The sequence below is a fragment of the Chiloscyllium punctatum genome, chromosome 2, assembly GCF_047496795.1.
Source record: "Chiloscyllium punctatum isolate Juve2018m chromosome 2, sChiPun1.3, whole genome shotgun sequence".
Classification (NCBI taxonomy): domain Eukaryota; kingdom Metazoa; phylum Chordata; class Chondrichthyes; order Orectolobiformes; family Hemiscylliidae; genus Chiloscyllium; species Chiloscyllium punctatum.
The window spans coordinates 3,727,860-3,799,948 of record NC_092740.1 but is presented as its reverse complement, the minus strand read 5'-3'; the positions used below and the strand labels follow the sequence as shown (position 1 = coordinate 3,799,948).

The window sequence follows — 72,089 nt, the reverse complement described above, 5'->3', positions numbered from 1 at the left end:
AGAGAATTCTAACCCTTGAAGGACAAAACCAAGACCCCTCCTGCCACTCTGTATGCCACTGTCACTCTCCCCTCAGTTCCATTATCACACCCAATCTTTGTTTCTAACCAGTGATCACCATGCCTTCTCTCTCTTTTTACTTGCAGGTTCCATAAGTCTTACCCATGACATCTGTGGGGAAATAATCAGGGATGGAGGAAGCATCCTCCTGAACCTCTGAGGAAAAGAATTCTGAGGCCTCAGAAAGAATATCAGCAAGGCTGCCTCCTGCACTGCCCAGATACTGACACCTTTGGGTTGTAGGTTTGGGAGGTGACACTGCAGGCAGAGAAAGTCTCGATACACAATATTGTGGGAGCCTCAGAGCAATAGCTCTGCAGTTGGCTAAGGTTGAAATGCCTTGGCCATTGGCAGTCAGACAACACAATGACCCTCATTGCCCAAGAGCTTCATTAGCGCAACAAGTCATGTGACCATCTGACTACCTCCATGGACAGGTTGGTGGCTGGCATGAAGGGCTCGGCCTAGCACCCTCAGAGCTGTCAGAGATGCACAAAAACTTGTACTTCATTGCTCCAGCCATTGATTCTCAAATGTTATGGGGGCAAAGGGCTTGGTGATCCTGAACCCAAGTTTAGATGCACCTTCATCACAAAGAGACAGCAGGAGGCACCCATCCAAAGGATGAACTATGCACAAGCTGAGGTGACTGGGCCTTCCACCTGCACCCTACCTGCCCAACTTTAATCCTTGAAAGTCCAAAATGAAAAGAGACAACCTGCCCCTGACAGTAAGATCCTCCATATATCTGGTTTGTCCTGCACCCCAGCTGCAAAACCAGGGAGTGCTGAGAACCATAGTGGGAGAAAGAGAAAGAAGACATTTATTGAGGGTGCTTTGAAGGTCCTGGGGAAGGACACTTTTTTTTATAAATAAAAGTACTGATAAATAAATGATGATGACTTTAATTTTCATGCATCTCTTTGAGATTCTCTGTATAGGCATTGGGCACATCTTCATACCAGCCAGCAGTAGTTCATGGCCATACACAAGAACTCAATGAATGAAGGTCTGCTCTGATAGCCAACTACACCAAACCAGAGAGTGCTGGAGGAACTCTGTAGGTCTGGCAGTGTCTGTAGTGGGAGAAACAGTTAATGTTTCAAATCCAGTATGGCTTTTCAGAACTCAGAACCCAATCATAATGCTGGATGTCAAAGGGAAGAAAATGGCTGTGAGCTCAGTGAAAGTGGGTGGGCAGGTGACTCGAGGGAACTGCAGCAACTACTGTTCATATGCTCCATGAATGGTATCGCACACAGACATGTAAGTTCCCTCATCCTTGGCCATCCTACAGTATTGGATTAGTGGTGCTGGAGGAGCACAGCAGTTCAGGCAGCATCCAACGAGCAGCGAAATCGACGTTTCGGGAAACCCCCAAGCATTGTCACTCTGGAACAACTCTTTGGCAGCAAATACCTTTATGTACAGAGGGGCAAAAGACAGGAACAAAACCCAGTCCCATGCAAGCTGAAGCAACAACACAGCATGTTCTGCCCAGAGACCTTTTCATCTTCAGGACTCAACATTGAATTTAACAATTTCAGAATGGGATCACACTCTTCCAGGTTTGCTGCACTCCCCCACACATACTGCACTCCCCCTTTTGTAAGGGTTGCTCCCAGCACAGCCAATTACTGTTCTCAATCTACACAGCTTCTATCTCTCACGGCTTATCATCAGAAATTGCATTGTTTGTCTATTCATTTTGTCTCTCTCTCTCTCTCTCTCTATCTATCTATCTCCCTATCTATCTCTCTGGGCACTGTCTCCATGAACTCTATTCATTCTGCAACCCCCTTCCCCCCACATTACCCCCACATTACCCCCCCCCCCCAACACACACACACACCCCAAAATCGTCTCGTAAATACCTTTCTTTTCCAGCTATTTTCACTTCTGACAAAGGGTAACCATAGTCAAAACTTAATTGTTCTCTCTTCACGTCTGCCAGGTTTGCTGAGTTCCTCCAGCACTTTCTGTTTTTATTTCAGATTTCCATCATCCACAGTGTTTCATTTTATTCTCTGAAGCTAAATTAGTGAGTGATAAGAGAGCCAGCAAGCAGCCCTGAAAGACAGCCTGGTCCAGCCTATGAGCTGAGTACCTGTCCCTGTACGCAAAATGTCCCCACCATTGCTGGTGCACTCTGTGTGCTTCCAGAGCACCCATCCAATGCCTGGTAGAAGTGCCAACCTGGTTGGGACAGATTGGCAGAAGAAGGATACAAATATCCCTGAAGGAGGAATGCACTTGTCTGCTATCCAAGGATCATACACTGAGATGTTGCGAGCCAGTGAAGGACATGAAAGTTATTCAGAACAAGTGGCGAGCTGGTTCCACCAGTCATGTGTTCTGGTTTCCTTTCAGGTTTCCCCAATGTCTCAATTACCCTTTGAAATGGCCAATCACTGGCTCCAAGCACAGTTCAGGGTTGGGCACAGCCAATGCTGGCCTTTCCAATGATGCCCACATGCAAGGATACATAACAAGAAACTGTACCCAAAGGGAAGCGTAGGGGATTAGGAGCAGCAATCAAAAGATTTCATCATTTTTTGCCTCTGTCATCATGACAGTGCTGACTGTTTCAATGGGATTACATTTGTAAATTTCAGACCAGTGCATGAGCTGAAAAGGCAATTAATTATGAATTCAAAATATTTAATCCAGACTTCTGTGTTCTTTCCTAGGGCTTTGAGTTGAGAGACTCTCGTGATAAAAATGATTGTTGTCCAGAGTGTGTTCAAGTAAAATGTATTTACAATACTCCAAGTTCTGCTGAGCCCACCCTGCTTGAGGTATGGATCTACCCTGAAGTTTTGAAATGAATAACATCAGAAATTCACAAACTGGAGTCGAAGTGTAAAAGGGCCTGTGGAACAAGATGGAAACTTTTAGAGGATGTCACTGACAGCTCTCAGTGTGGGGGGGATTTGTTTCTCTTTAGATAGCTACTCAATACCTTTCTGTGAATTCTATGATTAAATCTGCATCTATCACACTGATAAGCAGTGTATTCCAGATCATAACCACTCAATTGTTTTTATTTGTACATGTGATGTGGGTGTCAGTGGTTGGGCCAGCATTATTGTCCATCCCGAGCTGTCCTTGAGAAGGTGGGGGTGAGCTGCCTTCTTAAACCGCTGCTGTCCATATAATGTAGGGACACACATGGTGCTGCTAGGGAGGAGGTTCCAGTAATTTGATGCAGCAACAGTCATCAAACCCCACTGACTCCCACAGTTACCTTTGACTATCCTTCCTCACTTGCTGCTTTCTGTAAAGATTCACTTCCATTCTCTCATTCCTCTAGCTCCATTGCATCTGCTCCAATGATGCCAGCTGTGACAAGGGAGTCTCCGAAAGCTTCTTCCTCAACAAAGGATTCCCCAGCACCTCGATTAACAGGGCCCATAGCTGTGCCTTACCCATCTCCTGCACTTTTGCCTTCATCCCCATTTCTTCCTTTCCACAACAGTAATAGGGTTCCCCTTGTCATTACCAATCATCCCACCAGCTTTCGCATCTAAAAGATCATTAGCTATCTTTTGCCACCTCCAGTGAGATGCCACAGCCAGACTCATATTCCCCTCCCTCCCTTGTCTACTTTCTGCAGGGACCGTTCCCTCCATGACCCCCTGGTGCTCTCCTCCTCCACTCCCAGCATCACCCCACAGACCCACTGCAGCTTCCCCCTGCAATTGCAAGAAGTGTAACATCTGCCCATTTACTTCCTTTATCCTCATCATCCAAGTCCCTAAACACCCCTCCTAAGAAAAGCAATAATTTATCTGCACTTCACTCAATCAGTGGTCTGTCAGAAAGAGCAGTCCAAACTTTGAACACAGGCTTAAAGAAATAGTTGACAGCTTCACTAGATAACTAAATAGGTACCAGTTCCTATTTAGTTATTGGGCTAGTCCTCATGCAAATAAGGGGATAGCTCCAGCAGAGTTACTAACGGGGAGAAGACTCCACACCAGGTTAAACCTAATCTTCCCGGAACTGGGGGCAAAGGTAAAATGACATCAGGAATACCAATGCTGGAGACAAGACACCTCCTTCAGGGGATGGGTTTGATGCTGAAACCATGGAGACGGGCCTGCATGGGTAAGAGGCATGGTCAACGTGAGGTCAGATCCCATGATGTACAAAGTTCACGTGGGTGAGGCAGTCCTGAATAAACATGTCAACCACATGAAAGCTGCAAACGCGCAAATGGGGCAGAAACAAAGTATAACCAGCTGCAAAAACCAGCCAGAAAGGCTGACAGAACCCTAGTGTTCTCCCCTCTATCTACTGTTGGAGAAACCTCAGAGACTGAGATGGACATGACGAGTGTCATTACCTTGATGCTTTTATCACCTGATTTATGGGCGGCACGGTGGCATAGTGGTTAGCACTGCTGCCTCACAGCGCCAGAGATCCGGGTTCAATTCCCGACTCAGGCGACTGACTGTGTGGAGTTTGCACGTTCTCCCCGTGTCTGCGTGGGTTTCCTCCGGGTGCTCCGGTTTCCTCCCACAGTCCAAAGATGTGCAGGTCAGGTGAATTGGCCATGCTAAATTGCCCGTAGTGTTAGGTAAGGGGTAGATGTAGATGTAGATGTAGATGTAGGGGTATGGGTGGGTTACGCTTTGGCGGGGTGGTGTGGACTTGTTGGGCCGAAGGGCCTGTTTCCACACTGTAAGTAATCTAATCTAATCTAATTTCTTCTGAGACGCTCTGGATGCAAGAGGCAGACTACAGTGTGGTCCACGCTGCCTGTATCTGAGGCTGATTTGGAGGAACTGGACCGAGTACAAAAATACCCCCGGAGAGGCTATAAGAAAAAGAAAAGATTTATGCCCCAGGATCTTGAGGGGAAGGTTTTAGCGATTGTAATGAGATCATCCTGAGTATGAGTTCCCTGATTGGGGCTGTTAATCAGGGTGCCCTGGCTGGCAGATCTAAACAGGAGTGTCAGAGGTTCGATTCATTCTGGCTCTGAGGGAGCTGGATCAGTGCCATGTACTGTGCATGTGTAACTGAAGGATGACTTGGTGACAGGATGCTGGCTTCTGTGGAGTTATTTCAAGCACCTTCTCTCATATCCTTACCCCAACTCCCACATACCAGGCCTTGTCAGCAAATGGGCTGCTATCACATACTACACATGGTCAGCCACTAATGGTCCCCATTAACAGCTATTCATTCTCCCAAGCTGAACTTTACCCCTTCCTTTGTCTGCCTAACTGTATTAATCCCTCACTGGGCTCCACCTCCATCTATCATTAACTCCACCAACCACCATCCCCACCCACTAGCCCCCCCCCCCTCCCCCCAGCCCCCTCCCAGCCGCCACACCCCATCTTCAGCATATACACCAACCATTTCCTCACTACAAACAGTCCTGACGGCCTGTAAACGTTAAATCAGCTTTCTCTCGGTGGTGAGCAAGTTGTCGGAGGGAATCCTGAGGGACAGGATGTACATGTATTTGGAAAGGCAAGGACTGATTAGGGATAGTCAACATGGCTTTGTGCGTGGGAAATCATGTCTCACAAACTTGATTGAGTTTTTTGAAGAAGTAACAAAGAAGATTGATGAGGGAAGAGCAGTAGATATGATCTATATGGACTTCAGGAAGGCGTTCGACAAGGTTCCCCACGGGAGACTGAGTAGCAAGGTTAGATCTCATGGAATACAGGGAGAACTAGCCATTTGGATACAGAACTGGCTCAAAGGTAGAAGACCTTTGGCTCAAAGGTGGTGGTGGAGGGTTGTTTTTCAGACTGGAGGCCTGTGACTAATGGAGTGCCACAAGGATCAGTGCTGGACACTCTACTTTTTGTCATTTACATAAATAATTTGGATGTGAGCATAAGAGGTACAGTTAGTAAGTTTGCAGATGACACCAAAATTGGAGGTGTAGTGGACAGTGAGGAGGGTTACCTCAGATTACAACAGGATCTGGACCAGATGGGCCAATGGGCTGAGAAGTGGCAGATGGAGTTTAATTCAGATAAATGTAAGGTGCTGCATTTTGGGAAAGCAAATCTTAATAGGACTGAAATACTTAATGGTAAGATTATGCGGAATGTTGCTGAACAAAGAGACCTTGGAGTGCAGGTTCATAGCTCCTTGAAAATGGAGTCGCAGGTAGATAGGATAGTGAAGAAGGCATTCCTTAATGGTCAGAATATTGAGTACAGGAATTGGGAGGTCATATTGTGGTCCTAACATTGGCTAGGCCGCTGTTGGAATATTGCGTGCAATTCTGGTCTCCTTCCTATCGGAAAGATGTTGTGAAACTTGAAAGGGTTCAGAAAAGATTTACAAGGATGTTGCCAGGGTTGAAGGATCTGAGCTACAGGGAGAGGCTGAACAGGCTGGGGCTGTTTTCCCTGGAGTATTGGAGGCTGAGGGATGACATTATAGAGGTTTACAAAATTATGACGGGCATGGATAGGGTAAATTGACAGTCTTTTCCCTGGGATGGGAGAGTCCAGAACTAGAGGGCCTAGGTTTAGGGTGAGAGGGGAAAGATATAAAAGAGACCTAAGGGGCAACTATTTCACGCAGAGGGTGGTACGTGTATGGAATGAGCTGCCAGAGGATGTGGTGGAGGGTGGTACAATTGCAACATTTAAGAGGCATCTGGATGGGTATATGAATAGGAAGGGTTTGGAGGGATATAGGCTGGGTGGTGGCAGGTGGGACTAGATTGGGTTAGGTTATCTGGTTGGCATGGATGGGTTGGACCGAAGGGTCTGTTTTCATGCTATACATCTCTGTGACTCTATGACTCTCAGACTCTCCACAGATACTACCAGACCTGCTGATTTTTTCTAGTAATTTCTGATTTTGTTTCTAATTTCCAGCATCTACAGTTCTTTTTTGTTGTTGTTCAGTAAAGAAACAGTAAAATATTTCCAAGTCAGACTAATGTGTGACCTAGAGGAGAAACCTAGAGGTGATGTTCTCAGGCATCCACTGACGATGCCTTCTACATGGTTGAGGGAGCAGGTTTGGAAGGTGCTGTGGAAGCAACCTTGCTGAGTTACATCAGTGCATCTTGTATATCGTACATACTGCTTCCACTGTGCATTGCTGGTGAAGGAATTGAATGTTGAATGTGGTAGATAGAGCACCCAACAAACAGACTGCTGCCCGTCAAGTATCATGAGTGTTGCTGGAACTTCACCATTGATATAAATTGAGATGTGGATTGTACTCTGTACAGTTCTGATTGCCCTGCTATAGGAAGGATGTTATTAAACTGGAAGGGGTGCAAAAAGGATTTTCAAGGATGTTACTGGGTTGAGAGGGTTTCAGCACTCAGGAGAGGCTGAATAGGCTGGGACTTACTTTCCCTGGAGAATCGGCGGTTGAGAGATTATCTTATAGAAGCTAATAAGGTCATGTAGGAGGCTATCCAGGTGGAAGATGAGGTGTTGTTCCTCCATTTTGCGGTGTGGTTCATTGTGATAATGAAGGAGGCCAAGGATGGTCATGTCGGAAAGGGAGTGGTTGGGGGAAATTAAATGGGCAGTGACTGGGAGGTCCAGTTGGCCCCTGTGGGCCTGGCTGCAGTACCTCATTTTCTGCCTGGGCAGCCTACAATCCAGAGGACTCAACATAAAGTTCTCTAATTTCAAATAACCTCCCTCCCTATCGCCTGACTCCCTTCCGAGCCCCTCCCCATTCCTTCCACTCCTCCCAGCCACTAACCGGATTCATTCCTCCCATTGACCAACCAGGCTGTACCCTCCACCTGTCCCCACTTCACCATCTTGCCCCTGCCACCCCCTTTATCTACACTTAACCCCAGTCTTGAAGAAGGGTACACCTGAAATGTTGACTTCTCCACCTCCTGATGCTACCTAGCCTTCTGTGTTCTTCCAGCCTCCTGCCTGTCTACTTTGGATTCTAGCATCTGCAGTTTTTTTGTATTTGAAAATCATAATGGGCATGGATAGGGTAAATAAGTCAAGGTCTTTTATCTAGGGAGTTCAAAACTAGAGGACATGTGTTAAGTTGAGAGGGAAAGATTTAAAAGGGATCTGAGTGGCAACTTTTTCACACAGAGGCAGGTGCATGTATGGAATGAGCTGCCACAGGAAGTTATAGAGATACAATTACAGCATTTAAAATATATTTGCATAGGTAGATGGATTGGAAAGCTTTAGATGGATCTGAACCAAATGCAGGAAAATGGGACTCATTTGAGGAAACCTGATCAGCATGGATGAATTGGGCTGAAGGACCTGTTTCCATGCTGTATGACCCAATGGTGGACAGGCTTCAGAGAGTCATGAGGATTGTTCTTCACTGCTGGATTCCTTGCCCCTGACTGGCTCTTTTCACCATTGCATTTATATATCAAATCCAGTTGAGTTTCTGACCAATGGTAACCCCAGGATGTTGATAGTAGGGGATTCAGTGATGGAAATGCTATTGAATATCAGGGGCTGATGGTTTGATTCTCTTTTTGTTGGAGATAGTCATTGCTTGGCACTTGTGTGACGTGAATTTACTTGCCAAATACCACCAAATCTGGATATTGTCCCAGTCTTGCTGAAAAAGCGTGAAAATGTGTGTTCCTATATCATCAGTATTTCTTTTGCCAATAACTTTCAATCTGTGTCGCTTAATTCTCAATCCTTTTAACCAATGAAAACAGTTCCTGCCTTTCTGCTCTTTCTATACCCCTTGTGAATTTGAACACTTTTATCAAATCTCCCCTTCATCCTCTCCTCCAAGATGAGCAGGCACAATCTACTTATCCTCAGTATCGGTAGTTTTCCATCCCTAGAACCATTCGTATGACGTTTTTTTGCAGCCTCTTCTTATGCCTTCACATCATTCCTGAAGTGTGCTGTAAAGAGCTGTCCACAATACTGTGCTTATATAAGTAGTGCATTATATAATGTCACCTCCACAAAACATGAAGAGAGATCAGAAATTCTTTTCAAAGCTTTACTTCTTTTTTCTAATTTTTAAATGAATTTTTCTGAACTAATGCATGGACTCTGTCTTGATTGTTGCATGATGACTACATTTCTGGAAAGTTTCCAATTGGTAGCAACAAGGACAGAGTTTAAAACATCCTCCAGAAAGATCACAACATTGAATTGTGTGGTCCTTGCAGTCCACAAATTACCAAAAGACCAGTAGGCAGGATTTCTCCTCTGTCAAAATGAACCTATTGAAGTCTTTATTCCTACTGTGGTATGCAACAGCCTACTGTTTATCTCATACAAATGAACAATGGCCCTGACCAGAGGCTAAGAATTCCCTGTTAAATTCAAATTTGACTGATCCAGCATATGGGAGACAGGATGCCAACTTGCAGAATGTTTTAGGGAACATCGTTGGGACACGCGCACCAACCAACCAACCCATCGCCCTGTGGCTGACCACTTCAACTCCCCCCTCCCCCCACTCCTCCAAGGACATGAAAGTCCTGGGCCTCCTCCATTGCCAAATCCAAGCCACACAACAACTGGAGGCAGAATGCCTCATCTTCCACTTTCGGACCCTTCAACCACCCGGCATCAATGTGAATTTCACCAGTTTCCTCATCTCTCCTACACCCACCTCCTCCCAGATCCAACCCTCCAACTCAGCACTACCCTCTTGAACTGTCCTACCTGTCCATCTTCCTTCTCACCTATCCACTCCACACTCCACTCTGACCTATCACTATCACCTCCCTACCTGCATCTATCTATCGCCTTCCCCCTTCCCCCCAGCCCTATCCCCTCCCTTCTATTTATCTCTTAGCCCCCTCCTGCCCCCACCTCCACATATGTGATGAAAGTCACCGAATCTCGAACTCCCCAGATGCTGCCTAACCTGCAGTGCTTTTCCACACTTTTCGATTCATCCAGCACATGATCAAACTCCCACCTTTTCCTGGCTTTTGGAGAGGTTAGAGTCATAGAATAATAGAGATGTATAGCACAGAAACAGACTCTTTGGTCCAACTTGACCATGCTGACTAGCTATCCTAACCTAATCTACTCCCATTTGCCAGCACCCGGCCCATATCCCTCTACACCCTTCCTATTCATAAATCCATCCAGATGCCTTTTGAATGCTACAATGGTACTAACCTCCATCACTTCCTCTGTCAGCTCATTCCATACACATACCACCTTCTGTGTGAAACAGTTGCCCCTTAGGTCTCTTTTATATCTTTCCCCTCTCACCCTAAACCTATGCCCTCTAGTTCTGGACTCCCCAATCCCAGGGAAAAGACACTGTCGATTTATTGCATCCATGCCCCTCATGATTTTATAAATCTCTATAAGGTTCTTTAAAACTGCAATATGGATCCTCAGTTTTTGCTCATTTACACATTTTGTGAGTGTATCTTATTATATAATGACTTATTATTGATGTTGTCCTCAATGGGTGTTGGTGCTGAATCCATTTTTAGAATTCCTACAAATAGTTCTACTAAGAAGAAATCTACTGTCTCGCCAAAAGTGAGAGTCTCCATCTCTTAGGTACTAATCTTCTGATCTTTTCAACCCCCTCACTAAAAGGCTACTTTTAACTATCTTTTCCATAAGAACTATTATAAACCTTCCTGCACTCATGAGCTCAGCTCAGACATCTGCACAAAATGTATCATTTAAAAGAATGAGCTATATGTTCCTGGCATTTACCAGTGATGGAAATTTCAAAACAATGTGTTCCATTTTTAAAGAATGTTTTATACTAAATAATATGAGACCACACGATCAAATGACATAGGGGCAAAGTTTAAGTGAAAAACTGTGAAAATGTGCACATCCATAGGAAGACTCAAAAGGTGGATCATCACAGTGGAATCTAGGTGTTCTCATGCATTAAACAGAGGGAACCAGTATTCTGAAGGTGCCAGCAAATCAGTAAACGGCACATCGATTTTTGAGCTGTATTGTGAAGACCTTAGAGTTTCAAAATAAGGAAACTCATCACAGTTTTACAGAGGTAAAAACAATGCCTGCAGATGCTGAAAACCAAATACTGGATTAGTGGTGCTGGAAGAACACAGCAGTTCAGGCAGCATCCAACGAGCAGCGAAATCGACGTTTCGGGCAAAAGCCCTTCAGTTTTACAGAGCATTAGTGAGGCCACACTTGTGTACAAGTTTTGATCATAGTATTTTTAAAAAGTTATACTGGCATTGAAGGCAGTTTAATAGAGGTTCACTCAGCTGATTCCTAGGACCAAGGAGTTGACTTACCAAGAAGGGATGAACAGGTATGTCAAATTTCAATAGAACTTCAGAGAATAAAGGAGTATTTTCTTAAAATGTACAAGATTTTGATCTGCCAAATGGTCTACTCCTGCTTCTGTTTCTCTTGTTCTTATATTGAAGTAGGCTTAGTACAGTTTGGAATTAGTGTTTTCTGTAGAGGGCTAATTGTTAGTATGTTCAATGCTAACAAGCAGACTGAATTCAAAGTTTGGGAGAAGATTTGTAGCTCGGGTGCTTGTTGTTGTGGTTCTGTTCGCCGAGCTGGGAATTTGTCTTGCAAACGTTTCGTCCCCTGTCTAGGTGACATCCTCAGTGCTTGGTAGCCTCCTGTGAAGCGCTTCTGTGCTGTTTCCTCCGGCATTTATAGTGGCCTGTCTCTGCCGCTTCCGGTTGTCAGTTCGAGCTGTCCGCTGTAGTGGCCGGTATATTGGGTCCAGGTCGATGTGTTTGTTGATAGAGTCTGTGGATGAGTGCCATGCCTCGAGGAATTCCTTGGCTGGTCTCTGTTTGGCTTGCCCTATAATGGCAGTGTGGTCCCAGTCGAATTCATGTTGCTTGTCGTCTGTGTGTGTGGCTACTAAGGATAGCTGGTCGTGTCGTTTCGTGGCTAGTTGGTGTTCGTGTATACGGATCGTTAGCTGTCTCCCTGTTTGTCCGATGTAGTGTTTTGTGCAGTCCTTGCATGGGATTTTGTACACTACATTGGTTTTGCTCATGTTGGGTATCGGGTCCTTTGTTCTGGTGAGTTGTTGTCTGAGCGTGGCTGTTGGTTTGTGTGCTGTTATGAGTCCTAGTGGTCGCAGTAGTCTGGCTGTCAGTTCAGAAATGCTCCTGATGTATGGTAGTGTGGCTAGTCCTTTGGGTTGAGGCATGTCCTTGTTCCATTGTCTCTCCCTTAGGCATCTGTTGATGAAATTGCGAGGGTATCCGTATTTGGCAAATACTTTGTATAGGTGTTCCTCTTCCTCTTTTTGTAGTTCTGGTGTGCTGCAGTGTGTTGTGGCCCTTTTGAATAGTGTCCTGATGCAACTTCGTTTGTGTGTGTTGGGGTGGTTGCTTTCATAATTTAGGACTTGGTCTGTGTGTGTGGCTTTCCTGTAAACCTTTGTGGTGAATTCTCCGTTTGGTGTTCTCTGTGCCATCACGTCTAGGAATGGGAGTTGGTTGTCCTTTTCTTCCTCTCTAGTGAATCTGGTTCCTGTGAGTGTGGCGTTGATGATCTGGTGTGTGTTCTCTATTTCTGTGTTTTTAATTATTACAAAGGTGTCATCCACGTATCTGACCCAGAGTTTGGGTTGAATTTGCGGTAAGACTGTTTGTTCTAACCTTTGCATTACTGCTTCTGCTATGAGTCCAGAGATCGGTGAGCCCATGGGTGTTCCGTTGATTTGTTCGTATATTTGGTTATTGAATGTGAAGTGTGTTGTGAGGCACAAGTCCAGTAGTTTAAGTATGCCGTCTTTGTTGATAGGTTCAACGTCCTGTTGTCTGTTATGTCTGTCCAGCAGGTTGGCTATTGTTTCTTTGGCTAGTGTTTTGTCGATGGAGGTGAACAGTGCCGTTACATTGAATGAGACCATAGTTTCTTCCTTGTCTATGTGTATATTTCTGATGATGTCCAAGAATTCCTGTGTCGATTGTATAGATTGTCTGGATCCGCTGATCAGGTGTTTCAGTTTCTGCAATAGTTCTTTGGCCAGTTTGTGTGATGGTGTCCCTGGTAGTGATACTATGGGTCTGAGTGGGATGTCTGGTTTGTGCACTTTGGGTAGTCCATAGAATCTGGGGCTGTTGTTGCTTTCAGGTTTCATTCTCTGTCGGTCAGACCTGGTTATCTGTCCGTTTTTTTGTAGATTCCTCAGTGTGTTGTTTATCCTATTGGTGAGCTGTGGGGTGGAGTCAAACTCCCTCTTTTGGTAGGTGTTGGTATCTGCAAGTAGTTGTTGTGCTTTTTGCATGTACTCTGCTTTGTCCAGGATGACCGTCATTCTGCCTTTGTCTGCTGGTAGTATGATTATGTTCTTATCATTTCTTAGTGATTTTAGTGCTTCCCTCTCCTTGGTGTTGAGGTTATGTGTTTGTTTTTTCTTGTTATCAGCGGTACGATACTTTGTCTCACAGTTTGTTGTGTCTCTTCTGTCAGTCCATTGTTCCTGAGTGTGCATTCTAGTGCTGCTAGGAAGTCTGCTGTCTTGGCGTCCCTGTGGTTGTAGTTGAGTCCCTTGGCCAGTATTGTTCTTTCCGTGTCTGTGAGCTGTCTGTGGGAGAGGTTTTTAACCCAGGTGTGTGTTGTGGTGTCCTCTTCTTTGTGTGTTAGCTTGGCCATTTTTTCTTTTAGTGCCGTTTTTTTGCGGTGTGTGGTCCTGTTCTGTCCTATGGTGACGGCCTGTTCTATGGTCCGGGTCCATTCCTGATTGGTGGTTTTTGAAATTAACGATTTTTGGCGCGCAATTTCTTGTCTGTATTTGTGTAGTCTGTTGTGAGCTTCTGTAATCATTACCTGGATCATCCTGAATCCGTTCTGTCTGGCTGTGTCCCTGACTTGTGGATTGTTGACTGGTGGCCTGTATCTGACACATGGTGGAAGGATTCGATTCTTTCGGCATTCATGCAGGAACCGGAGTTGTTCGTATGTGGCGCTTAGGCGGTTGGCATAGGATTCCCATTTCCTGGCTTGTCTTAGCGTCTCTCGCCCGCAGGTGTTCAAAGTTTGGGAGAAGATTTGTAGCTCGGGTGCTCGTTGTTGTGGTTCTGTTCGCCGAGCTGGGAATTTGTCTTGCAAACGTTTCATCCCCTGTCTAGGTGACATCCTCAGTGCTTGGGAGCCTCCTGTGAAGCGCTCCTGTGCTGTTTCCTCCGGCATTTGTAGTGGCCTGTCTCTGCCGCTTCCGGTTGTCAGTTCGAGCTGTCCGCTGTAGTGGCCGATATATTGGGTCCAGGTCGATGTGTTTGTTGATAGAGTCTGTGGATGAGTGCCATGCCTCTAGGAATTCCCTGGCTGTTCTCTGTTTGGCTTGCCCTATAATGGTAGTGTTGTCCCAGTCGAATTCATGTTGCTTGTTGTCTGTGTGTGTGGCTACTAAGGATAGCTGGTCGTGTTGTTTCGTGGCTAGTTGGTGTTCGTGTATACGGATCGTTAGCTGTCTTCCTGTTTGTCTGATGTAGTGTTTTGTGCAGTCCTTGCATGGGATTTTGTACACTACACTACATGAGTTTACACAAGCAGACTGAATATAAGCAGTCCTTAGACATTTAGACTCATGTAATCTGATCTGAAAGAATGCCTGACATCTGATAGAATGAAAGAGCAGATGATGGAAATATTACAAAGAGTTAATTGATTTTAAATTAATTGCAGAAATATGGGGATCCAGTAATGAGTGAAATCTGAGGTTTATGAAATATACCTGACATGAGAGTGTTGACTTAAATTTGTTTTAAATACAGTGATCTTTTGTTATAAAAGTAGTAGCAGAGATTGGAAGGGTCTGAAGGCAATACTTTGTAAGATGATTATTCATTCCTGTTTTCTGAAAATGAACCTGTAACCATTGAAAGAGTGGAGTTACAATGTGGACCTGAGTTACCTCTTTACCAAAGCCTTAGCACTTGGTTACAAATCACACAACACCAGGTTATTGTCCAACAGGTTTAATTGGAAGCACGAGCTTTCAGAGCGCTGCTCCTTCATTAGGTCATAATTTGGAGATGCCGGTGTTGGACTGGTGTGTACAAAGTTAAAAATCACACAACACTAGGTTATAGTCCAACAGGTACCTCTTCCTCCGCTACATTGATGACTGCATTGGTGCCACCTCGTGCTCCCACGAGGAGGTTGAGCAATTCATCAACTTCACCAACACATTTCACCTTGACCTTAACCCAGACCTGGACCATCTCTGACGCCTCCCTCCCCTTCCTGGACCTCTCCATCTCCATTAGTGATGACCGACTTGACACTGACATTTTTTACAAACCCACCGACTCCCACAGCTACCTGGATTACACCTCTTCCCACCCGACCTCTTGCAAAAATGCCATCCCCTATTCCCAATTCCTCCGCCTCCACCGTATCTGCTCCCAGGAGGACCAGTTCCACCACAGAACACACCAGATGGCCTCCTTCTTTAGAGACCGCAATTTCCCTTCCCTCGTGGTTAAAGATGCCCTCCAACGCATCTCATCCACATCCCGCACCTCCGCCCTCAGACCCCTCCAACCGTAACAAGGACAGAACGCCCCTGGTGCTCACCTTCCAAGCTATAAACCTTCACATAAACCAAATCATCCGCCGACATTTCCGCCACCTCCAAACAGATCCCACCACCAGGGATATATTTCCCTCCCCACCCCTTTCCGCCTTCCGCAAAGACCGTTCCCTCCGTGACTACCTGGTCAGGTCCACGCCCCCCCCCACGACCCACCATCCCATCCTGGCACCTTCCCCTGCCACCGCAGGAACTTTAAAACCTGTGCCCACACCTCCTCCCTCACCTCTATCCAAGGCCCTAAAGGAGCCTTCCACATCCATCAAAGTTTTACCTGCACATCCACTAATATCATTTATTGTATCCGTTGCTCCCGATGCGGTCTCCTCTACATTGGGGAAACTGGGCGCCTCCTAGCAGAGCGCTTTAGGGAACATCTCCAAGACACCTGCACCAATCAACCAAACGTCCCATGGCCCAACATTTCAATTCCCCCTCCCACTCTGCCAAGAACATGGAGGTCCTGGGCTTCCTTCACCGCCGCTCCCTCGCTACCAGACGCCTGGAGGAAGAACGCCTCATCTTCCGCCTCGGAACACTTCAACCCCAGGGCATCAATGTGGACTTCAACAGCTTCCTCATTTCCCCTTCCCCCACCTCATCCTAGTTTCAAACTTCCAGCTCAGTAACTGTCCCCATGACTTGTCCGGACTTGTCCTACCTGCCTATCTCCTTTTCCACCTATCCACTCCACCCTCTCCTCCTTGACCTATCACCTTCATCCCCTCCCCCACTCACCCATTGTACTCTATGCTACTTTCTCCCCACCGCCACCCTCCCCTAGCTTATCTCTCCACGCTTCAGGCTCACTGCCTTTATTCCTGATGCAGGGCTTTTGCCCGAAACGTCGATTTCGCTGCTCGTTGGATGCTGCCTGAACTGCTGTGCTCTTCCAGCACCACTAATCCAGTATTTGGTTTTCAGCATCTGCAGTCATTGTTTTTACCTTGCTTTCTTAATAGCCCTATCCACTTGGGTGGCAACTTTGAGGGATCTATGTACTTGCACACCCAGATCCCTCTGTTCCTCCACACTGCCAAGAATCCTGTCTTTACTCCTATATTCAGCATTCGAGTTCGACCTTCCAAAATGCATCACTTCACATTTATCCAGGTTGAACTCCATCTGCCATTTCTCAGCCCAGCTCTGCATCCTGTCTATGTCGTGCTGCAGCCTGCAGTAGCCCTCTATGCTATCAACGGCACCTCCAACCTTTGTGTCATCTGCAAATTTACTAACCCACCCCTCAACCTCCTCATCCAAGTCATTTATAAAAACTACAAAGAGCAGAGGCCCAAGAAGAGAGCCCTGTGGGACCCCACTCAACACTGTCCTTCAGGCAGAATACTTTCTATCTACAACCACTCTCTGCCTTCTGTCAGCCAGCCAATTCTGAATCCAGATAGTTCAATCTCCCTGTATCCCATACTTCCTAACTTTATGAATGAGTCTACCATGAGGAACCCTATCAAATGCCTTGCTGAAGTTCATATACACCACATCCACTGCTCAACCTTCGTCGACCTGTCTGGTCACCTCCTCAAAGGACTCAATAAGATTTGTGAGGCATGACCTGCCCCTCACAAAGCCATGCTGACTGCCTTTAATCACACTATGCTTTGCCAAATAGTCATAATCCTATCCCTCAGAATTCTTTCCAAAATTTTGCTGACCACAGACGTAAGACTGACTGGTCTGTAGTTGCCAGGGATTTCCCTATGACCCTTCCTGAAAAGAGGAGCAACATTCACCTCCCTCCAATCCTCCGGTACAACTCCTGTGGAGAGTGAGGAGGCAAAGATCCTCGCCAGCGGCTTAGCAACCTCCTTTCTCACTTCCCGGAGCAGCCTAGGGTAAATCTGGTCTGGCCCTGGGCACTTATCAATCTTCATGTTTTCCAAAATTTCCAGCACATCGACTTCATCAATCTTGATCTGGTCAAGACTGTATCCCAGCTCCTCAAAGTTCTCATTTATAACAAGGTCCCTTTCCTTGGTGAAATCCGAAGCAAAAAACTCATTTAGGCCTTCCCCTATCTGCTCAGACTCCACACACAAGTTCCGTCCGCTATCTCTGATCAGCTCTACCTTCTCCCTGATCATTCTCTTATTCCTCACGTACGAGTAAAATGCCTTTGGGTTCTCCCTAATCCTTCTTGCCAAGCCTTTCTCGTGCCCCCTCCTGGCTCTCCTCAGTCCATTTCTGAGCTCTTTCTAGCAAGCTTGTAATCCTCTAAAGCTGCGCTAGATCCTTACTTCCTCCACCTTGCATAAGCTGCCTTCTTCCTTTTGAAGAGAAACTCCTCTGTTCTCGTCATCCAAGGTTCCTTAATCTTACCCCTTCTTACCTGTCTCAGAGGGACAAATCTGTGCATCACTCACAACAACTGCTCCTTAAATAGTCTCCACATGTCTGCTGTGCCCTTTCTGTGGAACAATTGCTGCCAGTCTGTACTTCCCAACTCCTGTCTGATAGCATCATAATTTCCTTTTCCCCAATTAAATACCTTCCCTCGGTAACTGCGCCTTTCCCTCTCCAAGGCTGTGGTAAATGTGAGGCAGTTGTGGTCACTGTCCCCACAGTGTTTACCCACCGCGAGATCTGACACCTGTCCTGGCTCATTGCCGAGCACCAAATCCAAAATGGCCTCTCCCCTCGTTGGCCTGTCTACATATTGAATAAGAAAATCCATCTGAACATACCTGACAAAAGCAGCTCCATCCATAGAACATAGAACATAGAACATTACAGCTCAGTACAGGCCCTTCGGCCCTCGATGTTGCCCCAACCTGTCATACCAATCTGAAGCCCATCTAACCTACACTATTCCATGTACGTCCATATGCTTGTCCAGTGACGACTTAAATGTACTTAAAGTGGGCGAATCTACTTCTGTTGCAGGCAAAGCATTCCATACCCTTACTACTCTCTGAGTAAAGAAACTACCTCTGACATCTGTCCTATATCTATCACCCCTCAATTTAAAGCTATGTCCCCTCGTGCTCGCCGTCACCATACTTGGAAAAAGGCTCTCCCTGTCCACCCTATCTAACTCTCTGATTATCTTCTTTGTCTCTATTAAGTCACCTCTCAACCTTCTTCTCTCTAATGAAAACAGCCTCAAGTCCCTCAGCCTTTCCTCATAAGACCTTCCCTCTATACCAGGCAACATCCTAGTAAATCTCCTCTGCACCCTTTCCAAAGCTTCCACATTCTTCTTATAATGCGGTGACCAGAACTGTACACAATACTCCAAATGCGGCCACACCAGAGTTTTGTACAGCTGTAGCATAACCTCATGGTTCCGGAACTTGATCCCTCTATGAATAACAGCTAAAACACTGTATGTCTTCTTAAGAACCCTCTCAACCTGGGTGGCAACTTTCAAGGATCTATGTAGCTGGACACCAAGATCTCTCTGCTCATCTGCGCTACCAAGAATCTTACCATTAGCCCGATACTTTGCATTCTGGTTACTCCGACCAAAGTGAATCACCTCACACTTCTCCGCATTAAACTCCATTTGCCACCTCTCAGCCCAGCTCTGCAGCTTATCTATGTCTCTCTGTAACCTACAACATCATTCGTCACTATCCACAACTCCACCGACCTTAGTGTCGTCTGCAAATTTACTAACCCACCCTTCTACGCCCTCATCCAGGTCGTTTTTAAAAATGACGAACAGCAGTGGACCCAACACCGACCCTTGCGGTACACCACCAGTAACTGGACTCCAGGATGAACATTTCCCATCAACCACCACCCTCTGTCTTCTTTCAGCAAGCCAATTACTGATCCAAACTGCTATATCTCCCACAATCCCATTCCTCCGCATTTTGTATAACAGCCTACTGTGGGGAACCTTATCGAACGCCTTGCTGAAATCCATATACACCACATCAACCGGTTTACTCTCATCTACCTGTTTGGTCACCTTCTCAAAGAACTCAATAAAGTTTGTGAGGCACGACCTACCCTTCACAAAACCATGCTGACTATCCCTAATCAAATTATTCTTTTCTAGATGATAATAAATCCTATCCCTTATCACCTTGTCCAGCACTTTACCAACAACCGAAGTATCAACAGCAGTTCCAAACCATCCGCACTGAGGAGGTTCCAGTCAATATTGGGAAAGTTGAAGTCACCCATAACAACAACCCTGCTACACCTGCATTTTTCCAGAATCTGCCCGTCTATGAGATCTTCAATCTCTCTACTACTATTGGGGGGTCTGTAGAAAACCCCTAATGTGGTGGCTGTTCCCTTGCTGTTTCTAACTCCCACCCATACTGACTCAGTAGGCAAACCTTCTTCAACAATCTTCGTTTCTGTAACTTTGATGCAGTCTCTGATTAACAATGCTACACCCCCTCCTCTTTTTCCATCCTCCCTATTCTTTTTAAAAGTTCTAAATCCTGGAACATCAAACAATCATTCCTGCCCTTGTGAAACCCATGTTATGGCCACAACATCGTAGCCACAAATACTGATCCATGCTCTAAGCTCGTCACTCTTATTTCAGACACTCCTTGTGTTAAAGCAGACACACTTAAACCGATCCCTTTGCTTCATCGCGTGAGAAACCTTCTTGATCGATTCAATATATCCTGTCACTGTCCCGTCTGCAACTGACCCCCTCTCTGTTGCTCTGATATGACTCTGATTCCCACCTTCCCGCCAAACTATTTTAAACCCTCCCGAATCACACAAGCAAATCTCCCACCCAGGACATTTGTGCCCCTCCAGTTCAGGTGCAACCCGTCTTTCATGTACAGGTCCCACCTTCCCTAGAAGGTATCCCAATGGTCTAAGTATCTGAAGCCCTCCCTCCTGCACCAGCCTCGCAGCCACGTGTTAAGCTGCATTCGCTGCCTCTTCCTCACCTCACTATCTCGTGGCACCGGTAGCAAATCTGAGATCACTACTCAACTCGTCCTGCTCTTCAGCTTCCAACCTAACTCTCTGTGGTCACTTTTAAGATCCTCAATCTCTTTCTTGGCTATATCATTGGTGCCAATATGTACCACGATTTTCTGGCTGCTCACCCTGCCCCGCCCCCCCCCCCCCCCCCCCCACCCCCACCCCCATCCCCATCCCCACATTCAGAATCTTGTAAACCCGATTGGTGACATCCTGGACCCTGACACCAGGGAGGCAACATATCTTCCAGGAGTCCCGTTCCTGACCACAAAATCTCCTGTCCATCCATCCAACCAGCGCTAGAGACCTGACAACTACACACTGCTGCTACTGAACGTCAGTGGTGGAGGGAGTGGAGGTTTTGGATGTGCTGCCTGTCAAACGGGTTGCTTTGGCTTGGATGGTGTCAAACTTCTTGAGTGTTGTTGGAGCTGCCCTCATCCAGGCAAGTGGGGAATAGTCCATCACACTCCTGACTTGTGTCTTGTAAATGGTGGACAGGCTTTGGGGTGACAGGAGGTGAATTATTCACCACAGTATTCCTAGCTTCTGATCTCCTCTTGTAGCCACTGTGATTATGTGGTGAATCCAGTTGAGTTTCTGGTCAATGGAAACCCGCAGGATGTTGATAGTGGGGGATTCGGTGATGGTAATGCCGTTGAGTGTCAAGGAGTGCTGGTTAGATTGTCTCTTATTGGTGATGGTCAAAGCCTGGCATTTGTGTGGTGCAAATGTTACTTGCCACTTGTTAGAATAAATATTGTCCAGATTTTGTTGCATTTGAACACGGACTGCTTCAGTATCTGAGGAATTTGATTAGATTAGATTAGATTACTTACAGTGTGGAAACAGGCCGTTCGGCCCAACAAGTCCACACCGCCCCGCCGAAGCGCAACCCACCCAAACCCCTACATCTACCCCTTACCTAACACTACGGGCAATTTAGCATGGCCAATTTACCTAACCTGCACATCTTTGGACTGTGGGAGGAAACCGGAGCACCCGGAGGAAACCCACGCAGACACTGGGAGAACGTGCAAACTCTACACAGTCAGTCACCTGAGTTGTGAACGGTGCTGAACATTGTGCAATCATTGGGGAACATCCCCATTTCTGACCTTATGCTGGATGGAAGTTCATTGGTGAAGCAGCTGAAGATGGTTGGACCTTGGATACTACCCTGAGGATCTCCTGCAGAGATGTCCTGATGACTGATTTCCAACAACCACAACGATCTTCCAATAGTTAGTGATGACTCCAACCAGTGGAAAGTTTGGCCCCTACACCCATTGATTCTAGTTTTTTTCTAGGTCTCCTTGATGCCGCACTCAGTCGAATGTAGCTTTGATGTCAAGGGCTGTGACTCTCCCCTCTGGGATTCAGCTCTTTTGTCCATGTTTGAACCAAGGCTGGAATGAAATCAGGAGCTGAGTGGCCCTGCAGAACCCAAATGGGATGTCGATGAGCAGGTTATTGCTGAGCAGGTGCTGCTTGATAGTATTGTTGATGATACCTTCCAGCACTTTACTGATGATCGAGAGGAGACTGATCAAGGCAGAAATTGACAGGTTTGATTTGTTGAGCTTTTTATGTACAGGACATACCTGGGCAATTTTCCACATTGTCGATAGATGTCAATTTTGTAAGTGTACTGGAACAGCTTAGCTAGGGGAGCAGCAAGTTCTGGAACACAAATCATCAACATTATTGCTGGAATGTTGTCAGGGCCCATGGTCTTTGCAATATTCAGTGTCTCCAACCATTTCTTGATATCACGCAGAGTGAATGGTATTGGCTGGAGACTGGTATCTGTGATGCTGGGGACCACTGAAGGAGGCTGAGATGGATCACCCACTCGGCACTGCTGACTGAAGATTGCTGCAAAAGCTTCAGCCTTATCTTTTGCCCTGATGTGCTGGGCATTTCTGTCCTTGAGGATGGGGTTATTTGTGGAGCCTCCTCCTCCATTGAGTTGTTTAATTGCCCACCAACATTCAAGGCTGGATGTGGCAGGACTGCAGAGCTTAGATCTGATCCGTTGGTTGTGGGATTGCTTAGCTCTGTCTACCACTTACTGTTTATGCCATTTGGCATGCAAGTAGTCCTGTTTGGTAGCTTCACCAGGCTGACACTTCATGTGTGGGAATGCCCGGTGCTGCTCCTGGCATGCCCTCCTGAACTCTCCACTGAACCAGGGTTGATCCCCTGGCTTGATGGTAATGATTGAGTGGGGAATATGCCGGGCCATGAGGTTACAGATTGTACTGGAGTACAGTTCTGCTGCTGTTGATGGCCCACAGCTCGATGAATGCCCAGCCTTCAGCTGCTATGGTATCTGAGGTTTGCCCCATTTAGCACAGTAATAGTGAGAGTGACGTCAAGGCTGTGTGACATAAAGGACCTCTTGAAAAACTGGAATCAATGGGAATTAGGGGGCACACTCTGGACTGGCTGGAGTCATAATTGGAACAAAGGAAGATGGTCATATTGGATGGAGGTCAGTCATCTCAGCTCCAGGGCATCTCTGCAGGAGTTCCTCAGGGTAGTATCCAAGCCCCAACCATCTTCAGCTGCTTCATCAATGACGTTCCCTCCTTCATATGGTCAGAGGTTCACTGACGATTACCTGGAAAATAATCAGGTTTTGCTGACAAATGTAGGCCATTTAAGAATGAGATAAGGAAACATTTCATCACTCAGAAGGCAATCAACCTGAGGAATTCACAATAACAGAAGGCTGTGGAGGCTGCATTCAAGAAAGAGGTAGATAATGTTTTAGATTTTCAAAACATCAAGGAGTGTAGAGAGAAAGCAGGAATCTGACATTGAGATAGAGGATCAGCCCTGGTCATCTTGAAGGTGTAGTCAGCTCAAAGGGATGAGCAATCTCCCCCGAACCTACTTTCTCTGTTATGAAGTATTTAGTAGCATTTTTGCCACACAAGTACTGGGCAATGACCATCTCCAACTAGAGAGAATCTGACCATCATTCTTTGATATTCACTGGCATAATCACTGCTGAATTCCCCATTATAAGACCATGAGACTATAGGAAATAGGGACAACAGCCCCTTGAGCCTGCTCCATATTCAATAGAATCATGGCTGATCTGACATTCCTCTCATCCATTTTCTGCCCTATCTCCTTAATCCTTGATTCCTGACTGATCAAGAACCTACATACATATATATTTTATTATACACACACACAAGGACTCTGCCTCCATAGTTCTTTGTGACAAGGAGTTCCAAAGACTGTCAATCCTCTGAGAGAAGAAATTCCTCCTCACCTCAGTCTGAAATTGGCACCCCTTAAGTGTGAGGCTGTGCCCTCTGGCCCTACAATCTCCCATGAGGGGAATGATCTTCTCAGTATCAGAAATAGCTGGAAAAACTCAGTGTACTAAAGATGGGGTGGGGAGGGGGGGCAAGGAGAAAATGATCAGTGGAGGTGGAGCCCAGAAAAAGAGAAAAACAGTTGGGCAGACAAAAGAATGGGTAAATGTCAACCTTGGGGAATCAGCAGTTGCTAATAGAGACTCTTAGTGACTGATCATGGGTTGTTTATGGTGCAATCCCATGTGATTATATGGTCTGGGGTGTTGTTGGATTCAGGTAAGGACATAGGAGAAGGTACTCAAGCCTGTACATTATTGAACTCAATATTGAGTCCAGATGTTTGCAGGGTTCCCAAGCAGAAAATGAGGCATTGTTTCTCAAACTTATGCTGAGTTCCATTACAGCACTCTAGCATGCCTAAGACAGAAATATTGGTCAGGAAATACGATGGTGTGTTGAAATAGCAGACCACCGGAAGCTCAGGATCATTTTTGCAGACAGAATATAAGTATTCTGTAAAGCAATCATGCAATCTGTGCTTCAAAGAGATCACAGTGTGACCACCTATTTACCCTGATCACATTGCTCTCAGTATTTACCCTGTCAAGTGCCTTGTCTCAGTGAGATCACCTCTCACTCACGAGACTCCAATGAGTAGAATCCCAATCTTTTGATCGTAAGACCACCCATACCTAGGATCATCTGAATGAACATTTGCTGAACTGTCTCCAATGAAATGATATCCTTCCTCAAATAAGGGACCAAAACTGCTTATAGTACTCCAGATGTAGTCTCACTAGCACCTTATACAGTTGCTGCAGGTATATTCCAACCCCCCTGAAGTAAAAGCCAACGTTCCATTAGCTTTCCTGATTACCTGCTGCATCTACTTCAAAAACGAACAACTTCACAGTTTCCTCCGTTATACTGCATTTGCCAACTTTTTGTCCACTGACTTAAGTTAACAATACCTCTCTGTAAACTATTTGTATCCCTCTCACAATTTGCCTTCCCGTCTATTTTCGTGTAATCTGCAAATTTCACTACAGAGTACATTCATTTTCTCCCCCCAACTCATTTATATGTATTGTAAACAGTTGCAGATCTTTGTGGAGCACAATTGGTCACAGGTTGCCAACCTGAAAAAAAATCCTGTATCTCCACTATTTCCCACCCAATAACAGGGATGTAGTCTCACCTCAGGTACAGGAAAATGTAGATGGGTAACAGTCAGGGGATGGAAAGGGAACAGGCAGACAGTGCAAGGACCCCCTGTAGCTGTTGCCCTCAATAGTAAGTCTACTGTTTTGGATACTGTTGGGAGGGTGGGTGGTGGGACACCTGCCAGGGGAAAGCCACAGCAGCCAGGTCTCTGGCACTGAGTCTGGCTCTGTAGCTCCGAAGGAAGGGGGGAGAATAGGAGTGTGATAGTGATAGGGGATTCAATGGTTAGAGGAACAGACAGGAGATCCTGTGGATGAGAATGAGACTTCCAGATGGTATGTTGCCTCCTGGGTGCCAGGGTCTGCGATGTCTCAGATTGAGTCGATAAGATTCTGAAGGGGGAGGGGAAGCAGCCAGAAGTCGTGGTGCACATTGGCACCAATGATATAGCTAGGAAAAGGGATGATCTAAAAAGTGATTTCAGGTTGGAAGCTAAAAAACAGGACGAGCAGTGTAGTAATCTCATTGAATAAATAAAAAATTGCCAATTATCGGAAAGACCTGTCTAGTTCCCTCATGTCCTTGAAGGATGGAAATCTGCCATCCTCACCTGCTTTGGCTTAAATGTGACTCCAGACTCACAACAATGTGGTTGAATCTTAACTGCCCTCTGAAATGGCCTGGCAACACATTCGTTCAAGGGCAGCTAGGGATGGGCAATAAAAATGCTGGCCAACCAGCAATGCCCGTTCTCAATAGTGGATAAAAAATGTGCAGCAATCACCAACCAATAAATGTTCATTTTTGTGTGATGTTTTTCTTTGCATTGTGTTTTGCCTATGTTCTTTAGTTCTGACTTGTCTTTCTAAAAGACTTACAAGCTAGGAGCCAAAAAACAAGCAAAAAGCACCTCTTCCACTCTGCAGCAAATTCCCACACTGCTCCAAAATCCCTGAACTATATCCTCATTTGGCTGTGTTACACTACAGATGTGATCTCTCCTTCCTGACCATGCAAACCTCATAGTTACCAACATCCTGGGGTTAGCATTACCCAGAAACTGATTTGGCTAGCCATTTCAATAATGTGGCTATAACAGCAGGTCAGAAACTAGGAACTCTGCCATGAGTAACTCATTTCCTAACTTCCCGAAGCCTGTCTACTATCTATAAGACACAATGTAGGAGTGTGATAGAATATTCATCACTTGCCTGCATGGCTGCAGCTCCAGCAATCTACAAGAAACTTGACATCAACAGGCCTGCTTGATTACCACCACCATAACCTTTTCCAATATTTACTGCCTTCACCACCAATGCATGGTGGTATCAATGTGTATTATTTACAAGGTGCATGACAGAAATCCACCAAAAATCCTCAGACAGCAGCTTTCAAACCCATGGCCACTTCCATCTAAAAGGACAAGAGCAGCAGGTACATGAAAACATCACCCCCTGCAAGTTCCCCTCCGAGCCACTCCCCATCCTGACTTGGAAATATATCACCGTTCCTTCAGTGTCCCGGGGTCAGAATCCTGGAATTTCCTCCCTAAGGGCATTGTGGGTCACCCTACAGCACATGGACTGCAGCTGTTCAAGAAGGCAGCTCACCCCCACCTTCTCAAGGGCAACTAGGGACGGGTAATATATACTGGCTAGCCAGTGACACCCATATCCACGAATAAAGTAAAAAATATGGTTCCAAGTCAGGATGATATGTGACTTGGTAGGAAGCTTTCAGATGATTATGTTTTGAATGACCCTGCTGTTTTCAGCTCTGCTTTGTGGAGGTCATGATACTTTTGAGCAGCACCAATGTAAATACTTTAAAGTAACTAAATTGTGAATTAAGTACCGTAAGTAACATTTGATTAGACCAGTAAGACTGCTTGTGACATTACTCATTCAGTTTCTGATTGGCATTAATGCAGATCTTAAAACTGACTCAATTTGGTATCAGTTTGAGAGTTTCTACCACACTGATGTAGTAAGAAGTGTGTCTTTAATGCTGGGTCAGAGGCAAATTATTGCTACAGGCAAAGGAAGCTTCACTCTGAAAAAATACGAAGCTGCGTTTGAGAGGTGTTAATGGAACAGTATAGAAGGTTCTTTACACAATAACTAGTCCATTCTACCTTGATCAGAATATTGAAAAACGCTGCATTCCTTTGGATTTTTCCCTTCATTGAGAAATGAAACATTGCCACAAGATAACAGTTTACAAGTTTAATCTAAGCTGAGAGCTCTATCTTGTTATTTCAGATAAACGAGATGCGTAACATTGATGCGTGCACCCATGTTTATTGTACTTCAATTGATGGGTATGTCGTAATGCAAGAGTCAGTAAAACATTGCACTGGGGATTTGCAGGCATGTCTTAAGGTAAGAAATGTATTAATTCCATTTATAAGGTGGAAGAAGAGATGATTAAAACTAAAACAGAAATTGCTGGAGAAATTCAACAGGTCTGGCATCATCTGTGGACAGAAAAACAGAATTCAAGTTATAGGTCCAGTGACCCTTCTTCAGAACAGATAACAGCTCAGAAAATGTTGGTGTACATTCTGAAGATGGGGAATGGGGGGAAGGTTTCAATGCTGAGAAAAGTTCAAGGTTTGGGGGAAAGACATGGAAGGAGTGGTTCAGGTCCGAAAATTATTGAACTTGATGTTCTGAACTGAAAGCCACAGAGTCCCCAAGTAGAAAATGAAGTGGTGTTTTTCCAGCTTGTGTTGAGCTTCACTGGAGCACTGCCGCAGCCTGAGACAGATGATAGTCAGGGATTAGGGTGGGGTGTTAAAGTGGCAGGCAACTGGAACTCAGAGTCATTTTTATGGGCAGAACATAGGTGAGGCTAGTGAGGCTTGGAACAGAGACCGAGTGCAGATGAACACGTGGCTGCAGGGCTGGTGTAGGAGGGAGGACTTCAGATATGTGGATCACTGGGATACTTCTTGGGAAGGTGGGACCTGTGTGAAAAGGACAGGTTGCACCTGAACTGGAGGAGCACCAATATCCTGGGCAGATTTGCTCGAGTTCTTTGGGAGGGTTTAAACTAGTTTTGTGGGGGTTGGGAACCAGAGCTATGGATCAGAGGATAGAATAGCTGATGAACAGGCAGACACAGTATGTAGAGAGTCTGTGAGGAGGGATACACTGTTGATAGGGCAAAGGTACAGTCAGTGTAATGAGTTGAAGTGTGTCTGTTTTAACTAGGGACAGGTAATAAATGCTTGCTTAGCCAATGAAACCCACTCCCCGAAAGATTAAACAAATAAGACAAGCTCAGACTAAAGTCAATGTCAGTAAAACGAAGGAAGTGACCATTGAATTCAGGAAGCAGAGTGGAGGACACATCCCGCCTGTATCATTGGTACTGAGGTGGAAGTGGTTGAGAGCTTCACATTTCTAGGAGTAAATATCACCAATAATCTGAACATTGGAGGCTGAGGGCTGACCTTACAGAGATTTATAAAGACAAGAGGAGCAAAAATAGACAAGGTCTTTTCCCTGGGGTGGGCGAGTCAAGAACTAGACGGCATAGGTTTAGGGTGAGAGGGGCAAGATAGAAAAGGGACCTATGGGGCAACTTTTTCACACAGAGGGTGGTATGTGTATGGAATGAGCTGCCGGAGGAAGTGGTGGAGGCTGGTACAATTACAACATTTAAAAGGCATCTGGATGGGCATATGAATAGGAAGGGTTTGGAGGGATATGGGCTGGGTGCCAGCAGGTGGGACTAGGTTGGGTTGGGATATCTGGCCGGCATGGACAAGTTGAACCTAAGGGTCTGTTTCCATGCTGTACATCTCTATGACTTAGCGGGGGGTTGGGGGGGGGGGGGGGGGGGAGGGGAGGGGGGGTGGTGGAAAGGGTGGGTTCTGTCCTTGTTGCAATTGGAGAGGCAAGGTTCAAGGGCAGAGGTGCGGGAAGTGGAGGAGATGCGCTGGAGGGCACATCGACCAGGTGGCAGGAGAAATTGCGGTCTTTGAAGAAGGAGGCCATCCCAACCCTCCAACTCAACACCACACTCTTGACCTGTCCTACCTGTCCATCTTCCTTCTCATTTATCCTCTCCACCCTCCTCCCTGACCTATCACTTTCACCCCCAACTCCATCTAACTATCGCATTCCCAGCTACCTTCCCCTGGACTCACCCCCTCCCAATTATCTCTCAGCCCCCTTAGCCCACAAGCCTCATTCCTAATGAAAGGCTCATGCCCAAAATGTCTACTCTCCCGGTCCTCGGATGCTGCCTGATCCTCTCCCCTTGAATTTGTGCCCTCTTCTAATTGAAACTTTCACCCTGGGAAAAAGCCTCGGACTATCTAGGCCTCTCATAATTTTGTAGACCACAATCAGGTCTTCTCTCACCGCTGTCTTCACAGTGAAAACAGTCCTAGTCGTTTTAACCTTTCTTCATAGCCAATGCCCTCGAGACCAGACAATATCCTGACAAACCTCTCTGCACTCTCACCAAAGGTTTCATGCCTTTCTGGTAATGTACCAACGAGAACAGCACACATATATCCAAAATGTGGCCTAACGAGAGTTCTATATAACCGCAACATAGTTTGCCAACTCTTATACTCCATGCCCTGGCTGATGAAGACAAGCATGTCATATACCTTCTTAAGCACCTTGGCCACCTGTGTGTGGCCACTTTTAGGGAACTGTGGACCTGCATGCCCAGATCCATCCATATGTTAATGTTTCCAAGGGCTCTCCCATTTACAGTATAATTCACACCTCCAAAATGCATCACATTGCATTTGTCTAGATTCAACTCCATGTGCCATTTCTGTGCCCAAGTCACCAATCTATCTCCATCCTGCTGTATCCTTTCACAATCATCAGCACAATCAAAATCAGCTAACATAACCCAAGACCCCTTCAATTCCAGTGATACTCTCTTCTACCATTTTCCAGCGAGCAGGAGATAGAACAGTTTGAAAATATATACTAACAGTTTTAAGAACTGCTTCTTCCCTGCTGTTATCAGACTAATAAACATATATTAGAATCGGTCTTTCTTTGCACCTTCTCTGTAACTGTAACACAATATTCTGCATTATCTTCTGTTACCCTGATGTACTTATGTAAGGTATGATTTGCCTGGATAACACACAAAACAATACTTTTCACTGTATCTCAGTAAATGTGACAATCATAAATCAAATCAAAAGCAAGCTCACCTTGCTAAACAAGGTCAGATTGCTACCATTACAACTGTCTTTACCCATATGCAGAATTAGTTGAGAAACTTCTGAAGAAGGGTCACTGGACTCAAAATATTAACTTTGCTTTCTCTCCACAGATGCTGCCAGACCTGCTAATTTCTCCAGCAATTTCTGTTTTTGTTTCAGATTTCCAGCATCTATGGTTCTTTGGGTTTTTTGTTCAGGCAGTGGAACTGTTGCTTAAATACCCCAATAGTCAATCACTTCATGACTTATTGTATGGCAGCATGTTTTTTGTAATATGCAGGCAGGCCACATTTGCATAGATCAGGCCATGAGTGACCATTACCATATTACAAAGTCTTTAGACCATAAGACCATAAGAAATAGGAGTGGAAGTAAGGCCATTCAGCCCATCAAGTTCACTCCACCTTCAATCATGGTTGATGGGCATTTCAGTGCCACTTACCCACACTCTCCCTGTATCCCTTAATTCCTTGCGAGATTAAGAATTTATCAATTTCTGCCTTGAAGACATTTAATGTCCCAGCCTCTACTGTGCGCCATGGCAATGAATTCCACAGGCCTACTACTCTGTGGCTGCAGAAATGTCTCCTCATTTCCATTCTAAATTGACCCCCTCTAATTCTAAGGCTGTGCTCATGGGTCCGAGAATCCCCACCTTTTGGAAACAATTTCCCAGTGTCCACCCTTTCTAAGACATGAATTATCTTGTAAGTTTCTATTAGATCTCCCCATAATCTTCTAAATTCTAATGAAGACAATCCCAGGATCCATAGCCATTCATCATATGTTAAGCCTACCATTCCAGGGATCCGTATGAATCCCCACTGGACACGCTCCAGTGTCAGTATGTCCTTCCTGAGGTGTGGGGGCCCAAAACTGGACACAGTATTCTAAATGGGGCCTAACCAGAGCTTTATAAAGTCTCAGTAGCACATCACTGCTTTTACATTCCAACCCTCATCATCTGAGATAAATGACATTACATTTGCTTTCTTAACCATGGACTCAAACTGCAAGTCAACCTTTAGAGAATCCAGTACTAGCACTCCCAGATCCCTTTGTACTTTGGCTTTATGAATTTCCTCACCATTTAGAAAATAGTCCAGGCCTGTGTTCTTTTTTCCAAAGTGCAAGATCTCACATTTGCTCACGTTGAATTTCATCAGCCATTTCCTGGACCACTCTCCCAAACTGTCTAAATCTTTCTGCAGCCTCTCCACCTACTTCATATCATTGACAAACTTCACCAGAATGCCCCCAGTGCCTTCATCCAAATCATTTATATATGGAGTGAACAGCTGCGCCCCAACACTGAACCCTGCGGGACACCACTTGTCACCACCTGCCATTCCGAAAAAGAACCTTTTATCCCAACTCTCTGCCTTCTGTCAGACAGTGAATCCTCAATCCATGCTAGTAGCTCACCTTGAACACCATGGGCCTTCACCTTACTCAGCAGCCTCCTATGAGGCACCTTATCAAAGGCCTTTTGGAAGTCTAGGTAGATAACATCCACTGGGTTTCTCTGGTCTAACCTACTTGTTACCTCTTCAAAGAATTAACTTTGCACCCTTTGGTTACTAAGACCAATGCCTGGAAGCACTCCTATTAATAGGAACATGTCACCCAGAAACAATATGATTAACTGCATTTATTTAATCACCGGGCCTAAAACTGCCCTCTTCAATCAGGCAGAAGATACAGAAGCCTGAACACATGCACCAGCAGGTTCAGGAACAGCTTCTTCCTGGCCGTCATTAGACTGCTATTAGCCTCAATAAGCAATGTAACCTGTATGCCTCAAAGTCTTTTTGATCTGTGCATCCTTGCTTACTATGATCTGCCTGTACTGCTCATAAACAAAGCTATTCATTGTACTTGGGTACACACGACAATAAATCAATCAGGCAATCAAAGCAATGTTTACTATTGGGTCTACCAAGTGTGCTTTGAGTGCACTGGGGACATTATGCCTAAAATGCAGTTAAACTCCTTTTAAGGCAATTAGTTTTTTTTCTAAAATGAACTAATCCGGGCTTCAATCAATATTCAGAAACATTATAGCCCAACATTGTCCTTCTCATTGTAAATCTTCACCCTTTATTATTCTCTGGTCATCTCTGATTCCATGTAAAGTGTAAGATTGTAAGTATTGAGAAAGATAACCACATTATTTTGTGTTTAACTCTCTGTGTTTTCCCTATCAGGCTGGTGGTGTGATTTTGTTACCTGAGGATGTTTGCTGTCGCCTGTGTGCAAGTAAGCGAAATCTTGATTTTCGTTTATAGTACTTCCATTTTCAAAGCAAACCAAGACAGCACTGAATTCTTTTCAGAGAGTTTTCCAATTATTCCTCCACATTTGTTCTTTCTCAATAGTCCTGCAAATGTTTTAAAGTATTTTTCCACTTCTTAATGTAAGTGTAACTCTTATGTTAATAGATGTGAAGTTGCAAAAGCACAGCAGGTTGGACAGCATCCGAGGAGAAGGAAATTCAATGTTTTGGGCCAAAACCCTTCATGCTGTCTGACCTGCTATGCTTTTCCAGCTCCACACCCATTGACTCTAGCTTCCAGCATCTGCAGTCCTTCCTTCCTGTCTCCAAGTATCTATGTTAATCAGATTCAGTTGATGGTGAGGGTCAGGAAAGTGTAACTAATAATTAGGTCAGTTGTCAAGATCCAGAAGTCGCTCGAAGGGTCTCAGACCTTGTACTTGTCCGACAGATTGAATGTACTTACAGCCTGTGTGGGTGAGAGCAGGGACTGCAGAGATGAGCAAGCTGGCCATAGCACAATGTCACAGGGGCCTTGAAGTTGGGAAAGAAAAAGGAATGTAGTTTTGTGAAAAGTACAGTTAGGGGAACAAATAAAGTTCTGTCCAGTCGAGAGCATGAATTGTGAAGCCCGTGTTGCCTGCTGATACCAGAACATTTCTGAGAGCTGGAGAGGAACTTGGAGTGGGAGGGGAGGGATCCGGTTGCCGATATTAATGAGGTATCGACAATATCACAGAACCTGTTTCTTAATTCTGCCAAAGGGAATATGGGCAATTAGGGATGAAATTAAAATTACCACTTGAGCCATGAGCAAACTGGCTTTGACCAAGTAAGATCAGGACTGTGTTTGTAGATTAAAATCTAGTGTAGAAGAATTGGGCTTCAATTTATTCAGCACTGGCACCAGTACAAAGGAAAGTGCAGCCATGGAGTGAGGCCTGGACTAGAATACAAAGAGAGGGATTTAAATTAAACAATGGGAGGGTGGGGGTGGGGCATAGGTTTATACTGGGACAGACTTGGAAAATTATCAAGAAATGTCAAGGCAAAGTGCAGGGTAGTGACACAGAAAATGAAAACCAGAATGTGACAACAAGGGACATAAATTAAAAATTAAAGCAAAAAAGAATAATAGAACATAGAGTTGAAACAGAATAAAAGAAATAAAGTAGCATGATATTATAGCCACTGCTGATGGTTGCAAAGTGGTAAAGGCTGAGAACTGAATATGCATGGCTTTTCCACAACTTGGAAGTACAAGAGAAAAGAAGTGGTGCTGGGTTAGGTCTGTTAATAAAGCAAGAGGTCAGTATGGTGGTGAGAAATGCTCTGGGATTGTAAGAGAAAGATAAAGGTTCGAAATAACAAGCGAAAGAAGTCACTCGTGGAAGGAATCTATTGGTGTCCAATCGAAAAGGATTTGGAGATGCCGGTGTTGGACTGGGGTTAAAAATCTCACAACACCAGGTTATAGTCCAACAGGTTTATTTGGAAGCACTAGCTTTCTGAGCGCTGCTCCTTCATCAGGTGGTTGTGGAGAATACAGTTGTAAGACACAGAATTAATAGCAAAAGTTTACAGTGTGCTGTAACTGACCATGTTAGTTGCAGTTCTTTCATATGTAAATTGAAAAATGTTTTTTAAAGGTGACATCTCAGGTGCACTTTAAAAATTGGTGTCAGCCCAGATAATGTGTTGAAGGTGTTAGTCCCCTGTGTGCTGCGGTCTGAAGTTTTCCTCCTCTCTCTACAACCGCCTCGGAACACTTCAACCCCATGGCATCAATGTGGACTTCAACAGTTTCCTCATTTTCCCCTTCCCCCACCTCATCCTAGTTCCAAACTTCCAGCTCAGCACTGTCCCCATGACTTGTCCAGACTTGTCCGACCCGCCTATCTCCTTTTCCACCTATCCACTCCACCCTCTCCTCCCTGACCTATCACCTTCATCCCCTCCCCCACTCACCTATTGTACTCTATGCTACTTTCTCCCCACCCCCACCCTCCTCTAGCTTATCTCTCCACGCTTCAGGCTCTCTGCCTTTATTCCTGATGCAGGGCTTTTGCCCGAAACGTCGATTTCGAAGCTCCTTGGATGCTGCCTGAACTGCTGTGCTCTTCCAGCACCACTAATCCAGAATGCTGCTATCTGTGCCATAATGTTTAGACTGATTCTAATCTAAAAAATGAATTAACAGACTCTTACATGGATTCATGATTTGGAGATGCCGGTGTTGGACTGGGATGTACAAAGTTAAAAATCACACAACACCAGGTTATAGTCCAACAGGTTTAATTGGAAGCACTAGCTTTCAGAGTGCTGCTCCTTCATCAGGTGGTTGTCCTGATGAAGGAACGGTGCTTCGAAAGCTGGTGTGTTTCCAATTAAACCTGTTGGACTATAACCTGGTGTTGTGTGATTTTTGACTACCAAAAGAGGGATAGAGGGAAAATGGGGAATTACAGGCTGGTTAGCCTGATATTGATGGTGGGGAAAATGCTGGAAGTCAATTATTAAGGATGTAATAACTGAAAGTTGGAAAGTGATGATAGAATTGATTGATCCAAATCAGCATGGATTCTCTAAAGGGAACTCGTGCCTGACAAATCTTCTGGAATTTTTTAAAGATGTGATCAGTCGTGTGGACAAAGCTGAACAAGTGGATGTTGTGTATTGAAACTTGCAAAAAGGTTCCAAACAAAATACTAGTAAGGAAAATTAAAGCTCCGGATATTGGAGGTAATTTATTGAGATGGCTAGGGAAGCAGATAGTTGGAATAGTGGAAGTACTCCAGCAGAGTACTTCAGCGGGGTGTTACTCATGCCCCCCCTACACATTAACAGCACAGAGGTGGAACGAGTGGAGAGTGTCAAGCTCCTGGGAGTGGTCATCCACACCAAGCTTTCTTGGACTCTTCATGTGGACACACTGGTTACAAAGACCCAACAGCGTTCCTTCTTTCTCAGGCAACTGAGGAAATTTTGCATGATGGCGAATACCCTTGCCAACCTGTATAGTGCGACACCGAGCATTCTGTCTGGATGTATCACTACCTGGTATGGCAACTGTACCATTCAAGATCGGAGACGGTTACAGAGAATGGGGAACTCTGCCCGGACAATCACAAAAGCCAACCTCCCATCGATAGAATCCATCTACCAGGCCCGCTGTCAAGGAAAGGCCGCCAACATTCTTAAAGATCCAACCCATCTTGGCAATGTTTTTTTACAACCTCTACCATCAGGGAGAAGGTACAGAAGCCTGAACACACACACACCAGCCGGTTTCAAAACAGTTTCTACCTACTGTCGCTAGAATACTGAATGGACTCACAAACTCTTAGCATTTGCCTGTACCTGTGTTTTTGTTTTTGCTGTTAACCTATTATTTACTTATCTATGCTACTTAACTCTGTGAACTGCCTGTATTGCTCAAAAGACAGAACTTTTTAATGTGCCTCCATACGCATGACAATAAATTCAATTCAATTCAATTCAGAGGGTGACCAAGAGGAGAGGCATCACTTTAGTGCATAGATTTCATTTTGGCAGCAGTCACCTGCACTGAAGGGCCAATCGTCACAGGCTTGGTATCAAGGAGTACTTAAGGCCCAAACACTATATCACTATTATGTTTCCTTGCTCCTCCTTCAACCAAGAAAAAAATAAAGAGGGGGAGACTAGAAAGACATGTGATCGGAAAATATTTTTGGTAGCAGAGTAAGTAGTGGCTCAGCAAAACGTCCAGGTAAGCTCAAGTAAAGTCCTTTTAACTTTCCTGGTCAGCTTACATCAGTCAAGATGGCAGTTAAGGTAGTTGCATGTTTCTCCTGCAGGATGTGGGACTCAGGGAGACTTCCATTGTCCCTGAAGGCTATATCTGTGAGACGTGCACCCAGGTCCAGCTCCGAGGAGACTGTGTTAGGGAACTGGAGCTGAAGCTGGATGCATGCAGGATCATCTGGGGTGTAGAGAACATCATAGCTGAGTGTTTTATTTTTACACCTAAAAGTGCAGGCAGAGAGTAGCTAGGTGACCACCAGGAAAGGCTAAGGGAGTAGGCAGAGAATGGAGGAATCCCCTGTGGCAATTTCCCTCGAAAACCAGGATACCGATTTAGATAGTGTTGGGGGGGATGGTGTTCAGGGGAAAGCAGCAGTAACTAGGGTGGTGGCACTATGGCTCTGGGGCACAGTGGGAAAGGGTAAAGGGAAACTGGACCTTAGTGATAAGAGACTCAAGAGTTACAGGGACAGCAGGAGATTCTGTGGCCACAAACAGGAATCCAGGATGGTGTGTTGCCTCCCGGGTGCCAGGGTCTAGAGTGTCTCCGAGTGGCTGCAGAATCTTCTCAAGGGGGAGGCTGAGCAGCCAGAAGTCATTGTGCACATTGGCACAAATGACATAGAACATAGAACATAGAACAATACAGCACAGAACAGGCCCTTCGGCCCACGATGTTGTGCCGAACATTTGTCCAAGCTTAAGCACCTATCCATGTACCTATCCAATTGCCGCTTAAAGGTCGCCAATGATTCTGACTCTGCCACTCCCACAGGCAGCGCATTCCATGCCCCCACCACTCTCTGGGTAAAGAACCTACCCCTGACATCCCCCCTATACCTTCCACCCTTCACCTTAAATTTATGTCCCCTTGTAACACTCTGTTGTACCTGGGGAAAAGGCTCTGACTGTCTACTCTACCTATTCCCCTGATCATCTTATAAACCTCTATCAAGTCACCCCTCATCCTTCGCCGTTCCAATGAGAAAAGGCCGAGCACTCTCAACCTATCCTCGTACGACCTGTTCTCCATTCCAGGCAACATCCTGGTAAATCTCCTCTGCACCCTCTCCAAAGCTTCCACATCTTTCCTAAAGTGAAGTGACCAGAACTGCACACAGTACTCCAAATGTGGCCTAACCAAGGTCCTGTACAGCTGTAACATCACTTCACGACTCTTGAATTCAATCCCTCTGCTAATGAACGCTAATACACCATAGGCCTTCTTACAAGCTCTATCCACCTGAGTGGCAACTTTCAAAGAGCTATTAACATAGACCCCAAGATCCCTCTGCTCCTCCACCTTACTAAGAACCCTACCGTTAACCCTGTATTCCGCATTCTTATTTGTCCTTCCAAAATGGACAACCTCACACTTGGCAGGGTTGAACTCCATCTGCCACTCCTCAGCCCAGCTCTGCATCATATCTAAGTCCCTCTGCAGCCGACAACAGCCCTCCTCACTGTCCACAACTCCACCTATCTTTGTATCATCTGCAAATTTACTGACCCACCCTTCGACTCCCTCTTCCAAGTCATTAATAAAAATTACAAACAGCAGAGGACCCAGAACTGATCCCTGCGGAACTCCACTTGTAACTGGGCTCCAGGCTGAATATTTACCATCTACCACCACTCTCTGACTTCGACTGGTTAGCCAGTTTTCTATCCAACTGGCCAAATTTCCCTCTATCCCATGCCTCCTGACTTTCCGCATAAGCCTACCATGGGGAACCTTATCAAATGCCTTACTAAAATCCATGTACACTACACTCACTGCTCTACCCTCATCCACATACTTGGTCACCTCCTCAAAGAAGTCAATAAGACTTGTAAGGCAAGACCTACCCCTCACAAATCTGTGCTGGCTGTCCCTAATCAAGCAGTGTCTTTCCAGATACTCATAAATCCTATCCCACAGTACCCTTTCCATTACTTTGCCTACCACCGAAGTAAGACTAACTGGCCTGTAATTCCCAGGGTTATTTATCCCTATTCCCTTTTTTGAACAGGGGCACACCATTCGCCACTCTCCAGTCCCCTGGTTCCACCCCCGTTGACAGTGAAGACGAAAAGATCATTGCCAACGGCTCTGCAATTTCCTCTCTTGCTTCCCACATAATCCTAGGATATATCCCGTCAGGCCCAGGGACTTGTCTATCCAAGTTTTTCAAAATGCCCAACACATCTTCCTTCCTAACACGTATCTCTTCTAGCTTACCAGTCCGTTTCATACTCTCCTCTTCAACAATACGGTCCCTCTCATTTGTAAATACTGAAGAAAAGTACTCATTCAAGACCTCTCCTATCTCTTCCGACTCAATACACAGTCTCCCACTACTGTCCTTGATCGGACCTACCCTCGTTCTCGACATTCTCAGGTTTCTCACATACACATAAAATGCCTTGGGGTTATCCTTGATCCTACCCGCCAAAGATTTTTCATGCCCTCTCTTAGCTCTCCTAATCCCTTTCTTCAGCTCCCTTCTGGCTATCCTGTATCCCTCCACTGCTCTATCTGAACCTTGTTTCCTCAACCTTATGTAAGCCTCTTTCTTCCTCTTTACAAGACATTCAACCTCACTCGTCAACCAAGGTTCCCTCACACGACCATCTCTTTCCTGCCTGATCGGTACATACATATCAAGGACACGTCGTATCTGTTCCTTGAAGAAGTTCCACATTTCCATAACATCCTTCCCTGACAGCCTATGCTCCCAACGTATGCTCCTCAGATCCTGTCTTGCAGCATCGTATTTACCCTTCCCCCAAACCTACCCTGTTGCACACATCTATCTCTCTCCATAACCAAGGTGAAAGTCACAGAATTGTGGTCACCATCACCAAAATGCTCACCCACTAACAAGCCCATCACTTGTCCCGGTTCGTTACCAAGTACCAAATCCAATATGGCCTCCCCTACTGAGTTAGGAAAGCTTCCTGGACACACTGCACAAACACCGCCCCGTCCAATCTACTTGATCTAAAGAGCTTCCAATCAATATTTGGGAAGTTGAAATCGCCCATGACTACGACCCTGTGGCTTCTGCACCTTTCCAAAATCTGTTTCCCAATCTGTTTCTCCACATCTCTGCTGCTATTGGGGGGCCTATAGTAAACACCCAACAAGGTGACTGCTCCTTCCCTATTTCTGACTTCAGCCCATACTACCTCCAGAGGCAGATCCCCCTCGAACTGCCTTTCTGCAACCGTTATACCATTTCTAATTAGCAACGCCACCCCCCCTCCTTTTTTACCCCCCTCCCTAATCTTACTGAAACATCTGTAACCAGGAACCTCCATCAACCATTCCTGTCCCTCATCTATCCATGTTTCCGTGATGGCCACAACATCATAGTCCCAAGTACCAATCCACGCCTTAAGTTCACCCACCTTATTTCTGATACTCCTTGCGTTGAAGTATACACACTTGAACCCATCTCTGTGTCCGCAAGTATTCCCTGTCAGTGCTACCTTCTCCACAGCCTCCCTACATTCTTGGACATCCTGACAAACAGCTAGCCTACTTGCTGGACTACAAGTCCGGATCCCATCCCCCTGCCAAATTAGTTTAACCCCCCCCACCGAAGAGTGCTAGCAAACCTACCTCCCAGGATATTGGTGCCCTTCTGGTTCAGGTGCAACCCGTCCTGTTTATACAGGTCCCACCTTCCCCAGAATGCAGTCCAATTGTCCAAATATCTGAAGCCCTCCCTCCGACACCATCCTTGCAGCCACGTGTTCAACTGCACTCTCTCCCTATTCCTTGCCTCACTGTCACGTGGCACCGGCAACAACTCAGAGATGACGACTCTGTCTGTCCTAGCTTTTAGCTTCCAGCCTAACTCCCTAAGCTCCTGAATGACCTCCCCACCCCTCTTCCTACCTATGTCATTGGTGCCAATGTGCACCACGACTTCTGGCTGCACACCTTCCCCCTTAAGGATTCTGAAGACACGGTCTGAGACGTCTGAGACCCAGGCACCCGGGAGGCAACAAACCAACCAAGAGTCTCGCCCATGTCCACAGAACCGCCTGTCTGTCCCTCTAACTATAGAGTTTCCTATAACTAGCGCTCTCCTCCTCTCCCTCTTTCCCTTCTGAGCCTCAGAGCCGGACCTTGTGCCAGAGACCCGGTCACTGCAGGCAGTGCAGGAATCCCCTGCTAGGCCATCCCCCCCAACAGTATCCAAAGCGATATACTTATTGTTGAGGGGAACAACCACAGGGGAACCCTGCACTGCCTGCTTCCTCCCCTTCCCACCTCTAACAGCTACCTCTGTTCTCTGGCGTAACTATGTCCCTGTAGCTTCTATCTATCACCTTCTCAGCCTCTCGAATAATCCTCAGTTCATCCAACTCCAGCTCCAGTTCCCTAATGCGGTCTGTGAGGAGCTGGAGCTGGCTGCACTTCCTGCAGATGAAGTCGGCAGGAGCATCGGTGGTCACCCCTACCTCAAACATCCTGCAGGAGGAACATTCCACTGCCTGCGCTGCTATAAACAGGCCTCCAGCCTGAAAAACAACCCTCCACCACCACCCTCTGTCTTCTACCTTTGAGCCAGTTCTGTATCCAAATGGCTAGTTCTCCCTGTATTCCATGAGATCTAACCTTGCTAATCAGTCTCCCATGGGGAACCTTGTCAAACGCCTTACTGAAGTCCATATAGATCACATCTACTGCACTGCCCTCATCAATCCTCTTTGTTACTTCTTCAAACAAACTCAATCAAGTTTGTGAGACATGATTTCCCACGCACAAAGCCATGTTGACTATCCCTAATCAGTCCTTGCCTTTCCACTCAAATAACAATCACTAACCTTCCCGACCAGCTCTGCGCTCCGACTTCGCTTCCGCCCAGCTCACACCGCTCTCTGCTGCCTCATGCTGCTCTCTGCTGGTAGATATGGTAGAAGCAGGGACAAAGTCCTGCAGAATGATTATAGAGATTTAGGAAAAATGTTAGAAACCAGGACCTCAATGGTAATAATCTCTGGATTACCTCCAGTGCCATGTGCTAGTGAGGGTAAGAACAGGAGGATATGGCAGATGAATACATGGCTAAAGAATTGGTGTGGGGCCAGGGATGCAGATTCTTAGATCATTGTGACCTTTTCTAGGGCAGAGGTGACCTGTTCCAGAGGGACAGATTGCATCTGAGCTTGAGGGGACTTGAGCATCTGAGCTTTGCTAGTGCTGCAAGGGAGGGTTTAAACTAGATGAGCAGGGGGGTGGGATCCTCAACAGCAGGGAGGCAAGTGTGAGGCCGGATGGAGATACAGTAATCAGAACTAGTAAAGCAAAGAGACAGGTCCGGCTGGAACATGACAGGGAGTAAGGAATACCTGCTGGATTCAATGGCACATATTTCATTGCAAGAGGGCTGACAGGTAAGGCCGATGAACTCAGGGCATGGAGGGGTGTGTGGGACTGAGATATTATAGCCATTACAGAAACCTGGCTAAGGGTGGGACAAGACTGGCAGCTTAATGTACCAGAGTAAAGGTGCTTTAGGTGGGTCGGAGGCAGTGGAAGGAGGGGAGAGGGAGTTACAGTTTTGATTAGGACGAGTATCAAAGCAGTGATCAGAGACGAAATAACTGGAGAATCATCCAGTGAAGCTTTGTGGGTGCAGCTCAGAAATAAGAAAAGGATGGTAATGTTGTTGGGGTTGTACTATAGGTCCCCAAATAGTCAACAGGAACAAGAGGAACAAATGTGAAGGGAGACTGTGGAGACTTGCAGGAGCAATAGGGTTTTCATAGTAGGGGATTTTAACTTCCCTAATATAGACTGAGACTGCCACAGTGTTAAGGGCTCAGATGGGGTGGAATTTGTTAAAGGTGTTCAGGAACATTTCCTCAAGCAGTACATAGAGGGTCCTACACAGGAAGGGACAAAGTTCAATCTACTCTTGGGAAATAGGGCAGGATAGGTGATGGAGGTGACAGTGGGGGAACACTTTGGGACCAGTGATCATAGTTCTATTAATGTTAAAATAGTTATGGAGAGGGACAAAACTGGTCCAAGTTCTACATTGGGGCAGGGTGACTATTGATGGAATTAGACAGGAGCTTGTGGGGATTGATTGGAGCAGTTTGTTTGCAGACAATGGGACCTCCGGCAAGAGGGGGGGGGGCTTTTAAAGTGAGATAGCTCAAGTTTGAGATCTATATGGCGTGGTGGTGATGGGCAAGATTGGCAAGAATAGGAAACACTGGATGAGGAGAGATATTGAGGCTCTGACCAGAATAAAGACAGAAACATGGCTCACGTACAGGCAACTGGGATCAAGGAATTTGTGGAGGTATATAGGGAATACAGGAGTTTACTGAAGAAGGAAATCAGGAGGGCAAAAAGAGGGCACAAGATAGCCTTGGCTAAGAAGATTTGGGTGAATCCAAAGAGGTTCTTCAAGTATATTAAAGGAAAAAGAATAATTAGACAAGACAATAAGACCCCTCAAAGATCAAAGTGGATATGTATGTGTAGAACAGCAGGAGATGGGCGAGGTCCTCAATGAATATTTCTCCACTGTGTTTACCGTGGAGAAAAACATGAAGATTTGGGAACTTGAGGAAGTTAGTGGCAATATCTTGGGGACCGTCCATATCACAGGAGAAGTGTTGGATGTATTAGAATATATGAAGGTGGATAAATCTCCTGGTACTGACCAGGTATATCCAAGAACACTGTGGAGGCCCTGACTGATATTTTTGCATCATTGTTAGCCATGAGTGAGGTCCTGGAAGACTGGAGGGTATTCAAGAAGGGCTGCAAAGAAAATCCTGGGAACTATAGACAAGTAAGCCTAATGTCTCTGGTGGGTATGTTACTTGAGACGATTTGGAGAGATAAGATATACACGCATTTGGAAAGACAGGGTTTGATTAGAAGTAGTCATCATGGCTTTGTAATTGGGAGGTCATGCCTCACAAATTTGTTAAGAGTTTTTTGATGAAGTGACCGGAAGGTTGACGAGGGCAGGGTGGTAGATGTAGTCTATATGGATTTCAATAAGGCCTTTAATAAGGTTCCACATGGTAGACAGGTAGACAGGGCAGTGAAGAAGGCTTTTAGCACAGTGACCTTCAGCAGTCAGGGCACTGGGTATAGCAGTTGAGAAGTTACATTGCAGTAGTACAGGACGTTGGTGAGGCTGTACTTGGAGTATTGGGTTCAGGTTTGGTCATGGAAAAATGCAGAAGAAATTTACAAGGATGTTGCCAGGACTTAAAGGTCTGAGTTATAGGGAGACGTTGGACAAGCTAGGACTGCTAGAGTAGAGAAGACTGAGGGGAGATTTTATTGAAGTGCATAAGATCATGAGAAGCATGGATATGGGGAGTGCACTCAGTCTTTTTCCCAGGGTTGGAGAGTTGATAACTGGAGGGCGTCAGTTTAAGGTTAGAGGGGAAAGAATAAAAGGGAACCTGAGGGGCAACGTTTTTTACACAGAGGGTGGTACCATATGGAATGAGCTGCCAGCAGAATTGGTTGAGGTGGGTACATTAACAACATTTAAAAGGCTTTTGGGGGGATTCAAGATGGCGGCGACCCAGCAGGTCTGTTTTGCTGAGCTCTTCACCAGAGCCCAGACAAAATGGAGCACTCACCCTCCCTTCACTGTCTAATTTGTTGAAAATAACTATTTCCTGACCCATGGAACTACTTAGCACCAGTTCTGAACAGTTTGGTGCAGTTTAAAAGATGACTAAGGGGAAAGGAGCATGGGATCATATCAGGCAGGGAGCCCCCCCCCCCACAGCAACGGACCCACCCGTGGCTGCGGCATTGGCGTCCATGGCCGCCCCAGAGGACTCACCTGCAGAGTGGAGCCTGATCTCGGAGTTTGCAAAACTCCAAGAGAAGATTGACTTCTCAATGGAAGAGACCTGGACCAGGCTGGAATCGACCTTGGTCATGCTGCAGAGGCATGGCCTGGAGATCCAGCATCTCAGGCAGTGTGTTGGGGTGGGGAGGTGGGGAGGTGGGGAGCAACGGGCCACGGATTCCAAGGCCGCAGCCGAATCCTCAGTGGGCTGGGTTCAGGCCTTGGAACCGCAAGTGCGGGCCTTGGAAGAGCAGGTCGATGACCTCAAAAATTGAGGTGGTTGGAAGAACATCTGGTTGCCGGGCCTTCCCAAACGGGAGGAAAATGGCCAGCTTGTCAAGCTTTCTGGAGCAATGGCTCCCACAGTTTCTAAGGCTGGAGGCTGAAGTAGGTCAGGTACGGGTCAAGTGGGTCCACCGACTCGCAGTGTGCAAGCCCAGATTGGACCAGTGCCCCTGCCCGGTCCTAGTGCAACTCCAGCATTATAGAGACAAACAAATGATGTTGGAAGCCTCTAGAGCACTGGGGATGATCCCCAGGCTATGGTATATAAAGGATCAGGTATCATGCTTTTCCCCAATTGTGTTCCGCAAGAGGAAGGCCGTTGATGAGGTAAAAAGGCAGCTGAGGGACCTGAATATCCAGTATTTAGGGTGTAGGTTTGATATCCAGACGTTTCATTACCTGGCTAGGTAACATCATCAGTGGCGACCTCCAAGTGAAGCAAAGCTGTTGTCTCCTGCTTTCTATTTATATCTTTCTCCTGGATGGGGTTCCTGGGGTTTGTGGTGATGTCACTTCCTGTTCTTTTTCTGAGGGGTTGATAGGTGGTATCTAGATCTATGTGTTTGTTTATGGCGTTGTGGTTGGAGTGCCAGGCCTCTAGGAATTCTCTGGCATGTCTTTGCTTAGCCTGTTCCAGGATAGATGTGTTGTCCCAGTCAAAATGGTGGTTTTTTTCATCCGTGTGTAGGGCTACGAAGGAGAGGGGGTCGTGTCTTTTGTGGCTAGCTGGTGATCGTGTATCCTGGTGGCTAACTTTCTTCCTGTTTGTCCTACGTAGTGTTTGTGGCAGTCCTTGCATGGAATTTTGTAGATGATGTTGGTTTTGTCCATGGGTTGTACTGGGTCTTTTATGTTTGTTAGTTTTTGTTTGAGAGTGTTGGTGGGTTTGTGTGCTACTAGGATTCTGAGGGGTCTCAGTAGTCTGGCTGTCATTTCTGAAACTTCTTTGATGTATGGTAAGGTGGTTAGGGTTTCTGGCTGTGTTTTGTCTGCTTGTCGTGGTTTGTTCTTAAGGAATCTGCCTACACGTGGAGGAAAAAAACCACCATTTCGACTGGGACAACACATCTATCCTGGAACAGGCTAAGCAAAGACATGCCAGAGAATTCCTAGAGGCCTGGCACTCCAACCACAACGCCATAAACAAACACATAGATCTAGATACCACCTATCAACCCCTCAGAAAAAGAACAGGAAGTGACATCACCATAAACCCCAGGAACCCCATCCAGGAGAAAGATATAAATAGAAAGCAGCAGACAACAGCTTCGCTTCACTTGGAGGTCACCACTGATGATGTTACCTAGTCAGGTAATGAAACGTCTGGATATCAAACCTACAACTCAGCGAGCAAACCTACACCCTAAACCTCAACCTGAGCTACAAACCTTCACAAACCTTGCAAAAAATATCCAGTATTCCTTTGGATATCCAGCGATACTGCTTTTGAGCCACAGACAGTCCATGTTCAACTTTGATTCACTGGAAAAGGCAAAGGACTTCTTGGACACTCTAAAATAGATTGATTGGCCTGAATTATATGGACAATTATTCTATTCTGCTTTTTTTTTCTGTAACTTGCCTGTTTTGCCTAGTTGTTGGGGAGTGATCTTGGTCTTCCTTTTAAGATATGTTGGGGTCTTAATTATCTCTTTTCCCTTTTTTTAGTTCTGTCTCCCCTCACTTCCCCTCCCCTCATATTTGGATGGGGGAGGGGCAGTGGAGAGAAGCAGCATGGGTTTTTTTTATTGTTCTACCAGGAGTGCCTAGGATTACAGTATGGTGGGGATGGGTTGGGTACCCACTTTTAACTTTCTTATCATAAGATATTAGTTTTGTTTTCCTTACTTTGTGTTGTCTGGGGCGGGGCATGGCTTCAGCTAGAAGGAGTCATGGTGGGACTAATAGATGGTATGAACTCCCCCTGTGAACAAGGGGGAAAGTCTCCTTTCATTTATGTTTTATGCTGTTATGTTGAAGAAGTAGTTGTTAGTAGTTTTGGAAGTTGCTTTTTTTAACTTATATGTATTGTTTATGGTTTTTACTTGTCGTGCTATGAATGGGGTTCTTTCTCCCGGCGTGTCTTGGACTGTTTTGGATGATCATGGGTTTTTTGTTTAAATAGTGACCTGGAATGTTAAGGGAAATCACTCACCTTAGAAAAGAGAGGGTCGATGTAGCCTTGTTACAAGAAACACACTTAACCGATAAGGAGCATTTAAAGTTGCAACAGGGAGGATTTGGCCGGGTGTTTTTCTCATCTTTTAACTTGAAAAGCAGAGGAGTGGCTACTCTCATCTGGAAGAACCTCCCGTTTCAAATGCTTGGCTAAATTAAGGATGAGGCCGGGCGATTCATAATACTTAAATCTATAATACATGGAGAGGAATATGGGATTCTGAATGTATATTCCCCCCCAGGCACATCCATTTAAATTCGTAACAGATGCGTTCTCTAGATTGACGGCCCTTGGGTTGCATCAGACAATTACAGGGGAAGACTTTAACCACATTATTGACCCTGAGGTGGACAGGATGCCTAGGGGTCTTGCAAATATGTCTCTGCAATCCAGGCAGTTGGTGGACTTGAACAGGGAGTTGGGGTTGGTGGATGTATGGAGATGTCTCCAACCCGAAGGTAGGGATTTCACCTTTTTTTATATAGAACATAGAACATAGAAGAATACAGCGCAGTACAAGCCCTTCGGCCCTCAATGTTGCGCCGATCCAAGCCCACCTAACCTACACTAACCCACTATCCTCCATATACCTATCCAATGCCCGCTTAAATACCCATAAAGAGGGAGAGTCCACTACTGCTACTGGCAGGGCATTCCATGAACTTACGACTCGCTGAGTGAAGAACCTACCCCTAACATCAGTCCTATATCTACCCCCCCTTAATTTAAAGCTATGCCCCCTTGTAATAGCTGACTCCATACGTGGAAAAAGGTTCTCACTGTCAACCCTATCTAACCCCCTAATCATCTTGTACACCTCTATCAAATCTCCCCTAAACTTTCTTTTCTCCAATGAAAACAACCCCAAGTGCCTCAGCCTTTCCTCATAGGATCTTCCTACCATACCAGGCAACATCCTGGTAAACTTCCTCTGCACCCGTTCCAGTGCCTCCACATCCTTCCTATAGTATGGCGACCAAAACTGCACACAATATTCCAGATGCAGCCGCACCAGAGTCTTATACAACTGCAGCATGACCTCAGGACTCCGGAACTCAATTCCTCTACCAATAAAAGCCAGTACGCCATATGCCTTCTTCACTGCACTATTTACCTGGGTGGCAACTTTCAGAGATCTGTGTACATGGACACCAAGATCCCTCTGCTCTTCCACACTACCAAGTAGTCTACCATTAGCCCAGTAATCCATCTTTTTATTACTCTTACCAAAGTGAATCACCTCACACTTAGCTACATTGACCTCCATTTGCCACCTTTCTGCCCAGCTCTGCAGCTTCTCTATATCCCGCTGTAACCTGCCATATCCTTCCTCACTGTCTACAACTCCTCCGACTTTCGTATCATCCGCAAACTTGCTCACCCAACCTTCTAACCCATCCTCCAGGTCATTTATAAAAATGACAAACAGCAATGGTCCCAAAACAGATCCTTGCGGAACACCGCTAGTGACGGCACTCCAAGATGAACCTTTGCCATCAACTACTACCCTCTGTCTTCTTCCAGCCAGCCAATTCCTAATCCAAACCTCCAACTCACCCTCAATGCCATATCTCTGTATTTTCTGCAGTAGCCTACCATGGGGGACCTTATCAAACGCCTTACTAAAATCCATATATACCACATCTACTGCTTTCCCCTCATCTACCTCCTTAGTCACCTTCTCAAAGAATTCAATAAGGTTTGTGAGGCACGACCTGCCCTTCACAAAACCATGCTGACTATCCTTTATCACATCATTCTTATCCAAATGTGCATAAATCCTATCCCTTACAATTCTCTCTAAGACTTTGCCCACAACAGAAGTGAGACTCACTGGCCTATAGTTACTAGGATTATCCCTACTCCCCTTCTTGAACAAGGGAACCACGTTTGCTAGCCTCCAGTCCTCTGGCACTACTCCTGTCGACAAAGAGGACACAAAAATCAAGGCCAATGGCTCTGCAATCTCCTCCCTTGCTTCCCAGAGAATCCTAGGATAAATGCCATCAGGCCCAGGGGACTTATCTATTTTCACCCTTGCCAGAATTTCCAACCCCTCTTCTCTACATATCTCAAAGCCATCCATTCTAATTATTCGTGCCTCGGTATTCATATCGACAACAATGTCCTGTTCCTGAGTGAATACTGACGAAAAGTATTCATTCAGTGCCTCCCCAATCTCTTCAGTCTCCACACGCAACTTCCCATTACTATCCTTGATTGGACCTATTCCTTCCCTAGTCATTCTTTTATTCCTAACATACCTATAGAAAGCCTTAGGGTTTTCCGTAATCCTACCAACTAAGGACCTTTCATGTCCCCTCCTTGCTGCTCTTAGCTCTCTCTTCAGGTCCTTCCGGGCTACCTTATAACTCTCAATCGCCCCTCTTGAACCTTCACGCCTCATCTTTACAAAGGCCGCCCTCTTCCATTTAACAAGGGATTCCAACTCCTTATTAAACCACGGCTCCCTCACACGACCCTTTCCTCCCTGCCTGATAGGTACGTACTTATCAAGGACACTCAATAGTTGCTCCTTGAACAAGTTCCACATATCAATTACGCTCTTGCCTTGGAATCTACTTTTCCAATCCACACATCCTAAGTCACGCCTCAATGCATCATAATTTCCCTGCCCCCAGCTATAACTCTTGCCCTGTAGTACACACTTATCCCTCTCCATCACTAGAGTAAAAATCACCGAATTGTGGTCACTGTCCCCAAAGTGCTCACCTACCTCTAGTTCTAATACCTGGCCTGGTTCGTTACCCAGAACCAAATCCAGTATGGCCTCACCTCTTGTTGGCTTATCTACATATTGTGTCAGGAAACTCTCCTGCACACATTGCACAAACACTGACCCATCTAACGAACTTGAGCTATAGCTTTCCCAATCAATATCAGGAAAGTTAAAGTCTCCCATAACAATCACCCTATTACTATCACTCTTCTCCAGAATTGATATGTCTTTTGTCCCATCAGCCTTTTTGAACTCAGTATTGTCCTGCAGAATAGGGAATAAAGGTGTTTCTGAACATGCGGCAGTGTGTATGGAGGTCAAGGCTGGAGGTGGCGGAGTGGGTTCCTGGCACTGGTGCATGAACCCTTTCCTCCTGAAAGATAGCAAGTTTACAGAGTATTTTTTGCGGGGGTTTAAAATATTTTGAGATATCAATTCAGGCGCGGCCAGCAACTCATCAGTGCTGTGGGAGACTGCCAAGGCCTATGCATGGGGTTTAATTAATTCTTACTCTGTAACCCGGAAATGACAGAGGGGAGAACAGGCTCAAGGCTCAAGGCTCACCTGAAGGCGGCAGAGTCAGCATATTTTAATACGCCGTCTATAACTAAATTACAGGGGATTACAGCCCTTAGGGCTACTTTGAATGTTGCACTTACCCAAACAACAAAGAGGGAAATCTCTTTTGCGAAACAGAGGTTATTTGAGTATGGTGATAAGCCGGGTAGGTATCTAGTGTAGTTGGCCAGAAGAAGGAATGCCCCCCACAATCTGTTACATCCATCAGAGAGAGTGCTGGTACTCTTACTTGCAATGCCAAAAAGATTAATGCAGCATTTAGAAAGTTTTATTTGGAGCTGTATCAGTCGGAGGGCTGTGAGGACAGGATGATGAAGATGGAGTGTTTAGTTAAGACCTTGAACCTTTCAAGTGTAACCTCAGAGCAGGCATCTTTTTTGAGTGTCCCCCTGACAATAGTACCACAGGCGGTGAGGCTGCTCCAGAGCAGTAAAGGGCCTGGACCAGATGGATTTCAAAGGGAGTTTTATAAAAAGGTTATGGACAAGCTGGCCGGGCACCTCTTGGATATGTACAGTTCATCATTCAGTCAGGGCTGCTTCCCATCTTCTTTGAGAGCAGCAAATATTTCTCTTATTCTTAAGAAAAGAAAAGCTCCAGAAGTTTGCATGTCATACAGGCCCATATCATTATTGAACGTGGATTTTAAAATCCTGCTGTTAAAGCTGGAGAGGGTATTGCATTTTATTGTAAAGGAGGACCAGACGGGTTTTATTAAGGGTCATAGGTCTACCAATAATATTAGAAGAATATTAAATATGGCCCCAATATGTCAGTGAAGAGCAATCCCAGGTTTGGTAGTCTCCGTGGATGCAGAAAAAGCATTTGATTAGGTGGAATGGACGTATCTCTTTTATGTCATGGAACAGTTTGGTTTTGGAGAAGTTTTTACCAAATGGGTGGCAGTGCTGTATAGTGATCCGAAAGCAGCGGTGCTTATAATGGTATAAGGTCCGATAGTTTTAATGTCAGCAGGGGCTGCCATCAAGTGTGCCCCCTCTCCCTACTGCTATTTACATTGGTGATCAAGCAGCTGGTGGAAGCCATCTGGACAGATCCCAATATAACTGCCCCGAAGGTAGGGTCTGGCAGGCATAAAATTACCGATCCAATGACATCTGTGCCCCACTTAATACAAATAATTAATCTATTTGGTTTGTTTTCAGGGTATAAAATTAATTTCATGAAATCAGAGGCCGTGCCTGTGGGGGGTCTTACCAATATGTCCAACTTTGGGGGTAGAACCTGTTTCCCCTTTCGGTGGTCGCAGGGAGGTTTTCTGTATTTAGGCGTTTTTATGACCCTGGTTTTCGATCAATTATTTAAAGCCAATTATGAACAGCTGCTAGAGAAAATCAGGCAGGACCTTTGGCATTGAGAAGATATTGGTTGGGCAGGGTAGCTCTGGTCAAGATGAATGTTCTTCCTCACCTATTATATCCCATGGGAATGCTCCCCTTGATGCTGCCAAGGCAAACATTGCTCAGGCTTTATAGCTGACTTGGATCTTTTATTTAGCATCATCGACGGCCTGTTATTAAGCTGGATAAATTGGAGCTTCCACAAAAGGGGGTGGGGGGTCTAATTTTTCTGGACTTTAGGAAGTACCAATTGAGTTTCTTGTTATCCTATATGGCTGAACAGGCCTGTCACGATCCGCGATCAATTTGGCTAGACATTGAGGCCTCCCAGACAAAATGCCCTCTCATTAATTTTTTGTTTATAGACAAGATGAGGACTGTTATGGATCATTGTAAAAACCCAATTGTCCTAAACACAGTTAAAGCATGAAGAATAATGTGATAGGGCGAGGGCAATTTACAAAAAAACTTCCCCTTTCACCCCCATAGTGGGAATGTCAGGATTCCAGCCGGGTTCAATGGACTCTGGTTTTAAGTTCTAGGAGTCTAGGGGGATCTCCTATTTGGGAGATCTGTTTGACGGGGAGGTCATGATGTCCTTCGAACAGCTGAGACAGAAGTTCGTGCGAACTAGGAAGGATCTCTTTCATTACTTCCGGGTTATAGACTTTGTCCAAAAAAAGACTACATTGATGGTTAATCCCGACAAATTGGACATGGAGAGGAGAGTGGTTAATGGGTGCCCTCTCGGTTAGCACTCTCTATCCCTTGTTAGTAATGTTTCGAAGGACATTGAACGGCTATATAAAACCTGGACTCAAGAATCAGGGGAGGAAGTCTCCTCAGAGATATGGGAGGATATCTGGGAAAATGTTAGGAAGATCTCGATTTGTAATAGGACCCAGGCTATTCAACTGAAGGTACTCCATTGGGCTTACCTGGCACCAGAACGGGCCTGTGAAATTCAAAACAGGAGTGTCCCCAGTGTGCCCTAAGTTCAAAACAGACGTTGGTACTCTTACTCACTGCTTGTGGTCAGGCCACAAGATCCGCAGGTATTGGGATGACATAGTGAGTGTTTTGGTAAAGGATTTGGGAACTGAGGTTAGCTTGGATCCGGTATCCCTCCTTTTGGGTCTCCCAAATCTTCCCTCCCTGGATGCGCATGGGAAGAAATTTTGTAATATCCTTTCATTTTGTGTGAGGAAGAATATTCTAATGAGCTGGGTGTCAGAGAATCCCCCAGGATTCTCAAGTTGGCACAAGATAGTCAAGAGAAGACATCCCCCAGACATCCTTAGGAATATGGTGCACCAGAAAACGGAACTGATTCACAGAACATGGCAGCCCTTTTTGAATGATGTTGATGTAGATATACCAGCTATATTATTCAGGGCCTTTGTCTAGTCGTGAGGACTGTGTCTGTTGGTTTGGTGGCCTCTGGGAGAAAGAATCCCGAACAAATATGGATCTACACTATTGCTCCCAGTGGTGGGGAACTGTGATGAGATTGCACTGAGTAATTGAATATCATTAAGTTACCTTGTTATAACTTGATTTAATTTTATTTTGTCTGTGTTTATTTTTTCTTCTTTCTACTTGGTTATTTATTGAACTGTAGTTTTTATAGGGTTATTTTCTTCTTTTTCTGTTTCTGTGTATGGTTTTCTAATTTTGTAAAAAACTTAAAAACTTTTTTTCAATAAAAACATTTATTAAAAAAAGGCATTTGGACAAATGGATGGACAGGGAAGGTTAAGATGGATATGGGCCAAGTGCAGGGAAATGGGGTTAACAGGGATAATAAGGGATGATATTTTGGTCGGCATAGACCAGTTTGGGCCAAAGGGCCTGTCTCCATGTTATAGGACTCCATGACTCTAAAAAATGGATTAGTTTCAGAGAGGCAGGCAGTGAGCGGTGGGGTGCTGTAGGGTTTAGTGCTGGGACCCCAGCTGTTCACAATATACATTCATGAGTTGGACAACGGAATTGAATGCAATATCTCCACATTTACAGATGACATTAAGTTGGGTAGCAGTGTGTGCTGTGAGGAGGATGCTAAGGGGCTGCAGGGTGACTTGAACAGACTGGCAGAGTGGGCAAATACTTGGCAAATGCAGAATAATGTGGATAAATGTGAGGTGATCCACTTGGTGGCAAAAACAGGAAGGCAGATTATTATCTGAATGGTGGCAATTTAGAAAAAAGTGAGTTGCGATGAGACCTGGATGTCATGGTGGAACAGTCACTGAAGGTTGGCACGCAGGTGCAGCAGGCAGTGAGGAAAGCTATTGGCATGCTGGCCTTCATAATGGCAGGATGGCAGGACTGACACGTGAGGGAAGACTGGTTCAACTGGGCTTGTACTCACTGGAATTTAGAAGAATGAGGGGATCTCATAGAACCATATAAAGCCCTGATGGGACTGGACAGGCTGGATGTGGGAAGAAAATTCCTGATGTTGGGGAAGTCCAGAACTAGGGGTCACAGTCTGAGAATAGGGGATAAGTCATTCAGGATTGTGATGAGGAAGACTTTCTTCATTCAGAGCATTGTGAACCTGTGGAATCCTCTAATACAGGAAGCCATTGGGGCCAGTTTGTTAGATATGTTCAAGAGGGAACTGGATCTTGCCCTTGTAGCTAAAGAGAAGGCAGGGCCGGGATACTGAGGTTGTATGATGGGGACAGAGTTGACAAGAGCATAAAGTTATAACGGGATACTGATAGATTAGGTGAATTGGCAAAGCTGAGTCAGATAGATTTTACTATAAGCAAGGGTGATGTTATCCATTTCAGACTGGACAAGGATAGATCAAGGTATCCTTAAAAAGGCACAGAGATAAATAAGTGAATATCCAACATGATTTGGGGGTTCAGGTGTATAGCTCTTTAAAATGCCACTAATAGATGCTGAAAATAGTCAAGCAGGTTAATGGAGTGCTGGCCTTCATATCTAAAGGGCTGGAGTAGTGGAATGCAGAACTGAATCTGCAGTTATCTGAAATCCTGGTTAGATCCCACTTTAGAGTACTGTGAGCAGATTAAGAATGAATGGTTTGGCCCTGGAGGGAATTCAACACAGGCTTAAAAGGATTGTACCTGGATTTCAGGGGTTACATTATGAGGAGAGATTAGATAAATTAGGCCTTTATTCCCTAGAGTTTAGAATCTTAGAATCATTACAGTGTGGAGAGAGGTCATTTGGCCCATTGACTTGGCACTGAACCTTGAAATCTGGATTAGTGGTGCTGGAAGAGCACAGCAGTTCAGGCAGCATCCAAGTAGCTTCGAAATCAACGTTTCGGGCAAAAGCCTGATGAAGGGCTTTTGCCCGAAACGTCGATTTCGAAGCTACTTGGATGCTGCCTGAACTGCTGTGCTCTTCCAGCACCACTAATCCAGAATCTGGTTTCCAGCATCTGCAGTCATTGTTTTGACCTCGTTGACTGAACCTTGAAAGTCTAGAGTGTGTTGCTGGAAAAGCACAGCAGGTCAGGCAGCATCCGAGGAGCAGGAGAATCAACGTTTCAGGCCAGGGCTCTGCTCCTCGGATGCTGCCTGACCTGCTGTGCTTTTCCAGCAACACACTCTTGACTCTGATCTTCAGCATCTGCAGTCCTCACTTACTCCTAGTTGACTGAACCTTGAAAGATCATCATGTCAAAACCCAGACGCAACCCTATCTCCATAACCCTGCATTTGCTATGGCCAATCCACCTAACCTGCACACTGATGGACTCACCACTAACTGAGACACCGTGTCGCCCTCTAGAAAGTTAAGGAGTGATTTTATTGAGGTTTTCAGGATGTTGCTGGTGTGGCACAGTGGCTCAGTGGTTAGCACTGCTGCCTCACAGTACCAGGGACTTAGGTTCAATTCTACCCTCAGGTAACTGGCTGTTTGGAGTTTGCACATTCTCCCTGTGCTTGTGGTTCCTCCAGGTACTCCAGTTTCTTCCCCCAGTCCAAAGATGTGCAAGTTAGGTGGATTGGCTATGCTAGATTGTCCCGAATGTCCAGGGATGTGCAGACTTTGTGGATTAGTCGTGATCAATTGTGGGGTTATGGGGTCTGGCAGGGATGCTCTTCACAGGGTCAGTGCAAACTGGATAGGCCAAATGGTCCCTTTCTGTGGGGTTTCTATGATATTGACAGGTTGGATAAAGTTAAACTGTTTACACTGGTTGAAGATTCTAGAATCGGGGCATAGTCTAATAATTAGGACCAAGCCATTCAGGAGAGATGTTAGAAAGCACTCCGATAAGCAAAGAGTAGTAAAGGTTTGGAATTCTCTTCCTCAAATAGCAGTGGCTGCTAACTCAAATGTTAAACTTAAATCTAAGATAGACAAGTTTTTTATTAAGCATGGGTTTCAAGGGATATGAGCCCAAGGCAGGCATGTCAAGTTAGGCCATGTTTCAGCCATGATGTTATAGAATGGAGGAGCAGGCTTGAGAGGCTGAATGGCCTCCTGAGGTTCCTATGTTCCTAGTACCATTGAAAGCTAAAATAATTCTTACAAGTGCAGAAATGTGAATGTAGATTGGATGTTTCTCCGAGCAGCTGAGTCTGGAACCAGGATATATTGTCTCGAAAAAGAAGGTAGGCCATTTAAAGCTGAGATGACAAATTTCTTAACTCAGTGGGGCATCAGTCTTTGGGATTTGCTATCTTGTGTTAATGCCACATGTTAAACCTCTTACAATACAAGAATTAATATGAAATTTTGTAAATACTTATTTCTTAATCCTGAAAATCTCAATGTGAAAATCCCAATCATAGTTACTGCGTATCAGCTTCCCTCATCAGAGTTTCAGCTTTTGTTCAGCTATTGGATAAAATCCATTTGTTTGTAAAGCTGGCTGTAATTCTGTAAATAATAACTATTCTGTTTTTTTTCCCAGTTTCCAGCACAATTAAAACGTGCAGTACAGGTGTGAAAAATGTCAAATTGACTGAAGGTAGCTGCTCTGGACAGGTAATGATGCAGAATGTTTTTCCCTCTTCTTCCCCATAACCTCTGAGTTTTGGGAGCAGTTGGAGGTAACAAGGTAATATTGTGGTAAATGTCACCTGAATTAATCCAAACAAATGTTCGAAAGGCATGTGTTCAAATCCCAACTAAGTAATAAAAGGGAGGGGACATTTAATTGTGTTACTAAATCTGAAATGAAATAAAACTAGTTTCAGTATTGATAGCAGTGTATGAAAGCAGAAACAAGAGTACACCCTTAGCTCTGCTCTGCCACGCAGTATACTTATGCTAGCTCTTCTTCCTCAATGGGAACCTGAATTGTATTTCCAGTGTGCAGGAAGTTGAGGGTAGAGAGGTCAGGGATAGGTTTACAAGGTCATGAGAAGACACCGGCAACCAGCATGTTGGTTTGAAATATATGTACTTCAATACCAGGAGCATCCAGAATAAGGCGGGTGAACTTGCAGCATGGGTTGGTACCTGGGATTTTGATGTTGTAGCCATTTCAGAGACATGGCTAGAGAAGCACCAGAAATGGTTGTTGCAGGTTCCAGGATTTAGATGTTCCAGCAAGAACAGAGAAGTTGGTAAAAGAGATGAGGATGTGGCATTGTTAGTCAAGGATGGTATTACAGCAGCTGAGAGAACATTCGAGGACTCATCCAGTGAGGTCGTTTGGGCTGAGGTTAGAAACAGGAAAGGAGAGCTCACGCCAGTGGGAGTTTTCTATAGGCCTCCAATTTGTTCCATGGGTGTAGAGGAAAGGATAGCAAAGATGATTCTCAATAGGAGCGAGAGCAACAGAGTAGTTGTTATGGGGGACTTTAACTTCTCCAATATTGACTCGGGATACTAAAGGTCAAGCAGTTAAAATGGGTCAGTTTTTGTTCAATGTGTGCAGAAGGGTTTTCTGACACAGTATGTAGAAAGACCAACAAAGGGCGAGGCCACATTAGATTTGGTACTGGGGAATGAATCCAGCCAGGTGTTAGATTTGGAGGTAGGTGATTACTTTGGCGATAGGGACCATAATTCGGTTATGTTTACAATAGCAATAGGCAAGGATAGGTATATACGGCAGGCAAAGAGGTGTAACTGGGGGAAAGGCAATTGTGATGCTATTAGGCAAGATTTACGATGCATAGGATGACGAAGGAAACTGCAGAGGATGGACACTCTTGAAATGGGGAGCTTATTCAAGGAACAGCTACTGCGTCTCCTTGATAAGGATGTACCTAACAGGCAGGGAGGTAGTTGTCGAGAGAGGGAGCTATGGTTTACTAAAGAGGTTGAAGCTCTTGTCAAGATGATGAAGAAGGGTGAGGCATGAAGGCTCAGTTAGGGAGACTGAGAGTTATAAGTTAGCCAGAAAAGATCTAAAGAGAGGGCTAAGAGGAGCCAGGAGGGGACATGAAAAGTTGTTGATGGATAGGATCAAGGAAAATCCTAAGGCCTTCTATAGGTAAATCAGAAACAAAAAAATGACTGGAGTAAGATTTTGGCCAATCAAAGATAGTCGGGGAATGTTATGGAATCTGAGGACATAGGGGAAGCGCTTCATGAATATTTTTTGTCAGTATTCACATTGGAAAAGGGCAATGTTAGTGAGAATACGGAGATACAGGCAACCAGATTAGATGGGACTGAGGTTGACAAAGATGGGGTTTTAGCTGAAAATGTGTTGCTGGAAAAGCGCAGCAGGTCCGGCAGCATCCAAGGAGCAGGAGAATCGACGTTTCGGGCATAAGCCCTTCTTCAAGGCTAATACCCAAAACGTCGATTCTCCTGCTCCTTGGATGCTGTTTGACCTGCTGCACTTTTCCAGCAACATATTTTTCAGCTCTGATCTCCAGCATCTGCAGTCCTCACTTTCTCAAAGATGAGGTTTTAGCAATTTTGGAAGATCTGAAAATAAATAAAACCCCTAGGCTGGATGGGATTTATCCTAAGATTCTCTGGGAAACCAGGGAGGAGATTGCAGAGTCTTTGGCTTCAATCTCAATGTCATCGTTGTCAACAGGAGTAGTGTGAGAAAACTGGAGGATAACAAATGTTGTTCCCTTGTTTAAGAAGGGGAGTCGGGACAATCCTGGTAACTATTTGCCAGTGAGCCTTACCTCGGTTGTGGGTAAGGGGTTGGAAAAAGTTATAAGAGATAGGATTTAAAATCATCTGGAAAGGAATACTTTGATTAGGGATAGTCACCATGGTTTTGTGAAAGGTAGGTCATGTGTCGCTAACCTTATTGAGTTCTTCAAGAAGGTGACAAAACAGGTGGATGAAGGCAAAGTAGTTGACATGGTGTACATGGACTCCAGTCAGGCGTTTCATAATGTCCCACCCGGCAGGCTACTGCACAAAATATGGAGTTTCGGGATTGAAGGTGATTTAGTGGTTTGGATCAGAAATTGGCTAGCTGAAAGAAGACAGAGGGAGGTGGCTGATGGGAAATGTTTATCCTGGAGCTCAGTTACCAGTGGTGTACCATAAGGATATGTTTTGGGGCCACTACTGTTTGCCATTTTTATAAATGATCTGGATGTGGACGTAGAAGGATGGGTTAGTAAATTTGCAGATGACACTAAAGTAGGCAGAGTTGTGTGCAGAAAAATGTGAGAAAGTTCACTTCGGAAGAAGTAAGAGGAATGCAGAGTACTAGGCTAATGGTAAAATTCTTGGCAGTGTAGATGAACAAAGAGATCTTGGTGTCCAGGTGCATAAATCCCTGAAAGTTGCTACCCAGGTTGATAGGGTTGTTAAGAAGACATATGGTGTGTTGGCGTTTATTGGTAGGGGGATTGAGTTTCGGGGCCATGAGGTCGTACTTCAGCTGTACAAGACACTGGTAAGGTCGCACCTGAAGTATTGCGTGCAGTTCTGGTCACCGCATTATGGGAAGGATGTGGATGCTTTGGACAGGGTTCAGAGGAGATTTACCAGAAGGTCACTCGGTATGGAAGGTAGATCTTGTGAAGAAAGGCTAAGGGAACTCAGGTTATTTTTGTTGGAGAGAAGAAGGTTGAGAGGTGACTTAATCAAGACATATAAGATAATCAGAGGATGAGATAGGGTGGAGAGTGAGAAACGTTTTCCTCAAGTGGTGAAGGCTAACATGAGGGGCATAGCTTTAAAATGAGGGGTGATAGATTCAGGACAGATAGTAGGAGGAGCTTCTTTACTCAGAGGGGCATGGAATGGCCTGCCTGCAACAGTAGTAGACTCACCAATGTGAAGGGCATACATGTGGATAATAATGGAACAGTGTAGGTTAGATTGGCATCAGATTGTTTTCACAGATCGGTGCAATATCAAGGACTGAAGGGCCTGTCCTGTGCTGTAACGTTTTATGGTCTCTGTTCTAATTTGACACTTTGCCTGCTCCCCATTTATCTCAACTCCATGAATGAGCAAAGATTTATGTGTCTCACCCTTAAATATTTTGAATGATGAAGCATTCAAAACACTCTAGAGTAGAAAATTGCAAATATTCACAACAGGTTGAGTGAAGAAATTTCTCCGTTATCTTCATTGTAAATAGTTGGCTGCTTATCTTGAGACTGTGCCCCCGTATCCTACCCAATCAAAGCCTACCAGAATCTTTGATGTCTCAATGAGCTCATTCCGCATCTTCTAAACTCCAGACATATTGGTCCAATATACTCAACCTCTCTTTGTAAGACAGCCCTCTCTTCCCAGGGGCCAATCAGGTGAACCACCCCAGTATTGCCTCCAAGGCAGGTATGGTCTTCCTGAGGTATGGAGACAAATCAGTGCATAGTAATCTGGCTTCCTCAGCGAGGAGAAAGATTTGGAATTCACTGCCAACGCTTCATTCACTGCTCAGTTAATCAAACAATAGATGGCCATTTGGTGTCCGTGCAGTGGTAAGGAAATAAATTAAGGTGTAAGGCAGGTAAGTAGTTGGTGAGTGGGCCTCTGCACCCCATTGGCACTGCAGCCCAGCACAACATGTGACAGAGAAGTATTATTGTGAATAAGATGTCAGTGCCAGCTGCGATTGTACAGGCCCCCTGTACTTAATCACTGTTTATTCTAGAATGAAGGCTCCAAGAGCTATTAAAAATGTAATTTTAAAAAATTCAAGAGGTACAGAATCCTAGCGGAATCTGCTGATAAATCCTATCATGGCCTAACAGCAAGCCTTTTCTTATATAACCACTTCAGTATTATTCCTTCACATTTACATGAATCTTATCCACTGGTGCTCTCTTACCATGAGGACGTGTCCCCTCTTCTTCCACCCCGCATTGTTTTTAATTCACTGATACCCTGCAACACTGATCGAACTTCTCTCTTTTAATTTTGAAACCTCCCTTCTCCTCAGCCATCTCACTCACTGAAAACTCTATCAACCGCCCAAGAGAGGCAAATTCAGCAGGATAATGATTCCAGAGTGATTTAATTTTTGTAATTCATTTATTGGATTTCAGAATCACTGGCTGGGCCAGCATTTATTGCCCATCGCTAGTTGCTCTAAAAAGGTAATCCTCAGCAGTCCTGCCACATCCAGTTGAGAATGGTGGTGTACAATTAAACAACTGACTGGAGGAGGAGGCTTCAAATGTACCCGCACTGAAAATAATGGCAGAGTCCAGCATAGCAATGTAAAGATAAGGCTGAAACATTTGCAATCATCTTTAAGTTGCAGTGCCAACTGGATGATCCATGTGAGCCTCCTCTGGAGGTCCCTAGCACCACAGATTCTAATCTTTTGCCAGTTTGATTCACAACATGTGAACCTATCCTCGCAACACAAGCACTTTCATCCCATTAAGCAGGTTGTGAACTTTCTGTGATCTTCCAGTGCAAGTGTAATCCTCCTTAAGTGATGAGAGCAATTCTCATCAAATCCCTACAGTGTGGAAGTAGGCCATTTGCCCCATCAAGTCCACATTGACCCTCTGAAGAGCCACCTGCCCTATCTCTGTAACCCTGCATTCCCATGGCTAATCCACCTAGCCTGCATATCCTTGGACGCTATGAACAATTTAGGATGGCCAATTCACCTAACCTGCAGACACAGGCAGAATGTGCAAACTCCACACAGACAGTTGCCTGAGGGTGGAATCGAACCTGGGACCCTAGTGCTGTCAGGCAGCAGTGGTAACCACTAAGCCACTGTGGCCCAAATTCGGTGCACAGTATCTCAAATGGGGTGTCACCAAAAACCAAAGTAAAATTATAGCAAGAAATCACCACTTTTAAATCCATGCCCCTTATATTAAAGACCAAAATTCCATTTGCCTTCTTAATTAGTTGTTGTATCTGCATGCTGATTTGTGTGATTCACATACAAGGACACCCAGGTTCCTCTGGACTGCAACATTCTGCACTCACTCTACATATATATAGTACTTTGCTTTTCTGTGCTTCCTGCCAAAATGTACAATTTTCCAAATTATACTCCATCTGCAAAGTACCCACGTACTTAAAATATCTGTACCTCTTTACAGAGCTTTTGTTTCTTCCTCAAAACTTCTTCTCCTATCTATCTTTGCACCATCAGCAAATTAACCCACAACACACTATATTCAATGTAGATAGTAAATAGTTGAGCCTCAGCTTTAGTCCTTTCAACACTACATTAGTTACAGTTTACCAACCTGAAAATGACATATTTACCACAATTGTCTGTTTCCTGACAGTCAGCCACCCCTTTACCGATGCTAATATATCAGCCCCATAAACAGATATACGTAACGTTCGTGGTCTTTTATATGACACCTTTATTGATTGCATTTTCAAACTCCAAATAGATTACGTTTACTAAGTCCCTTTTTCTACCCTACACGTTACATCCTCAAAAAAAAATTAAGTTTTCAAAATCATTTTCCCATTTACAAAACCCTGTTGACTTTGCTTAATTGAATTATGGTTTTCTCAGTTTCCTGCTACTACCTTCTTAACAATGGATGTTTACAACATCCCATAAGGGATGTTAGACTGACTGCTCTGTAGTTTCTTCACTGATACTTTTTCAGATTAAATGGCATTTTGAAAGATTACAAACAATGCAACTGCTTAGTAGCCATTTATTTCAAGACCCAAGGATGCGGACCAGCAGGTCCTGGGACTTGTCAACATTAAGATCCAAATGTTTTCCTAATACTTTTTCTCTAGCAATCATGATTGTTTTCCTCTGTCCCTTAGATGCATGGTCAAAGACTCAGCCATTTCCCATTACTAGTTCCCCAGTTCCATTCACAGATCAATGCTCAATTTAGCTACTTCTCTTTTCCTATATTAGGAGAACTTTTCCCACTTTCAAATTTATAGAGTCATAGAAACCAACTCCTCGGTCCAGCTCAGCTATGCCGACCACATAATCCTAAATTAATCTAGTTCATTTACCAGCACCTGGCCCATATTCCTCTAAACCCTTCCTATTCATATACCCATCCAGATACCCTTTAAGTGTTGTAATTGTACCAACTTCCACCACTTCCTCTGGCAGCTCATTCCATACATGCACCACCCTCTACCTAAAGTTGTCCCTTAGGTCCCTTTTAAATCTTTCTCCTTTCACCCTTACCTATGCCCTCTAGTTTAGGACTCTTACAGGTTTTTCCTTATGCTCTGATCTCTCCTTCTCTTACTCTTCTGCGCAATCAGTAAGATTACAGCATCGTACACTTTCTGTTTCACTTTAACATCATCAGACCATAAGATGCATAAATAAGCCATTCAGCCCATCAAGCAAACTCTGCTATTCAAGTACATCATAACCGGGCAGGTACATGAAGAGGAAAGGTTTAGAGGGAATGGGCCAAACACAAGCAATTGGGACTAGTTCAGTTCAGGAAACCTGGTTGGCCTGGTCAAGCTGGACCAAAGGTTCTGTTCCTGTTTTGTAAGACTCTGTGACTCCATAATCCACAACTCCATATTCCTGCCTATTTCCCATAATTCCTGACTCCCTTAGTGATTAAAAATCTGTCTGTCTCAGCCTTGCATATGTTAATGACCCAGCATCAACATCCCTCTGTGGTAAAGAGTCCCACAAATTCACAGCCCTCTGACGGAAGAAATTCCTCCTCATCTCAGTCTCTGATGATGCCACCTGCTACAGCCTCTCCCACCTGGAGAAACAATCTTTTCACATTTATCCTGTCAACTCCATGAGGAATCTTGTGCACTTTCAAGAAGGTCACCTCTCATTATTCAAAAGTCTAATGAGTACAGACCCAACCTACTCAACCTCTCCTCATCAGACAGTATCAGCACAGTGCAAGTTCTCTGGATTCCCTGTGCTGCCAGTACATCTTTCCTGGGCCTAAAACTACTCACAGTATTCCAGTTGTGGCCTGACTAGTGTCTTGTATAGTTTTAGCAAAGCCTTCTACTTTTACATTCCATTCCCTTTATTTTAAAGTTCAATATTCTGTCTACTTGCTATATTAGCTGCTGAACCTGAATTCTTGGACAAAGACTCCCAAATCCTTCTGTGCTGTAGCTTGCCTCAGTCTTTCTCCATTTAAATATTATTCAGATCCTCTACTCTCCCTGTCAAAGACCATAACCTCACATTCCCCCACATTATATTCTACCTGCCAAGTTTTCACTCACTCTCTTAACTTGTCAAAATCCCCCTGCAGACTGGCTGTGTCATCCTCACAACTTGCCTTCCCAAATATTTTTGCATCAACAACAACTTTGCTATAGTACATTCATTCACTTTCTGTATCTGGTCGTTAATGTAGATTGTAAATAATTGTGGCACAAGCACTGATCCTCGTGGCACTCCTTCATAATAACTCATGACAAATGTCATCCTGAAAATGACCCCTTATCCCACTCTCTACCTTCCATTAGTTTGCCAATTCTATATCCATTCCTGATGATCTATTCCTGATGAAGGGCTTTTGCCTGAAACATCGACTTTCCTGCTCCTTGGATGTTGCCTGACCTGCTGTGCCTTTCCAGCACCACTCTAATCCTCTATCCATGCTAATTCACTACCCCAACACCATCAGTTCTTATAAAGTAATCTGATGTGTCATATCCTATCAAGTATATTCTGAAAGTCCAAATAGATTACATGCGCTGCTTTCCCTTTACCCATCCTGTTTATTACCTCTGCAACGAATTCTTGGAAACTGATTTCCCCTTCATGAACCCATGCTGACCCTGCATGATCATAGGGTGCATTTCTAAATGGGCAGCAATTAAATGTAAACTCACCAAAGTCCGAACAGACCATTGGTTGCTTTCTGATAAGAAAGAGAGAGAGAGACAGAGACAGAGACATCAAACAGCTGTGTAACCAACAGGTGAACATATACCAGGCGAGGGGAGAGGTTAAGAAGAAATCCCTTCGTTGTAACCTCAACCAGTGAGGCAGTTGGACTCATGCCTGTTGGTGTCACTTTACATCACAAACCAGCCATGCAGTCAAATGTACGCTGGAAGAACACAGCAAGGCAGGCAGCATCAGGAGGGAGAGGGACACAGCAAGGCAGGCAGCATCAGGAGGGAGAGGGACACAGCAAGGCAGGCAGCATCAGGAGGGAGAGGGACACAGCAAGGCAGGCAGCATCAGGAGGGAGAGGGACACAGCAAGGCAGGCAGCATCAGGAGGGAGGGGGACACAGCAGGGCAGGCAGCATCAGGAGGGAGAGGGAACACAGCAAGGCAGGCAGTATCAGGAGGGAGAGGGAACACAGCAAGGCAGGCAGCATCAGGAGGGAGAGGGACACAGCAAGGCAGGCAGCATCAGGAGGGAGAGGGAACACAGCAATGAAGGCAGCATCAAGATGGAGATAGCCCTGTTTACCGATTTTGCATTTTAATTGCTGTTCTTGTTTCTCTTTCCCTTGTCACTGTGCTAACATTCCCAGCCTCCTGCCATTCTAATTGCAGCAACCATACTACATAGAGCTCCCCTGAGAATATCAGTCCTGCTCCTGCCCAAGTGTAAACAGTCCAGTATGGTCTGGCCTCACTTTTCCCAGGATGGGGAGACAAGGTGGATTAGCGATGGGAAATGTGGGGTTACAGGATCTGGGAGGGGGGGGGGTGCTCTTCGAAGGGTCAGTGCGAACTCAATGAGCTGAATAGCCTGCTTCCACACTGTAGGGCTCTATGATTATTATTACGTATCCCACCTCCCAATGTCCTGGGAATCTGAAACCTTCCCCTTTAGATTACAGTGTGGAAACAGGCCCTTCAGCCCAACAAGTCCACACCGACCCACCGAAGCGCAACCCACCAGATCTATTCCCCTACATTTACCCCTTCACCTAACACTACAGGCAATTTAGCATGGCCAATTCACCTAACCTGCACATTTTTGTGACTGTGGGAGGAAACCGGAGCACCCAGAGGAAACCCACACAGACACAGGGAGAATGTGCAAACTCCACACAGAGAGTCGCCTGAGGCAGGAATTGAACCCGAGTCTCTGGCGCTGTGAGGCAGCACTGCTAACCACTGTGCCACCGTGTCGCCCACCAGTTTTACATCAGTTTTCCAGTCACTTATTCAACTGATATACTGTATCCTGCTATTTCTATTCTGACTAGCACTTGGCACTGGTAGTAATCCCGAGATCCCTACCTTTTGAAATCCTACTTTTCAGCTTGATTTCTAACATCCCATATTCAGCTTTAAGGACCTCATCCCATTTTTTAAAACAATGTTGTTGGTACCAATGTGTATCATGATCACTGGCTGTCCACCCTCCACCTCCAGAACATCCTGTCGATGCTCTGTGACCTCCTTAACCTTATCACTGGGGAGGCAACATACCATCCTGAAGTCTCATCTGTGGCCACAGGAAAGCCTGGCTGTCCCTCTTACAATTGAATCTCCTGTAAGTATTGCAGTTATGCAGTTTCTCCCCTCTCCTGTACAGCAGAGCTAACTGTGGTGCAACACATTTGGCTGTTCCTGGTTTCCATGGAGAGAAATTCTCCCCAACAGTATCTAACATCGTGTATCCATTTAGCAGGGGAATAGCCACAGGGGGTTCCTGCCTAATCCTCTTATTCTGCCTGATGGTCAGTCATTCCCTTTCTGCCTGGGAAGTCTGAGTCTACAGTGTGACCACTTTTCAATTTGTGTTATAAATGATTCTCTCAGCTTTGTGGATGCTCCCGGTGGGTTCCCAGGCATCACTCCAGCTCTGAAATGTTGGGTTTTCAGGACCCATGGCTGGAGACACTTACTGCACCCACGTGCTGGTGCCAGGTATGAAAACCTGCCACAGGCTTCTCACAGAGAGTAGGAGGAGCACACCATAGTTTTCAGCTCATCTGCCATGACTTACTCCTTCATATTAAACTTTAAAGGGCTCTTAAAATCAAGTAGTATCAATTACTTTAGGGCCCTCTTCCCTCGATCTTGCTAAAACAGAATTTTACAAACTATTAACCACAAAATATAGACTTTGGGCAAATATTCATCATTTGTACCCACCCAATCAGCAGCTTCCATTTGTCCTGTGTCACTGTCTCCAGGCTGAGTTCAGGTAATACTGGGCTGGTCCTCTGAAAGTTTTCCTGCGACTCTGCTCAGCTGCTCCTTGTCAGCTTTGCTCATTCTCTGACCCTCTGGTACTCTGTGCTCTCAGAATTCCTTCAGGTTGATCTTTCCCCTTATGCTCCAAATTACCTAAGACCTTATTTTTATTGTAGAGAGCAAAAGTATTCACCAATGAGAGAAAAGAAGGGACTGAAAACCTTCTCCCTCTTTCACTAAACTCCACTTACACTCTAACGCAACAATTCAGCACTCCAGTGCAGGCCTCAATTTAAATTCCCTCAAATACTCCAGTGGATTTGAACCCAAGGTTCCAAGAGCACTAATTACACTAATACCATTACCATTACCAATGTCATTACCATTACAATTACCTTTACCACTACCAATATCATTACCATGACTATTACCAATATCAATACCATTACCATTACTGATATCACTACCAATAGCACTACCATTACCATTGCCAATACCATTACCAACACCAATATCATTACCATTATCAATACAATTTACCAACACCAATATCATTGCCACTGCTATTACCACTACAAATATCATTACCATTACCAATACCACTACCAATAGCACTTGCATTACCGTTACCATTACCAATACCAATGTGCCATTGCCTTTCCAAGAACTAAAGCAAGCTTTTCACATTTCTTCACTCTCTATCACAAAAGTATAATATCCTCTTAGACCATAGACCATAGACCATTACAGCACAGTACAGGCCCTTCGGCCTCGATGTTGCACCGTCCTGTGAAACCAATCTGAAGCCCAATGACCTACACTATTCCATTTATATCCCTATGTCTATCCAATTACCATTAAAATGCCCTTAATGTTAGCAAGTCTACTACTGTTGCAGGCAGGCTGACCCACACCCCCACTACTCTGAGTAGAGAAACTACCTCTGACATCTGTCCAATATCTATCACCCCTCAATTTACAGCTATGTCCCCTTGTGCTAGCTGTCACCATCTGAGGAGAAAGGTTCTCACTGTCCATCCTACGTAAACCTCTGATTATCTCATATGTCTCAATTAAGTCACCTCTCAACCTTTATTTGTAGAGTCAGTGAGTTCTTTCTTTTAAACTCCTTCTACTCTAAAAGGGCATACATTGTACATTGCTTAAATTTAAATCTTAACAACTCTTTTAGCTCGATGTTATTTTAACAATCAAAAATTCTGAACACAGGCTAAAACTATGTTGCTTGTTGTCTCTGTTCTGTCGAAAGATAATGCAAAAACATTTATGTGCACACCCAGATAAACGTTTTAAAAGCATTTCCACTGCCTGAAAAGTAGATATGGGAACATGCACATTCTTGTTTCAGAATCCAAACTATTTTAGAGATTCAGCCTCTAAGTTTGATTGTTGCTCACATTCACAGGTTAATGTCACTGTGTGTGAAGACAAGTGTTCCCCAAACACACAGAACAATCCAGACATGGACCGCAAGATAGTTGAGTGTGGCTACTGTGTGCCGAAGAATACAAAATTTACCAATGTCACCTTGAGCTGTGATGATGGCAGCACCACCATCTATACAATTATTGAACCAGTTTCGTGTCAATGCAAGCTGAGTGACTGCAGGGAATCTGAACGAATCAACTGATTTACTTCTCAAAGTTCCTAATCCAGTTACAAAAGACATAAAACTAAGTTTGAAAAGCTGGCCATTGTGGAGAAGGTGTTCCTTTGAAATGGTTACTAAGATGTTTCTAGTTTGTCCATATTATTTGCATTTAACCAAAATCATAGATTTTAAATAAATTTGTTTTTCATTATCTCTATTTCTTAGTTCAGAGGCAGATTTTATGTTTTGAAAGTAATTTAGTGCTGAAAATATTCACCTTTTGTTAAATTCAGCTTTTCCATAAAATAAGTATTTTAAACATACTTTTTCAAAATGTGTTTTAAAGTATGTTGTCTAACACCACAGTATGGTAAGACCCAGTCATATCTAAATCTAGATTAGAGTGGTGCTGGAAAAGCACAGCAGCTCCTCGGGTGCTGCCTGATCTGCTGTGCTTTTCCAGCACCACTCTAATCTGGACTCTGATCTCCAGCATCTGCAGTTCTCACTTTCACCCAGTCTTATCTAACACAGTTCGAAAGTAGTGCATACAGAGTACGACACCCCTTTCAGGATCACAGGACTAAACCAGGGTGGACAATTACTTGGGCTGGAGGGCCACTTAACAAGTTTTACTGAGCTGTTGAAGGTTGTACACATAAAATGCATTGTGTTAAAATTTCCCATTAAAATGTGCTATGGCACTTATCATATGCAGAATCTTCATAGCATTTCCACATTAAAGAGAAATTATACTGAGTAACACTGGAATGGACACTATATGGGTATTCTCCAGACTTACCAGAGTCATGGATATTATTATGTCTGTTACAGCTGTAACACTTGTAACTTGACAACTGCTGTAATTTTTTTTTCAAAAATAAGAATTTGAAACAGTTGTAAACACTCAGAAGATATTATTTGACCAATCATGCATAAGAAACAAGTCACATACTAACAAACTCATATTATGAAATATTTTTACATATCATAAATGTTTGTTGCCAAATCAACAAAACTATTTCATAGGCACAGTAATTGGTAAATAATCTCATGCTACAATGCTCAATGGTACATTAAAACTTTTCTGTTAAAAATTAGCACCAAGTCAACTATTCAAAAGGCTGCTTGCATTATAACCTTGGTGCAGTTTACAGTGTGTCCCTATGTGCCGACCCCTCTCTTACATCTGTCCTTGCAAAAGAATTAGCTAGCAGCTAGCACTCGGTGGCTTAGTTTAAACAATTTCATTGATTATTCTTAAAAGGTCACTGTAGTCTGCAGATAACTGCAAGTAATTTAAATTCCTTTCATAAAATCAAAATGCTATGGATGCTAGAAAATTGAAACGAACAGAGAAAGTGCTAGAGAAACTCAGCAACTCTGACAGCATCTGAGGAGAGAAACAGTGTTAATGTTTTGAGTCAAGTGTGGCTTTTCTTCAGAACTGAATAATAAACAAATTAAATAATTGTTTAGCTGGAAAGCAGTTTGTCAGCAATGAGAATTTGCATTGAGACTGAAGTGACATTTGGGCTACAGTTTGTCTCCTCCTGATCAAACACACCATGACGTGCCTAATACATCCATACACTGCAGTACATAACATTGGATAGTCTCTACAACATGTATTTCAAAAGCAAATTCATCAATTCATTTTAAAGTCAGTGATCCAATTTAAAATAACAGATAACATTTGCATCTGCCTCTGCCCAAAATGAAAATTGTTGCTTTGGCTCAAATATAAAATGGGCACCCTTCAGTAGCACTGCAGAAATTCACCAAAGCTCCTTAGACAGTATCTTCCAAACCTACAGCCACTTCCATCTTGAAGGACAAGAGTAGCAGATACATGGGAACACCACCCCCTGCAAATTTCTCTCCAAGCCCCTCCCCATCCTGACTTGGAAATATATCGCGTTCCTTCAGTGTCACTGGGTCAGAATCCTGGAACTCCCTCCCTAAGGGCATTGTGGGTCACTCTACAGCACATGGACTGCAGCGGGTCAGGAAGGCAGCTCATCCCCACCTTCTCAAGGGGCAACTAGGGATGGGCAATAAGTGCTGGCTCATGTCCCATGAGTGAATCTTAAGAAAAATGTCAGTTAAGCATCATCAGTGGTCCAGCCCACTCAGCCTCTGCCCCTAATTGGCAGAGTACACAAACAGGATGTGAAACTTGAAAATATTATGAATGGGTTCCATGCTTGTCAGGATCTGTGTGAATATTATGTACTTTTAAAATCAATTTTGACTTTTCTTTATATAAAAGGGTCACTTTTGTAAAATCAAGGACTGCAATAGGGGATGCCTTTTGTTCAATTTTATCATCTCATTTCTTGCAATAAATACAAAAGCAACAGAAAAATATTTGTACTTATTTGTTAATGCTAATTTTTTTTCTTAATCTCTGATGTCAGCTTCTATGTGTTTAATGATTAGGATCAGACAGCCTTGGTAGGGAGAGGCAGATATCATTTGGGATTTCAAACCATATTCAAAAACATACCTGAAAATTGAAGCTGTCAAAGAACTGTTTAAATGACAAAGCTGTCAAACAATTTAGAATAGAAATATTTGTTTTCATATTGTTTACCACCGACAAGAAGCACTGCAGCAACACACCAAGGCCGCTTTAGTCCATCCTGCAAATCTGGAAGTTCTGCCACCCAGCAGGAGAAGGACAGTAGATACATGGGAATACCACTCCTGTCAACTCCCCAATGTAAATCACTGTTCCTTCACTGTCACATTGTAGAATTCTCTTCATAAAAACATTGTGGATCTACCTACTTACCAGGAACTTTCATTGACTCATGAATGTTGCTCACTACCACCTTCTCAAGGGCAATTATGGATAAGCAACCATGATAGAGAGCCAGCAGTAGGAACATCCCAGGAACAAATAATAATAAACTTCAAGCAACCAACCCATGCACATGCTGATCATGTTCAACAAACCTGCGATTGTATATCCACCATTGGATCGAATTCTGCTGGTGAGAACCATTCATTAAATAATCCGACTGTGCGAAGAGTTATGTTGGATGCTCATCAGCTGGGGTTCACAGGGTATGTGATGGTACATGCTAGAAGTTGTTTGCATAAATAGAAAAGATACATTTTATGTAGCAAAAGGAAAATATATATTCATTGCAATTTTTAAAAAAAAATTGGTAATGGAGACAGTCCAATTTCTCCTGCACCCCCATGGTATTACCCAGTCCACTCAGATCTGCATGTGTGGGCAGAGAATGAAATGTGTTGGGTAACCTGTTTTTGCTGCATCACCATGTTAATCATGGCCCAAAAAATCAGCATGCCCTTCTCACCTGGAATCAAGCAGTTCCTCTGCCCTCACATCTGTTTCATGTACCCTCCCTTTGATCAGTGTGATACAAAGAGCTTCAACTTCTCATCTCTTTTTAGCAATAGTTAAGTTTTCATAATCAATCAATATTTTCAAACAGTTTGGTCAAGAAAGGAGCAGATGACTGAAAATTGACTGCGTTGTGGATGGCTACAGATTGCAAGAAGCTATTGTAATCATCTCAGCTGGATAGGTCCAAGGCTGAAACTTGGTTTAATAAGACCATAAGAAATAGGAACAGGAGTAGACCAATAGGCCCCTCAATCCTGCTCCCTATTCAATAGGATGGTGACTGATGCAACATTCTCCACATGCACGTTTTTTGCCATTTCCCTGTAACCCTTGATTCTCTGACTGATCAAAATTCTATCTCTCTCAGCCTTAAATATACCTGAGGACTCTGCCCCTACAGC

General features: G+C 44.7%; 1 protein-coding gene across 1 annotated transcript; it reads left to right on the top strand.

Moving 5' to 3' along the window:
• Positions 1-13,246: 13,246 nt before the first annotated feature.
• Positions 13,247-70,608, top strand: LOC140493969 (otogelin-like protein). Its single transcript, XM_072592913.1, has 5 exons — positions 13,247-13,301; positions 27,251-27,370; positions 32,403-32,454; positions 56,145-56,218; positions 68,121-70,608. The coding sequence occupies exons 2-5, from the start codon at positions 27,260-27,262 to the stop codon at positions 68,343-68,345; spliced, it is 462 nt and encodes a 153-aa protein (XP_072449014.1). The 5' UTR covers positions 13,247-13,301; positions 27,251-27,259; the 3' UTR covers positions 68,346-70,608.
• The last annotated feature ends 1,481 nt before the right edge of the window (positions 70,609-72,089 follow it).

Coding starts and splice junctions, on each gene's coding strand:
- LOC140493969 (XM_072592913.1), top strand. CDS start 27,260: ATGCGTAACATTGATGCGTGCACCCATGTTTATTGTACTTCAATTGAT. Junction 27,371..32,402: donor ATTTGCAGGCATGTCTTAAG/GTAAGAAATGTA, acceptor TTTCCCTATCAG/GCTGGTGGTGTGATTTTGTT. Junction 32,455..56,144: donor TTGCTGTCGCCTGTGTGCAA/GTAAGCGAAATC, acceptor TTTTTTTCCCAG/TTTCCAGCACAATTAAAACG.